Here is a 72,089-nt window from a genome sequence, read left to right as displayed (position 1 = left end):
TCCAAGCTCTAGTGCCCCCCCCCCAACCCTAAGCCCAGAACATCTTCATCAGCAGCCGCCACTGCTGAGAACCACACCTTGATCTGGACCTTCACACGTCATGATAACATGTTCTGGTTCTGCTGGCTTTAACTCTTTAAATCAGTTCTACTGGATCACATATCAGACATCAGTTCATCATGTTTCTGGCACTTTTACATTCACGGACATTCATTTTCTACATTTGATCATTTATTTGTTCATGTTTCAGTTTTAACCTGCATCCTGGTGGCTTCAGCTCACATCTTTCATTCTTTATTCAGATTGAAGGACTGCAGTTTGTCAGAGATCAGCTGTAAACATCTGTTCTCTGCCCTGAAGTCCAACCCGTCCCATCTGACAGAACTGAACCTGAGTGACAACAACGACCTGAAAGATGGTGGAGTGAAGGAGCTCTGTGGTTTCCTCCAGACTCCCCTCTGCAAACTACAGACACTGAGGTCAGACTCCATGTTTTAGTTCTGATATCTGTGATGTGAAAGTTGTGTTGACACTAAACTGCAGACATCTGGCTGATATTCTACTGATCCACACTGAGGATCTTCATGGTAAAGTCTGCTTTCTTCTTCACTGCTTTGTTCCACTTAAAGTTTCTTTCTTTTTCTAACTTCCTGTCAGCATTTATTCAATAATCAGCAGAAAACATGAAACAATGAGCTGAATTTCAGTTTAGAGTTGCAGCTTTTATCCAGAACTGAGGAAGAGGAAGAGAGAAGAACTAAAATGCTGATGTTTCATTTATTTGAAGGTTTTTAATCTCTTTAAACCTTCATCAGGTCAGTGTTTCTCCATTTTCTACAGGATGATGTTAAAATAATTGAATTAGTGGATGTAATTGAGCTGAAAAGCAAAGTTCAGATCTTGTATTGTAATAAATCTTTGCTGAGTTTGTTCCTGGACTTGGAGCCAGTTTTTAATGTTGTCTCTCTGTGTAACTGAGTCTGAGCCCTGATCTCAGGTCAGAAGCGGACAGCATTGGGACCCCCAGTGTGTAGAAATGCCCCTCATGTGAAGCGGCTCAGAGGGGATTCAAGCCAGTTTAGAAAAGTCAATTTCAGCTCCTGGAATCTGTGTGACAGGAACAAATCTATAATCCCTGATTGATGCTTCAGCACTTTTAGAAGCTCTGCAAGGATTTTACTGACTAAAACACTCAGACACAACATGTCACAGTAGCAGGTTCTGCTTCTGGGAGCTTCAGCTCCTAAAGTCAGTTTACATGAAATATTCTCCATCACATCATGTTTTTATGGCTGTGGAATCATTAAAATACTTCATTTATCTGCATTAATCTCCATTTGTTCATATTTGCTCCACAATTGCTGCTGACTTATTTGTTTTCTATGAAACTTGAATCATTTGGCTGCAGAAGCTGAGTTTGTATTGATGGAGCTGCTGGTGGAGCTGACAGAGGTGAAGAGCTGAAGTCAGCAGGGCTGTCATTTAGAAAGCTTGCTGACACTAAATGGAGCTGAAATGTGCGTACGCCACTTTCCAGCAGAAGTTAGGATCTCTAAAAATGAACTTAGGGGAAAATGTGTGGTCCTCATGCCAGCTCTGACCCAGGCGTACGCTCATTTTGGAGACGGGGAAAATGGAGACGCAGATGGTGAAGTGGTGAATTACAGCCAACCTGCATGAGGATTCCTCTCAGACGTTCACTTTCACTCCATATCAGACTTTAATCACAGATCATCTTGATCAGAAGCATTAAAACCTCAGTATTATTCATTCTGCTGCTGGTGACTCTTAAATCCATCTGGGACATTTCAGATAAATCTAAATGCCCATAAGCCATCTTAAATCTTAAATCAAAGTCTGCTAACATCTTCTCTGGGTTTTCTACCTTCACATTCCTCTCTCCAATCATCACCAGGGTGACGTGTTCCACAGATTATTGTGACCAGGTGAGCAGCAATCACTTTAATTGCTGCAAACAGTCAAACACACTCGTGCGTAATGCTGCTGGCTGGATGCATTGGCACTGCTGGAAGACCGTGCAGATGGAGAATTGAGGAAACGCGCTTTCAGGGATCAAAGATTTCCTGGCCAATTTCAATGAAAAGAGTGCAGGCAGACACTCCCAATGGACTGGGGGAACCATCATACCACGACAGAATTAGCAGTCTACACTTCATCTCCGGTAAATACAACTTAATTCTGCTCTAGTCATTGTTCTACTTAAATAGCGGCGGAGGGGAGGTGGCGATCGCTACACGGGCCGGAGAAGCAGAGTGGATGCGCTGCAGCAGCAGCACGCCGCATCATTTTAGTTTTCTTCGTGGAATCACTGTACAATAATGTTCACCAGACAGCGGCTGCATTACGCCCCTGTTCACGCGCGCTAGTACTTCTATGTTTACGCTGCAATGTTGCCGACACCTCCACCCATTTTAACAAGACAAAAACACCAAAACAATCCGTAGTGAGCAATGTTTTTTTATCCTACCGGGCGGGTCTTCCTCTCTGCTGAGACGCGGTCTGTGTCCGACTCCGCTTTCTGCTGTTACAAACATGTCTGAACATCCATCCATCCATTTTCTGACCCGCTTAATAATGAGGACTGGCCAATATCTTGCTTCTGACTCCCAGCATGCATTGTGCTGTTCCCCACAGGGGAAAGTGGCTCCACCTCCCTGTGAGGAGGTGAAAGGCAGCTCTCCACCCCCTAGAGAGCAGAGAAGGAGGCTTTCTGCTCACACCCAGGCAGTGCTCACCTTTTTAGGGGGGGGGGGGGGGACCTCTCTCCTCTGAATGTGGATCTGAACCCACAGCCACAGGGGAATTTCACCACGGCAGCACAGCGTGGTTTACTTCTTTAACAACTTATTTTAACAGCTTCTTAACAACTTGTTTTAATGTGGACAACATCTGAGCTTTTACCTCTGATTTCCACATTTAATAAACTCCTCTCTGGGAAATTTTTCCAAACGTTTCTTTGCTTTTTCTCCGTGGCTGCCACGTCACCATGATGAAAAAATGATCAGCTGACACATTTTCTACACATCAACATTCATGAGGTGCTTTGCATCGGAGCGTTTCTGCTTGAATCTGGGCGTGTAGAGGGCAGAACCTGAGCCAGAACCTGGTACCAAATGTATCGCTACAGCTGGGATCTAGAAAGGAAAATGGCTGCTGCTGTGTCCTGAGCATGGTTTGATTCATCTGAATATTTTTACCATACTCCATTTTCTTTTTCTTGGCGTTCACTTTTAGTACGGATTCCACACAAAGTTTCTAAATGAGAGCCAGGACTGTAAAAACTGCTAAACAAGTTTTAACTGTTGAAAGTTCTGATATTGTTGATTGTTGAAGAGCTGAAGTCAGCAGGTCTTTATTGAAGCAGCAGCTTGTTGTCATTAATATTAATGAGAGTTCTTTAACTGGTTCTGTTGGACTGTTAGAACCTGCATCCTGGTGGCTTCAGCTCACATCTTTCATTCTTTATTCAGATTGTGGAGCTGCAGTTTGTCAAAGATCAGCTGTGAACATCTGGTAACGGCGCTGAAGTCAAACCCGTCCCATCTGACATTACTGGACCTGACCTACAACGACCTGAAGGAGTCAGATGTTCAGCAGCTGCAGGATCTTGTAAAGAGTCCAGACTACAAACTGAAAACTCTGTAAGTAGAATGGTTGGAGTGAGTCCAGCTGCTGTCAGCAGAACTGTTCTGAACCCAGTTGGTACCAAAGCAAAGATCCAGTGTTTCCAGTAAAGCTGCAGCTTCTCAGTGGGAGGAGAATGGTGACAGGCTTCCTGATTGGACACAAAGACAACAATGAGCCAATCAGAGGAGCCAGCAGCTTGTTGTCTTCCTGTCTTTGTGTCCATGTGAAGATGACTGTTGTTGTTGTGTTCATGTCTTCCAGCTGACAGCCTTCCACCATGTCTAGAGACAGTGGTCCTCATTCATCAAGCTGTGGAGCATCAGATCTGATCTCACACTCTTTGTTCTCTCATTTCAACAGCAAACAGCTGATCAGTTTCATCTTAGTCACAGCTCTGAGATCAGTCTGACTGCAGCCTGCAAATCACTGATTTCACAGCCCATCATTACATTTAGTCACCATGTGGTCTTTCTACAGAGCACAAGCTCTGCTGAAGTCCACTCAGCACATCTGGACATGTGTCCTTCTCTCACTAGTTTCATCCAGATGTGTTCAGGGACAGCCTCCATGTTTCTTAGTCAGCTGATGTTTCAGGAACAGATGTTCATGTTCAGCTTCCAGAGGCTGAAACACTCACTGATCTCCTCTGTTGCTCCTTCTTCTCTCTGCAGGAGGAGGTGATGATCTTAGTGGAGGAGAGAAGCTGAGCTGTCCTGATGATCCAGAGGTTGAAGCTGCAGCAGTTTGACTTTAAAGAGACTCTGACTGGATCCTGATGATGAACTCTGACCTTAGAGATGTTGATCCTGTTTATCTGATCATGTCTGTCATTTAGTGTCTGATATTGTTTGTCTCTGTGGACCAATGAGGATCAAATGAAAACTAAGCTGCATTTAGTGGCTCCATGGAGTTTTGATCTGAATCTGATGAAACTGCAAAGTTGATCTTTTTTCTCTCTGCTTCATTTTCAGCCTGTAAGCCAGAAATCTGAAATAAAGCTCAGCTCTAAAGTTTTCAGGCTGCATGTTTGCTTCATTGTGATGCAGTTTCTGCAGGTTTTTCAGCATATTTTAGATGTTTTCTGCAAATGTTTGGGCAGCTCTGCTCCTTTTATCTGTTGCTGCAAACAGCTCAGTGAGTAAATGATGGTTTCTTCAATCAGAGGATGAAGCTTTTCTTCAGGATTTTACATCAAATCTGTTTATTTCCTTCTTTCTGAAGGTAAAATCTAAAAGTGAGTAAAGATAAAGTTTGATCTGCTCCAGCTTCTCCTTTGGTGAGCATGGAAACACTTTCTGCAGCAGCTCAGAGACTTTCAGATCTTCTCTGGAGGATTTTCTCTGTTCTTCCTGCAGAACGGTTCTGGTTCTGTTGGATCTGAGGCTCATCATGTAGCTCTGCTCTGCTGAGGTCAGAACATAGATTTTAATCCTGTTTAGGGACTGTGGGGGTAAAACCTTCACCTGCAGCTCCTCATCAAGTCCACTGTGGACGTTGGAGAAGGAAAAAAGACGCGACGATTAATTAGAAAGAAGCAGACTTTGTGTCTGAGCCTCCATCTTTAATCCTCATATCTGGAGCTTTGGATCAGAACCATGACTTCCTCTTTATTATTAGATTTATTATTAACTTTAATATTATAGCTGCTCAGCTTTGTCCTCCTGGTTCTGATCACGTTCCTCCATCTTGGGGCTTTATTCAGTCTGAGAGGAAACAGGAAGTGACTGTGAGCTCACAGCTAAAGAATCTGAACAAACGGGTCGGTCCAAGATTCCCACTGAGAGAACAAAGGTTTAACTTCCTGGTTCAACTGTCAGAGAATAAAAACATCTTCTGTTTGCTGAGAAGATGTGAAGAATTAAAGCTGAAGCAGAAGCAGACTGGGTTCTGGTTCTGGTTCTGTTTACAGAGAGAAAACCAGGAGAAGTTAAGCCGCCCTGATCCAGGTTCTTCTCTTTGCTCTGATCTAAACTGACTGCAGTCTGAACCTGACTAGACCTGCTTCTCCTGATCTCATCACACCTGACTCCTCTGAGGCTCCGCCCCTTCTCACAGGACAGGTGAGTCTACCTGTGTGGAACAAGGTTTAGATTCCTTTCTGCTCATCTCTGCATTGACAGCAAACTGGCCCTAAATGGCTGCCCAGTGCTGCAGTCAGTAGCTCTGTTAGCTAGCAGCAAGAAGATCCTGGGTTCAACACCTGCTTTACCTGGAAGAAGCCAGGTAAAGCAGGTGTTCTCTCTGGGTACTCTGGCTTCCTGCTACAGTCCAGAAACATGATTGTTAGGTTAAATGGTGACTCTAAGTTACCCTTAGGTGTGTGAGGAGGAGACGGGATCAGAGTGTCTGATTACAGGGACATAATTGACTGCTTTGATTTTCTGCAAGCAGCTCTATAATAGATCAAAGCATATGGCTGTAATAAAAATAAGAATAATGGGCGTGATTGGGTGCCACGGTGGTTAGCACACACAACCCATGTACAGAGGCCTTAGCCCTCTAGGCGTTTGCTGCAGGCTGGACTCTGACCTGTGGTCCTTTGCTGCATGTCTCTGCCCTCTCTGGTAGCCCCTTTGCTGTCAGCCCACTGTCTGAGAAACCAGCCACTAGTGCCGTAAAAACCTCAATAATAATATATCCATCCTTAGATATGTGGCAACCTGAGGGGGGATTTTCTTTTACTTTGAAACACGCATGTTAAAGTTTACAATACGGGAAACCAACAGCGCCACCTGGGATAACTGCAGGAAAATGGTAATAAGGGCCCAGGTAAGTTCTGCTGGAAATGAGACACGATATAGAAAAGTCTACAAAACTTTATTAAACTTCAGTAGGTTTAATTCAACAAGAACCTGGACTTGAATGTTTAAACAGTGTAAATTGAGTATAATTTTTATTTTAAATGAGACCGAGGCTTAGCAATGGGGGGAAAGTGGTGAGGAGAAAAGGGAGCACCCTGGACACTACAGAAACACAGCAAACACAAGCAAAGGGTGCTCCAACACAACACAAGCCAAAACACCAGGGCCACCAGGGCTCACCACTGCCACCACAGTAGCCTCAGTCCCTAAATGACAGACAAAACTAAATCAATATGAGTAAAACAGTGATACAATGCCACTACAATATTGCACTGCATCCCATAAATGGTGCCACCAATGAAAGTTCAGCTAAGTCTTTAAAACATGTCTTTATAGGCAAAACAGCAGCGAGTGTCAATCCACGTTGAATGCTGATCAGAGGCTGGTCAGGTGGCTGTAACTGGTAAATTCCCAGCATGCCAGGTAAACAAGTCCACAATTCCTCCTCACAGTGTAGCTTCCTGCCAGCAAACAACAGGACAGATGGCTCCAGAGGTCTGAGGAGCAACAAAGAAGCCCAGCACAGTTTGACAAACAAAGACAAGCAGCTGAGTTCAACAGCAGCAGCCTTGTGGAGACCTGCTGATATACAGCAGCCAAGATTGGCCTTAAAGTGGCAGCGTACCATTTGTGCTGCTACATAGAGATACATAGATTATTATTATTTATTCATTATATATTTCTAGAACAAGGTAGATTTGGTCAGCTGGCATGAAGCTGAGTCTCTGTGTTTATGTCACACGTGACTCTACTAGCTCCAAAATGCTTTTACACAAACCACCAGGAAATAATGATATTATTATACTATTTAAACCTTATTGAACAGTTCTCCACATCCATAATGTAGCAGTGGGATGTTATTACACTAGATTGTCCAGTGAGAAGCTATTCCGCTAGGAAACTATATGAGCACCGGAGGCTTTTATTTTGAAAAGACGACAGATCCATTGACAAACAGCGGGTAACTTCCTGTTTCTAAATGATTATTTCTATTGAAATTTAAGGTGTTGTGAATGAAAATGTAAATAATGATCTTTGCTGGTGAAGCTATTGAGTTGATGGATTGTTGTTGTGAGTGTTAGTTGGGAGTTTAAAAAGACAAATTAACGGATCATAGCATTATAGTCTGTGAAGGGTTTCCCACTGCTCTCCATCGCTCTTTCTGTTGGCATTCCGTGGGAGAAGCTATGAAGTTTGGTTTTCTGTCTTCAATAAGTGGATTTGAAGCATAATAAGTGACAGTTTGATGATTGTTGTTGTAAACTAATGTGCTGTGGAGCATTTAAAGCTTGTTAAAGAGTGCTAGAAGTGTGTTAGCAGTTGTTTAGCTGCTCTTATGCTAGCTGAAAGATTGCTAATGAAAAGGCTCCATCCATGTTTAGCTGGACTCTAATCTTTCTTTCTTTCTACGCTGAGCTAAAACATTCAGTCCTGCTTCTACGGCCATCATTTTCTCCCTGAAATCATCTGCAAGTGTTCAGCAAATGTTGCCACAGTCAGCTTGACTTTCTCCCAGCTTGGAGTCCCAGAAAAGATTGATTTCATGGGTGATTTCTGGCAATCTTCTGCTGATGTTTGTGCTGAAAGCCAAAGTGGAAGAAGATCCCAGTCAGAGCTGCAGGTCCAGTAAAGTTCTGCTCAGCAGACTGGTCAGCAGCTCAGCTCAGTCTGCTGAGGATCTGGAGATGTTGAGGCTCTCAGCAGCTTTAGGTGAGTCTGATTCCAGGAGATCTCCTCTCCAAAGTGTCTCCAAGTGTCCTGTCCTCCTGAGATGTTTCAGAGCAGCATCCTAACAGCACAGCTGAGGAAACGTGTTGCTTGGAGATGTTCAGCAAGGAAGCAGAGCCTGTGTGGAGGTGACTGCTGCTGCTGCTCTCACTTCTTCTTCTTCTTCTTCTTCTTCTTCTTCTTCTTCTTCATCCAGCTTGATGCTGCCAAGCCTCCTGTGGAGCTTGTGGCCCAGAAAGCAAAGCAACATGTTGGTTTTGCTGAATCTCCTCCAGCTGCAGCAGTTTTCCACCTTAAAGCTGCTTCAGGCCAGATGTGAGGGAAAGAGGAGCTGAAGAGTTCAGCAGATGTTAAAGCTTCATGTCTCCCAGCTCAGCTTCAGGCTGCTCTTCATGTGTCCCTGCAGGTGGCGCTGCTGCTCTCCCTCTGTGGGCCATGCAGCAGCAGCAGCGCCACCTGCTGTCCACAGCAACTAAGTGCAGCCAGCAATCCTTCCTGTCTGCATCTGCCTCTTCAGTTTGGCTTTAAAGCATCATGTGTGTTGCTGCTCTGCTGGAATCAGACAGGAATCATGGTGGAACGTTCACATCTCTGCAGGAAGCAACTAAAAGATCATCTGAACTGAACGCAGGCAGAAAAAGATGGAAAAGCTGCAAAGATTCAGCAACTTGGCCATCAGCATTTCCCTGCTGGCACCTAGCTGACCTTTGACCTCCCAGAGCCCAGCATGACTGTGACTATTTAAAGGAGCAAATCAATCATGTGTTGCTCAGATAGAAAAGTTCCAAAAGTTTGTGTGCTGCCAGCCTGCAGAGCAAAAGTCTTCAATCCCTCCTGATTGTGTTTAGTCTGAGAGAGAGAGCCAAGGCTGAGGAGCACAGAGAGCCAAGGCTAGGCAGAAAGGAAAGCTGCAGAAAGGCTTCAGTCGGGGAGTGGCTCTGGAAGGCTGCCTCTAGTCAGCCACATCTAGAAGAGAACATTTCTCTGTCTGCTTAGAGCACATTGAACATCTTCCACACACTGCTGCTCTTCTCCCTGCAAGGATCCAAGAAATGCTGAGTCATCAAGACCAGCCATCTCCTCCTCCTCCTCCTTCTAAATTCACAATAGTCCTTGATTTGCATCAACATGTGCATAAAGTCCCGTCTTGACCTTCAAACGTCCTTCATCCTCTGAGCTGGGAGCAAGCAGAGCTAAGCTTGTGGTCTGAGCATCAAGTGTTGGAGGACAGAAAGCTGCTAAAAGCAGCAAAGTTCCAGCAGAAAATCAAGTTTCCTTTAGAGCTGCTCTCCACAAGCTGCTGAAGCCAAAGTGGCTGCAGATATTTAGCAGCTAGAAGCTGCAGCCGTAGAACAGGATCCTTTGCAGATTTTCCTGCTTTCATTTCTAATCATCAGAGGATGGAACAAGTGGCTGCTTTGCCTCTTTTTTCCTGCCTTTTTCCCTCTGCAAGGTGTGCAGCTGCAAAGTTAGTGAGAAGTGCTTTTCTAACTATTGCAGAGTCTGTTTTCTCTTCTGCTGGCGAGTCCAGAGTGCAGCGTGTGAGCAGCAGAAGCAGAAGCTTGCCCTCGTCTCTCATGGTGGCGCATTAATGCACATGAGCAGCAAGAGTGGAAAAAAGTGGATGAAAAGTCTTCTTTCTCCCAGAATGCCGTCTACAAAGTAGCTAAAAGTAGCTGAGCTCCTGCTTCTGCTTCTGCTTTGATTCTGATGGCTTGTGGAGCCCTTCAAAGCTAAACATGATCCTATCTGGCTTTAAAGTTCATGGCTTGAGATGGAAAATTGTGGCTGTGCTGCTCTGCTGGCCACCCGGACTCCTGCTGCTGCTGCTGCTGCTGCTGCTGCTGCTGCTCTTTTCTTCTTTTCACTTTCTTTCAGGCCTTTTTGCAGCTGCTCTTCTGCACTCATTGTCTTTGTGTGTTTTTGCTCCTGCACTACGGCTTTCTGGCAACAAAGACTGATTCTTCAAACTTCTGCATGCGGCAGGCTCCAACTTTTCCACTTTCTACTTCTTGCAGAGATCACTTGTGTCCCTTGGCCCTGCAGAGCTGCCTGAAGAAGCGCTGGAAGGACAATGATCAGGACGGCTTGGACCAAGGACAGGTAGAAGGGGAGGAGTACGGCAGCCCACAGGGACAAAGCCCAGCGTCTTGCTGTGCAGCACACGCTGTGTGAAGTGGAAGGTGGAGGAGCTGCGTATCAAGGAGTAGCTGGGGTGCAGCATGCTGTGATCAGGGAGACCTGGCTCCTCTCTGACCTCTGACCTCTGTTATGGAGCTGGATGGCTTCTCTGCTGTTGGGCCCTAAGATGAACTCTATGGGCATTTGGTGGACATCAGTGAATGAGTGGCTGAGGGAAACGTCTGCAGCTGCCATGTGGAGCTGCTGTGTCTCTCCTTTCCACCACCTTATCTTCTGAGGGAGTTCAGCAGTGTTCTGGGAACTGAGCGGCTCCACAAGGCTGCCTCCTTCCTCTGCTCCCTCATTTCCTGCCAGCAGCAGCATGCTGACTGCTGGCTGCTGACTGCTGGCTGCTGGCTGCCCCCCCCCCCCCCAGCATGTAGGTCAGGCTCAGCGCTGAGCAGCAAATCTTGTCCCTGGGTCCAGAAAAGAGCCAAAGTTGTGCTTTCAGCGCAGCATTTGCAGCGTTCTCAGTCAAGATGTGAGTCCAGACTCAGCGCACATCTGATCCTTGTTCAGCTTTGCAGATGAAAAAGTTAAAGGCCAAGCCAGCAGCAGCAGCAGCAGCACAGATGAAGTGACTGCTAGAAAGTGGCTTCTAGTCACCAAGCTGCAGTGGGCTTCCTGAGCCCACCCGCTCCAGGGTGCCACTCCTCCAGAAAGAAGCGCCTGGAAGCCAAAGGTCTTTAAAGGAAACTCTGCTAGGACTGTAAACTTGTAAAGTGCAGTAGTGGCCCATTGTCTGCTTGTCAAGCTTCTGCTTTAATGAGCCAAACATGGAGCACGCTACCTTGATCCACAACACAAGCATGGCTGCTGCTTCTTCTCTGGCTTCTGCTGCTTTCTGCTGGGCTCTGATGACTGCAGCTCTGTCATGTCCTCACAGTCTGATCTCTAAATGATCAACAATGACAAGCGCTCGGCTCTTTGGCCAAATCTCCATCTGGCTTCATGTTGAGCTGCTGCAAGTGGGCTAGAAAAGCTGAAGGATGGAAACATTTCTCACAGCCTCCCTCCATGTTGCTTTGCTGGCCATTCTACAAGCTGCCAGCTTGCAGCTTCCTCTGACTGCCACCAGCAGAGATTTCTAGTTGCTGCATTAAAGATGGACTTTTCTCTGACATTAGGGCTGCTAGAGCTGCAGCTCTTCTCTTCCTAAAATACAGCAGCAGCAGCAGCAGCAAATTCTGCTGCTAGCAAAGTTTTCACAGCTTTCTCAAAGCTGAGCACCTTCATTTTCTCTGGCTTTTCATCCACACATCAGCTGCTCAACATCCATCAGCTGCTGCAGAGTCCTGCTAGCAAACTGACTTCCACTACAGGCCCCTACAGGCTAAAGTATTCACAGCCCATTAAAGTCCTTTTAGCAGCTGACCACCACAAACTCTGCTGATTTGATTTGGCAGATCAACACAAAGCAGCACATCCAGGCTCATTAGTGGAAACTTTTTCCCCCTCAATAACTCCATCTAATAAAAGTCAAGATGAAATGTGCTGCAGATTTCTTTGAAGACTCATTAGTTTGAAAGAGTCCAAGAAGAAAAGCTTGGATTTTCTCCATTGCTGCATCAGAGCAAATGTTCTTCAGCTTTAACAGCTTTGAATCAACTTTAAAGCTGAAAACTAAAGAGATCACCAAGAAGTTAGTTGATGTGTTTGTGGACTGAAAGCCAGCAGATCACATTCCTCCTGGAAAGCCTTTAGAACGGCAGCAGAAAGAGATTCTCCAAAACTTTCCCACCTAGAAACAAACAACTAGTTTCCTTTTGCTCCACTTCACCATGATGAGCTCCTTTGTCTCCATGTGTCTCCTAAAATGGCCAGAAAAGCCACTAAGGCCACGGTTAGGGCTGCAGTTAGATGTGGGGGAGCATCAGGGAGAAAAGGCTCAGAAGGTCTGAAATTAGGCTCAGAAATGATGGATTTGATCTGGGCCACATTTTGAATCCATCAAGCTGTCAGTTCAAAGTTGACAGAAAGGACTTGCTGTATTTTGTTGCCTCCAGGTTAGGGATGAGTCTCTGCCTCCAGCCAAGGAGTTCACATGATCTTTGGTGTCTTGTTCCTGTGTGATGGCAGCATGGAGCAGGATGAAGGGCAGACAGCTGGAGGCTTCATCCGCACTAATCAGAATCAGCTGCTTTACTGCCAACCTTTGAGCAACAAAGCAGCAATCTGACTTTGCTTCCACTTTGCTCTCAGTCTTCAGACGTTTTACACAGAAATCTAAAGAATTTGGTGGATTTCTTCTAGTTTTTGTCACATGGAAACTTTTCAGATCATCAAATGAATTTTAATGTCAGACAAACAGAACCTGAGTAGATCCAGAAAGTGGTTTTAAAGTCCTTCTTGTGTTTCTTCTGCTTCAAGCCTTGGCGGCAGCAGCTGCCATCAAGTGGTTCTGATAACTGCTAATCAGTCTTTTCCATCAGCTGGAGCAGTTTGGACCCGCTCTGCTTTGCAGAACTTTTTCATTCAGACACATTGGAGGCTTTTCCAGCATGAACAGCCTGTTTAAGGTCAGGCCACAGCATCTCAGTCAGCTTTAGCTCCAGACTTTGACTAGGCCACTCCACAACCTTCATCCCTGGCTTTGCTGCTGAGCTTTGGATCATTGTCCTGCTGCAGAACCTCAGTCAGCTTGAGTCTAAGGTCCAGAACTGCTTGCAGGACTTTCTTCTCCAGGATTTTCTGTCACAGAGCAGAATTCCTGCTTCCTTCAGTTCTAGCAGGTCCTCCAGGTCCAGAAGAAGCAGAAGCAGCCAGACCATCACACTGCCACCACCGTGTTTGACTGTAGGCCTGATGTTGTGCTTCTGAAACGCTGTCCTAGTTCTTCAGCAGATGGAACGGAGCCACACCTTCCAGAAAGGTCCAGTTTGTCTCATCAGTCCCAGAAGATTTCCCCAAAAGTCTTGATGATCATCCAGATGTTTTTGGCTCTTTGGCTTCTTGTGGCTCAGCAGTGCTTCTGGTCTTGGACCTCTCCCATGGAGGCCATTTTTCCACTTTCTCTCTAATTGTTGACCTTAACTGAGGCAGTGAGTCCTGCAGAGCTTCACATGTTGTTCTGCTTCCTCTGGGACCTCCTGGATGAGTCCTTGTTAAATCTCTCAGTCATTTAGATGGGACTCACATTTTGATGCTAGATGTGCTTCCTTCCACCGCCTCCTTTTTTACCTCGGCTTTTTTACCTTCATTCCACTATTCACTTTACAGCATTTTAGGATTCTACATTTCACACTAAAGACAGCTGACCACATGGACAATTGGCATTTTCTGCTTCACTTTCATGTGGCAAACCTTTCCAAATGTGCTAAAATTGAAGCTTTTGGCCTCTTTTAATGTTTGCTGTTAAAATGACTGCTATGCTGCTTAAGGCTAGTGTCTGGTGTTCTGGATTAAACCATTGCCTTTCTCCTTGATCTGACTTTCTAGCTTTATTCATGTGGATCTGTCTGCTGATTTCTCCATGGATGTCTAGTTTTTACAGGAACCAACAATCTACTAATCTGCTCAGCTGCTCAGTGCAACTGGAACTGACTCCTTTTTTCTCTTCTCTCTGACTTTAGAGGCAAAAGTGCAGATGAGTGTCTCTCCCAGCTTCACCTGCTGCTTCCTGTCAGACAGGAAGTCTGTGATCCACCTGCAGGTGGAGTCAGGTACATTCAGCTGGGAGAGCTTCTCCTGAAGCAGAGCTGGGATGATGGTGTCTGCAGCCTGTGCCCAAAATAAAGCAGTTAATTTTTTACCTTAAGTGGAGGTCAGCGTGGTTCTGGCCAGCCAGGCCACTAATGGACCGAGCTGCAGGACTACAGGGTAGCAAACACTCCCTACATGCTACCATCTCAGACCTGCTATGGTAGATTGGACAGTTCCAGATTTAGTAAGGCTATGAAAAAGACAGCCTGACCTTTTACTGATGCCAAGTTTGAATCCTGTTTGTATTAACAACAGAACATCTTCCTAACAATGTCAATGGAAAAGGAGCAGATGGTGCTGGGGGAGCCTTAAAAAGAGCAGCTGACAAGATGGTGGCAAAAGGCCGTGACATCCCAGATGCAGAAGAGTTATTCAGGACCTTGTCTGAAGCAAACACAAGAGTTAAACTCTTCTTTGTGAAAAGATGTTGAAGAAGCAATGGAGAAATGCCAAAGATAGCGGCTGTTCCTGGAACCATGAGAATCCAGCAGCTCATTACTCTGGCTCCAGGAGAACTGATGCTTCTGGATGCAAGTTGCATGAGTTCAACACGTCAGCAGTTTATCTGCAAGTGCTTCAACAGCCAGTGTTTCAGTTTCAGACAGAAGATGGAAATGGCTGCATCACAGCCAGCTGCTGAGGGAAATACAGGAAAACAAAGCAGTGGCAAAGTTCACAGCTGATTGGTAAATGCTGTATTCTCACATATGATGATGATTTGTATCCAGGTATCATTCTAAACATACAAGAGACACGTGTCCAGGTCAAATGTATGCATGGTATTGGGTCAAAGCGCTTCTTCTGGCCATATCAGGATGATCTTCACTGGTACCTGTTTGATGAAGTCCTTGAACTTATTCCACCCCCACAAACGTTCCAAAGCGCCATGTGGAAGTCTTTAAAGAGGTGTGGAACCCACTCACAATATGACCTTAATGAAACAAAAGGCACATTCATGCATATATACAGACACACACACTGATACAGGAACACATGCAAAATCACTTTAACATGGACACAAACACTGATACAGACACATTAAAATCCTTCACTGTCTGATCATTGTTGTTATTAATATAAATATATCAAATTACAAGTGTAACTGTATGTTAGGAATTAGGAAGAGGTTACTTTTAGCACATCTCCCATGAGACTTTGTTATACCTACACACACACAAAGTTCACATTATGTTGCATTTAATCATTTCACTTAATGTTTTACTGTTGGTAATATGCTGTTTTTTTACTTTAGAGTAATAAAGCTCAATTCAACAGCAGTTTATATCTGGTGTCCTTGCTATGGTTCCAAATTAAATACAGTATAATGCCTGTAAGTGACAGTGAAATGATTTATTTCTTGGAAAAAATGTATGTTTATTTCAGATAATGTATTTTATGATGTTTAGTTCACATTTTGAGGTTTATGTAAAATTATTGTATTTTATTTCTTTTCAAACTCTTTGTTGAAAGTTATCGCGAGATTTGCATATGAGAGAAGGAGCAGAAATCTGGAATAGAGCTACAAGTAGTAGTCTCGTATTTCCTGTAGCTGTCAAGGAATTTGTATTTATGTTTGTAATATTTTGTAAATTTATTGGTTATGGTGTTTTAATTACTTCATATTTTAATTTAGAGTGGACAACGAAGAATTAATCTGTTAAAGAACTCTGAAGTGGCAGGCGGTCACAGGTAACTTTGTTAAAGTATGTGTCACCTGACTGTCTGTAAATGTATCTATTTCTAAAGCTTATCTTTATTTCTGTAGTTTTCACGGCGTTTATTAAAGAGCCCGTTTGAAGGAAGCCGTGCCAGTGTTGTCACTTTGGAGCAACATGGATATTTTTACATCCCTGCTGGTAGGTCTATGGGGTTCCGTTTGTAAAGCTATACAATGAGAGATAAAAGGCAGGGTTTGTTTTTTAATACTTTTGTTATTCATAAATCTATAAATAAGTCACAGTTCCAAGTTAAATAATTAAATAACAAGCTTAATATTTAGCTCCAAAGTAAATGTTTAGTTTGTAAACTAAACATTTAATTTGGAGTTAAATATTTAATCTGAAAACTAAATGCTTGTTTTACAAACTGAACATTTAGCTGTGTAATTAAATATTTAGTTTGGAGCGGTGACATTTACAAATGTATAACTTTATAAAAGTATGTTGAAAATCGGACTTTAAAAATGAAAACCAATTTTAATCCTCTTATCACAGTAAAGAACCCAAAATATTGCTGTTAGATTTCAGCTGTGTAACCTTACAAATGGCATCCCAGATACTAACAAAGGCTGTTCTTAAAAACTGGAAGGAACGTGTGTGATATGAATATTTGAATGAGTAATGATGCAGGTGGTGCTCTATTAGCTTGGTGTTGGTATGTTTCATGCTGTTTAATAAACTGATTGTGGTCTTGTGTTTGACAGCCGCTGTGATGCAGAGGCTGACCAGACCTCTCCATAATCAGAGTCACCTATGAAGAAATATGCTCACACTACAGGCACTGATGATCACACCTAGGAGAAGAGAAGAAGAAAAATGTATGTGGCAGGGAACACGCTGGCTTCCTGGAGTATCTTCGTCTTGGCGATGAAGTGACGGCAGACAGAGGCTTTACCATCGCAGATCTGCTGTTAGAGAGATTTAACCTTGTTCTACCAGCATTCACTCATAAAGGAGGGCAGTTGTCTGATGAGGACGTAACTGCCACCAGTGTTGTATAGTAACGAAGTAAAAATACTTCACTACTGTACTGAAGTATATTTTGGAGTACTTTATACTTTTCTGGAGTATAACATTTTTTGATAACTTTTACTTCACTATATTTCCGAACTTAATTGCATACTTTTACTCAGCTACATTTTCAATGTTTGGTTTAGTTACTCGTTACATAAAAAGCGAGCGAGAGAGAGAGAGAGAGAGAGACAGAGAGAGAGAAAGAGAGAGAGAGAGGCAGGTGTTTTGACCCCACCTACTGATTGACTGCGACAAATTCGAGACTTGCTTATTCATCACCACCAGAGGTGTATTTAGACATTTTTAGGGGTGCTCAAGCACCCTTAAAAATCTGAGTTTTAAAAAAACAAAGTTCAGTATGCAAATTCATAAAGGAAATGTGCAGGGATTTACTAACTTATTAGCAATTTGCTTGACAGAAGACATGGACTGATCACCAGACCGCCATAATATATGGCAGGCTTATGTCTAATGGCATATATATATATATATATATATATATATATATATATATATATATATATATATATATATATATATATGCAAACTGCTAGATTAGTCTCTCTTGTAAGCAAAGCAATACGACAGTAAGTGTAGTAATAGCAACCCTTGTGCATCAGTGCACTAACTCTAGTTTTGTGTCTTTAGGGAAATGATTCCTCACTTTTATCAATATAGCTAAACTAACTATTGCCATCATGCAGGTATTAGACAAATGCACAAGGTTTTATCGCGTGAAAACATTTCAATCTGTTTGTCACTGCTTTTGGATGGGCCTATATTGTAGCTTGTTTGATGAGCTTTAGCTCAAAAGTGTGTCAACTCTATGAATCTTACATCTGGACTAAAAATGGAAAGCCTGTTGTTCATGCCAGGAATCACAGTCAACACTGGGGCTGAGCACCCATAAAGGTCAGATCCTAGAATCGCCCCTGATGACCACCAACAGGATAAGAAGCTGGTTCAGTAGTAAAGCAGGTTAAATTAACCTTGTGGTATAGGTAGAGCATCTAATAGTAGAGCCAGGAGTCCTGATTTTCTTAAGTTAATGATACCTGCAACCGCAGGTGTATCTATTAGCAGGTTTACCACTTCCTGTAGGTTAACTATCACTTTATCACTTAACCATGTTCTTAGTATACTCCCCCTTTTGCCTGCCATTGGTTGTGTACAATTTTAAAGTGCATAGCACTGACCTTACTTGAAGAAGGAAAACTGAAAGCTTACAAAAAGGTTGTATTTTCAGTCTAAACTTGGTCTAAATTTCTCCTGCACTTGGTTGTTTATATTATTTTAAGTGAATTTGACTTTCAAAGTTTACCAAAATCTAAAAACTGTCATTCAAACTGCATTTGCTTTGTTTTACTTTTTACTTATACTTTTTATTACATTACTTGAGTGCATCTATTTTTACAGTAATTTTCATACTTAAGTACAAGACATTTCAGATACTTTAAGACTTTTACTCAAGTAACATTTCAGTCAGTGACTTGGACTTTTACCAAAGTCATATTTTGGAGAGGTACTTATACTTTTACTTGACTCCTGTGGGAGATTACTTGACTAAAAACCGTAAAAAATAAGAAAGATGACACGGGGAAACGAAGTCTCTCTGTTCGCCAACTGGAGAACCCATTTATTTCAAATACTCGCACGTAAAAACGGGTTTGAGCTAGAGTTCTGATTACAACATAGAGCACATTTTATATGCATTTTATATCCCACAGATGGGTGTGTGTTCCAAATAAGATTCTCTGTGCATCCATTGGTCTGCGCCGTGACCCAGCAGTGTCCACGTGCTTCCCGCATCCTTCAGCAGACTTTGGTCTTATTTCTGGGAACAGCTCCACAAACGTTGAAAAACAGACAACCTTATCTTGTCAGTTGACCTCTGTTTGGGTCACACAGGATGTCATGGCCTGGTCATATTCTGGACTTCTGCTCCCTTCGCCTCGCTTTCAGGACAAACAGACTTCAAAACCCTCTGCATATCCTCCCTTGTTACGTTACAGTACTTTATACAACACTGACTGCCACAAGGAGGATTGCAAATGTCCACATACATGTGGAAAGATTTATCAGGAGGCTCAAAGTTTTCACAATAATCTCCCAGACTGTAACTATCAACTTGGTTTATAAAATAGACCAAGTCTTTAGAATCAGTGCAGCTGATGTGTGATTTTATGTCATCTTTCAGTTTAAAATGATTGAATTAGTATGGGGGACATTTTATCTATGTGAAAATGTTGATTTCAATCCCAATTTATTTTATGATAATATTCAGAGAGCCTTCAAAGTTTCCATAACAGGGTTGAGGAATTAAAGAGACAACATCTGGAAATAATGATCAAAACTAAAAAGAAACTAATGCCTGAGATGAAAGAATTTTTTTTCTGAAAGTTAAATATATTCCTGTTATAATAAGATATACATAGAAACAATACTTTTGGGTCCAAAACGTGAAAATATCAGTGTCCAATTTTACCCATTCTAACAGAATGACTCAAAAACACTACAAAAACAAGCTAAATTATTTATTTTATTTTCAAGAACAACATTTAGATTAAAGCAAAGGGACACCCTTGACATAATTATCTTTCGTTTTACAAACAAGTTGATGAGAAATCCTGAGAATCCGCCTCTGGCATCCTGGTGCTGTTTGCAGGATGACCTCACCAAGATGGCGGCCGTTTTTTATGTGCCTCTTCCCCAACGCGCAGCCACGTTGATCACTTCCGGGTTCTTTGTCCTTGTGTTGCTATGAGGCCAGAATCGGGAGTGTTGGTGAGGCTGAAAGAGAGCAGCAGCTGCTGCAGGTGATGAAGTCTGGAAAGAAGTCCAGCAGCTGGAGGCACAGCGGAGAAACTGGAGGGAAGCAGGAGCTCAAAGAGCGGCAGGACGCAGCAGAGGAGACACCAATGATGGGGGATGTTTTCCAGCCCAGAGTTCTGCTGCACCCATCAGGTTTGGAGATTTCCTTCTTCATGCTAACTGTGTGGATGGAGCTAAAGTTTAGGAGCCGTTTTCAGCAGCTGATGGATTCCTCCTCTTCATCACAACTCGTTGCAGGCTTTCCCCCAGAAAACTGGCTAAGCCTGCAGCTCTGCTTAGGAGCTGCTAATGCTAGCTTAGCATGTAGCATAGGATGTGCTATTGCTAGCTTAGCATGTAGCATAGGAGGCGCTAATGCTAGCTTAGCATGTAGCAACGTTCAGTATCAAGCGTTTCTTTGTGCTTGAAAAAATGCCCCCAAAAAACGCTTTTTGGTTGATCTTGTTTAGAAAGAGGGTCAAATAAATCAATGACTCACTTAATTAAATACTGAGCCAAAAGTAGCTAATAATATAAAACTGTGTGTCATTAAATGCAACAAAACAATAACAAGACATAACTGTTCAATTAATCAGCTACAAATATTTATTCATATAACAAATATATACTTATAAATCAATGTTTAACTGTCATATTTTATCCAATTTAGCCATTATTAAACGTTTTAAAGAAATAATTACAATAAATTCCCACAACAGAATGACCCTAAAGTTACCGGTGATCATTTCTAGGGTGAAACTGTCAGTTCCTGAGGTTCAGTTTTCTCTACACTGCTGATCAAATCTTTTTCTCTAAACTGAATCTTTCCCATCATTGTAACATTGTAAAGATCTAGTTGTTGATAAAGCATGTAATGTGTTTCAGTGTTGGCTGCAGATGTTAAAGAAGAGGCTCCTGAAGAACAGAGTCCTGAGGGGGAGCAGCAGGAGTCAGAGCCCCTCCACATAAAGGAGGAACAGGAGGAACCCGGGGCCCGTCAGGAAGGAGAGCAGCTCCTTGTGAAGGAGGAGACTGATAGCAGCTTTCCATTAACTGCTGCTCCTATCAACAGTAAGGATTGCTTTACTTTGTTTCTGGGTCCTGTGTTACAAAATATCTGAGCTAGAAGTTTTTGCTGGAACTGGTGGGTTGGCAGTTTGAAGCCCCACACCGATCTTCTGTCGTTGTGTCCTTGAGCAAGACACTCCACCTGCTTTGGTTGCTGGTGGTAGTCAGAGGACCCGGTGGCGCCGGTTGTCTGGCAGCCTTGATTCTGTCAGTTTTTTACGTGTCCTGTCTGGTTGTGGAGCACCAAGAATTGCTGTCTTGATGCCAAGGAGAGGCCAACAGGTTTACTTTCACAAGTGGAGCATTACTGCTTTCACTATAGTGCTCTGTGTGATACCTTTGATAAAAACTTTATTAGGGGTTATTTTGGGCCTATTTCACATTCAATGGACACAAACTGAAAAGTGAAACAGAAAGAAAGGAAGAGAAAGATTGTTCAAATAATTTTTATTCATTTTAAAGAATCAGAAACAGCATAAAGAACATAATAAACAGGATAATACAATCCCAACAGCACGTGCTGACAGATGAGATTCAGCTATCAGGTTCAACAAAGAGGTAAAAAGGAGGGGCTGGGTAAGATGGTTCTCTTAAGAGAATTAAGTCCCAAAACATGAAATAAATGGCTGCCAGGTTACTCTAAATCTATGAACAGAGTCGCTGACAGTATGTTTCAAGCTTTAGATGGTTCATAACATCTTCCATCCACCGTTTGAGTTGGAGGGGCAGCTTTTTTCCAGCTGAGCAATATAACCTTCATCATGTCTTAAGTCCCAAAACGATAAGAAAGGGTTAAAACAGGATAAACCGTGTTAGAAATTATTTTCAACCTTATCGTACGCTGGGGCATGATGAGTTTGGGGTTCTTTTGGTTTTTTGTTAAACACACGTCAAAGTCTGTGAGAAAATCTCTGCAGATACTTTCAAGGTTTTCCTTGGTGATCACTTCTCTGGAATGGCTCCACCTTTTACCAATGTTACCTTTTGGTTTTGCATTGTGATAAGGTTGATATTTATCTGACTCTTTAGGCATTCGCTGCAGCCTGTCTCCACACTTTTCAGTCTGCTGGATCACTGGAGAACTGAATTTATGTCTTTTCTTAGGCCTTTTTCCTGTTTGAAGGTCTAAGTCTCTAAACTTGCTTTGTTTTCTGTCTAAATGCCAACAAGTGCTCCAAAGAAACTGAGCATATCTGCACGTCTCCAGCATGGAAAAGTTATTTCCCCTGCAATGCATGGTCACATTATATCATATCATATCGTAGACTTTCATGTAGATCATGAAGGAACAAAGACTTAAAAAGTGGGTCCTCTTCAGGAGAATTACATCCTTGAGAATAAAGGTTCCACGCCTGATCACTGCCACCTGCCACTCAGTCAGTCAAGTCAGACTCAGTCCACCTGTCAACCTGCCTACATAATCCCTCCTCAGTCTGCTCATCCCCGCCGGAACGTCTTCACCCTTCATTCTACCTTTCACCAGCCTTCTTCCTTGTCTTTCGTCCCTCGTCGTTTGCCTCGCCGTCTCCTTCGCCTCACGTCCGCCTGCTCCTGCCATCATCTCCCACCTGCTCCAGTCTGGGTCAGTTCCTTCCCCACCAACCATCGCCTTTAATAAACTGTTGAAAACCAAACTCTGTGTGCGGCTGAATTCTGGTTCACCAATCTCAGTACCTGACAGTTTATTACGACCCATTTAGATCACTAATCTACTTCTGCTATTTCAAAACACTGTTGCACGACATTTAACTGATGCAAAGAAATGAGAACTTATCACTTCTGTTTAGATATCTCTACACTGGGTTCCAGTTGATTTCCAAATTGGTTTTAAAGTTATTTTATTTGTTTTTAAGTGTTCACATGGTCATGCCCTCAGTATCTGACCTGATTCAAACGTATGCTCCGTCACACTCCTTCAGGCTGGCAGTGTAGTTACTGTCAGTTATCCCAAAGCCTAAGAGCAAGTTGAGGTAAGCAACGTTTTCAGTCCTAGCCTCCTAGCCTCCTTCTCTTCTCTGGTGTCTGGACATTAGCATTTGAGGCCATTCCAACCCTGCTGGAGGAGGAATGAACTGCGGTGTGGCCCAAACCATTTTTTAAGATGGGACAGTCGCCATGATTGTCAAGGTGGATTATACCATCAATATCCCTGGCTTTGAAGTAGCTTGTGGTTTTTGTCTGGGTGGTGTTTTGTGTTTTATTGTCCACTAATTGTTATCGAGTTGATCTGCTTGTTGTATCGCTATATTGATTGTAGGACATATAAGTTTTCTGTTGTTTTATTCTGTGTTTTACTCTGCTGCATGTTCTGTAAATGAAATGGTGTAAACTAAATCATCCAACAATCAATGTTACGTGGCAGGTTATGAAGCAAAAGAACATGAAAAATGCCAAAACATTTTTTTATCTCATTAAATTACCTAAATATGTCTTTATTAAAATGTGCCTCAGTTCAGTCTGAAATCAAAACACTTTCTAATGTGCATAATTTGTTTCAATGTTTCCTGCAGATGTTAAGAAGCTGATTGTTAAAGAAGAAGCTTCTTTAGACCACAGACCTCCTGATGACCTGCATGACCCAAAGCCCCCCCACATCAAGGAGGAACAGGAGGGAGTCTACATCAGTCTGCCAGGAGAGCAGCTCAATGGGAAGGAGGTGATTAATGCCATCAGGTTTCCAGTCTCTGCTCCTCCCATAAAGAGTCTGGATGATGAACAGTCTCTGCTGCTCTCACAGCTTTATCCAGACCAAATTAAAGGCAGAGAGCTTCCAGAAGAGAATGATGGAGAAGAATCCACCAGGATACAAGATCATGGAGATGCTTCCACTTCTTCAGAGGCTGAAGACACTGAGGAGGATGAAGAGGACAGTGATGTAGATCACCCTCTGTCTGAGCTGAAACACTTGTCAGACTCTAGATATAAGAAATGTTCTACAAAGAAGAAAAATGTGGACTCAGGAAGGAAAGTCCAGAGAGGAGTGAAGGTTAGCTGTGAAGACTGTGGTAAAACATTTATTAGAAAATCTAATTTAAACACACACATGAGAATCCACACAGGAGAGAAGCCCTTCTGTTGTGATCTATGTGGACAAAGATTTAGCCTAAAATATCATGTAAACAGACACATGAGAATCCACACAGGACAGAAGCCTTTCTGTTGTGATCTATGTGAACAAAGATTTAGCCGAAAATCAGATTTAAACACACACATGAGAATCCACACAGGACAGAAGCCTTTCTGCTGTAATCTATGTGGAAAAAGATTTAGGCAAAAATCTAATTTAAACACACACATGAGAATCCACACAGAAGAGAAGCCTTTCTGCTGTGATCTATGTGGACAAAGATTTAGCCTAAAATTTAATTTAAACACACATGTGAGAATCCACACAGGACAGAAGTCTTTCTGTTGTGATATATGTGGAAAAAGATTTAGCCAAAAATCACAGTTAAACACACACATGAGAATCCACACAGGACAGAAGCTTTTCTGTTGTGATATATGTGCAAAAAGATTTAGCCAAAAATCACAGTTAAACACACACATGAGAATCCACACAGGACAGAAGCCTTTCTGTTGTGATCAATGTGGACAAAGATTTAGCCGAAAATCAACTTTAAACACACACATGATAATCCACACAGGACAGAAACCTTTGTGCTGTGATCTATGTGGACAAAGATTTATCCGAAAATTGGATTTAAACACACATGTGAGAATCCACACAGGACAGAAGTCTTTCTGTTGTGATATATGTGAAAAAAGATTTAGCCGAAAATCACATTTAAACACACACATGAGAATCCATACAGGACAGAAGCCTTTCTGTTGTGATATATGTGGACAAAGATTTAGCAGAAAATCAACTTTAAACACACATATGAGAATCCATACAGGACAGAAGCCTTTCTGTTGTGATATATGTGGAAAAAGATTTAGCCGAAAATCAACTTTAAACACACACATGAGAATCCATACAGGATAGAGTGAATGCTGCTTGTCGGGACTTTGATGCAATCAACTGGGTTCCCTTATTTAGGAAATTTTTGAACAATCTGTATAATCTGACCTAGTCGGTATAATATGATTAAATTTGACTTTGTAAAGTGCCTTGAGATCACATGTTTAATGAATTGGTGCTATATAAATAAAATTTAATTAAATTGAATTGACAGAAGCCTTTCTGTTGTGATCAATGTGGAAAAAGCCTAAAATCAAATTTAAATAGACACATGAGAATCCATACAGGAGGGAAAATGACTCTGCTATGAATGTTTACTCAAACTGCACAGTTGTTTGCTGTGAGATGTTTGGTTGTTGTCATTAAAGGCAACAGTCTTCACTTGCTAGTTTCAGCATTTCTCTAGTTGCTATTTTTTAGTTTTGTCTTAAAACATTTAAAATATATATTTTGTGTTTAATTTTTCAGACAGAGTTGTAGCACAGGTGTGTTCTTAGTGTACAGCAAACCTCAGAATTTATGTTGTAGTAACATGAATGTTTATCCTTGACAGATGAGTGACGTGCAGAGATGTAATGATGCAATCTTGCCCGGGTTTGATTTTAAGTTTCCAGTTTCAATTTGAATAGCTCATAGCCAAAATGTTTCTTTTGTTTTAACATCTACCTTTTTATCCTTGTGTTTGTAACTGTAATTGTTCATTAAGAGAGCTGAAATTACAAAAAACAATTACAAGACATTTGATGGAATCTTTTTTACTATTCAATGTTTTATTTTTATTTACTATGTTTATGCATTTATCATGTGTTATTTACTCATTACTATTGAAAGGGTCTTAAGGGTTGAGTTTATTCAGACATCAGAGTGTTTTTCAGAGGACTGATGATTCTCGTATGTTACAAAGTGAGGTCTGGTGCAAGAAACAGCCTCACCATAAATTTGCGAGTACTATCTAATCTGTGATGAATTGCACCCAGCCATCTGTGTGTTTTCCCTTTTCCTGTTCAATGAATGCTCAACTGTTGAGGTTGTTCTGTATACTTAAAACTGCTAGTTTATGATGTCAAAGGTCACACTAAACTAGGGCCCTCCCTTTTTGAGATAATAAAAAGTACAGCAGCAACAGAGTGGATTTCAGAACAGACAAGAAATGTAACGGAATTCATCTCTGCTGGTCTCCTTTCAATATTTAACCCTGTTGTCTCTCTTCTTTGTGTTGTTTAATGAATGTTTTAGGTGTTTGAACATGACAACATTCATGAAAATTAACTAATCATTTTTACTTTTTTCACACATTTCATTATTTATCATAAATCCTTTTATGATCAAACATTATTTTCATCACTTGAACATGTATGTCTTCATATCAATGTAAACCTGTTCTGTAAATAGAATTTTATAAAAATGTTACATTATGCCTGTTCAACACCTGAGATTATAATAAATTACATGGTTTACTTAAAGACTCATGTTACAGTAATGATCTGTTTTAGATTACCTACTTTAGAAACTACTAATTTAGCCCGATTACATATAAATGACAACGTCTTTTTATGTAGAGCTGTACTGTTTTATTTCAGAGTAGGGGTCCTGCTAAGGAAGACCTGAGACATGTTCATCTTTCAGAGGTAAAATTGTATTGACATTAAATTATTTACATTGTCTGCAGTGAGATTTAGCACAAGCCTGTGGTACAGTGCAGCTTCTCTTCTGTCAGTCTGCTCCAGGGCAGCTGTGGCTACTAACACAGCTCACCACCATCAGGGTGTGAATGTGTGCATGAATGGGTGAATAACTGACCAGTGTAAAGCGCTTTGGGGTCGTCAGACTTGATAAAGCTCTGGACCAGTGCGAGCCATTTACCAAGCCATACACACATTGCTGTAGTCCTCAGGCATGCGCTCAGATAGAAACGTATCAACAGAGCTGCTTTTCATAAACGGGGGTAGAACAAGAAGGCACGTCAGAAACCAGCAGAAGCTGTGCTCTGCAAAGGACTTCAACTGCAGTTTATAACACCAGAGGAGCAACAGCGCTCCAGAAACAAACAGCACGGGTAGCGCTCAAAAACCAACCAAATTTATGAAGTGCTAAAATACACATTGGTTGAAAAACAGCACTTAAGGACTCAGATAAGCAGATTCCACACAGCCACACCAGCAGTGACATGCAGCAGGGCCCCGTTTCAGAAAGCTGGGTTGGTGGATATTCAGAGTAATTTCTGGAGTAAATTCTTGCATATCTTGGCTTTTCCTTTTCAGAAAGCTCTGAAGCTTTGACCCTGAATCTAATTATGACAGTCAATTACTCTGTGAAACCACCCTGCTACCGAGCAGTTATTTAAGCAAACTCTGAGTTTTAAATGTCTAATCATAGTAGCAACAAAAATTGTTTGGGTTCCTTTTTATTGTCCTTCCTGCCTCCAGGGAACCGGGTGGCCTTCACATTAGGAACATCCTGCATCAACATCTCAGGTGGTTTTTAGTCTGTTCCGTAGAAAGAACCGCTCAGGCTGGTATGGAGGGTGGATCATGATTGAGAAATCTTTATAATATAAAATAATATAAAACAAAATTATATTAAGCAGACTGGATTTTTTTTCAGAATATTTTGTATCTGTCTGCTTTCTAAATTTCTTTGTAAGCTATATATTATATTAAATGGTTCTTTAATTTTTACTCTCCTCATGAAACTTCTTTCTATTGGATATTTCTGACAATCTAAGGCAGGGGTCTGCAACCTGTGGCTCTGGAGCCGCAAGTGGCTCTTTGGACCTTCCACAGTGGCTCTTAATAACTTTGGCTACAAATTATATTTTTATTACGGTATTTAAATGTAGTAATGATAATAAATACAGGTTTTAGCAACTTTTTCTTGGACTAATTGCTTTTAATTTTCACAACAGAATGATGCTAACAGTGCCAGTAATATTTAATTTTAAATCAATATTTTTTCATTATGTTGGAAACTATGATTTTTTTTTCATCCACAAATAACAACATCCCATCCATCCTATTTTTTCAAACCTCAAAATAGACATAAAATGGCGTTTCTTTAACAATGACAACATATTCCCTACAGTAGATCTTTTTCACAAATTATAACTTCTCTTTTTTTCAAAACCCACGCAATATTTGCGGCTCTGAACAAGTTTAATTCAAGTGGACTGTAGGCAAAACGGCTCTTTAGACTGTAAACGTTGCAGACCCCTGATCTAAGGTAATATGTTGAATTGTTTCCTTTTCCCCACTATGATCACATTTCCCTGTATTATGTTCTTATGTCTTAGAAAGCGTACTGTTCAGTCCTGTGTCCAAATCTTAAACTTATTACCCTTTCTCCCTTTCTGTTCCTTCTGTTTCAGTTCCTTTTTGATCTTGTAAAACCATCTGCCTTTACTTTCTCTATCCCATCTTTTCTGCCATTCTAGCTTCGGTTTTTGTTTCATGACACTCTTTGCCTCTGATTTACTGATACGCACTGTAACATTTCTAAGAATTTGAGGTCAGAGGGCCCCTTTGCCCTCTGGCCTTGAACAGAGCCCACTGAACTGCCTGATGATGTTCCACCACTATCACAGACTATGCAGGGGACATTTTAAAGGCACATCTCAGAGAATAGGAATATTAAAGAAAACTGCAATACTTTTTTACCAGTCACCTCAGAAAATTAAACCCATATATCACGTAGAATCATTACACAGAGTGATGTTCTCCAAGCTTTTGTTTCTTGTAATTTTTTGATTATGGCTACAGCGAATAAGAACCCAACACTCAGTGTCTCAGAAAATTAGAATACGGTGAAAATGTTCATGATTTGAAACTCATGGTGTCGCAAAGGTTCCCAGAGCCTGTAAATGGTCTCTCAGTCTGGTTCAGTTGGCAACACCATCATGGTGAAAACTGCTGACTGGACAGATTTCATGAAGGCAGTCACTGTCTGAGAGGAAGAGAGGAGAGGCGCAACAGTCAGTGGTGGTTTAGGGTGTCATGTCATCTGCTGGTCCTGGTCCGCTGGGTTTGCTGAAGTCCACAGTCAATGCAGCCGTCTACCAGGAATTTCTAGAGAATTTCATGCTTCCCTCTGCTGACGATCTGTATGCAGATGATGAGTTTATTTTCCAACAGGACCGCACTGCCAAAGGTACCAAAAGCTGGTCCAGTTACCACGGTGTTCCTGTTCTTGATTGGCCCAGTAAACTCCTCTGACCTTCAGCCCATAGAACGTCTCTGTGTTGTTGTCAGGAGGAAGATGAGAGACACCAGAACCAACAAGGCAGATGACCTGAAGGCAGCGATTAAAGCCATCTGGGCTTTCAGAACCGCTCAGCAGAACCACAGAGCGATGGCCTCTAAGCCACGGTGCACTGATGCAGGAATTCATGCAAGAGATTAGATTAGATTAGATTGGAGGAGCCCAACCATGGATTGAGTGCAGAGAAATGGACAGTTTCCAGAAGCCTGACATTTCTACTTAAATCATCCTTTTTAACGTCTGTTCTTCTATTATTCTAATGTTCTGAGACATTGAATTTTGGGTTTTCTTTACCTGTCAGCCATAATCATCAAGAGTAAAATAAATAGTAGATTGAAATATTTCACTCTGTGTAATGAAGCTCTATATAATAACTGTTTGACTTTCTGAAATCCCTTACCAAAAAGTAGTATAGTAGAAGTTAATTTTTTGTGCTGTATGGACTGCTTGGTATTATCTTGAAGGTCACAGAGTGTTTGCTTCTCCCTGCCCCTTAGCTTGACAATGTAAGCAGGGATTCCTTTGGATAATAAAAAGAGAGGAGGCGACGGAGTTGCTTTAGAGCCAGTAGGAGATCTGTATTAAGCATCTCCTGTAATGATCTCAGCACTTATGCTGGGCTGATCATCCACTCTACACACCTGCCCAAGTTCTGCCACGTCTTCAATCAGCCTTCATCAAGTCCACCTGTCTCCAGCTCTATTTAATCAGCCTTCTGTCCAAGCAAAAGGGCCAAAACGTCTTGTGCCACCTTGGTGAGACTATCCAGCATTCTCTATTATCTGCCTGCCTGCCTGTTTGTTGCCCGACCTGATCTGTTTTTTGTCTCTGAGTCTGCCTAACCCCTTTCAAGTTCTGTTGCCTGTCTGGACACCCAGCGATCAGCCTGTGGTCCTCTGCATCGGCCTGGACTCATCCTGGACCTCTGAATCTGGACTGCCTGCCTGTTGCCCGACCCCGATCTGTTTGTGACTAACCGCATCTGACTAACCCCGTGTGCCTCTGAACTCAGCCGGACTCTGGACCTGGACTGGACCCTGACCCGCTCTAGACAATCCCTCGGACCTTCTCTGGATTTCTGATTCTGCCTGAACTGGACTGTCTGCCCGTTGCCCGACCCGATTCTGTTGTGAGCACCGCTTCTGTCTAATCCCTGAGTGCATCTGTAAACAGCCGGATTCTGGATTGGACCCTGACCCGTTCTGGATCCTTCTCTGGACCCTCTCCGGATTTCTAACCCCTCGGCTCCTTCCCCGGACCCCCGTTTATCAGCCCCGCTTCCTCATTACTAGCTGGCGCTCGGCGTACCCCGCTCCCGACTCTCCAGGTTAGTGTCTACTCCTCTGTCCTTCATACGCCAGCATTCCCTGGTCATTAACCAGCTGCTTTGGCTCCAGGGTTCCTGCAGACGTGAGCCGCTCGGGTTGCCGTGCTACCGCCATTAAATAAATACTTGAAAACGTCACTGACCTTGTCTTGGTTGTTTACTGGGTGCAGTCTCGGTTCTTTACATCTCCGTTGGCTCTCCTTACAAGTTTAAAAACTAACTCTTCTGTTGTCTCTCCTCCTGTTTGTTTAATGAATGTTTTAGGTGTTTGAACCTGACATCTGATGACACACTGCAGTCTGCTCTGGTCCTTAGCGGTGGCACCAGCGTACCAGATGGTGATGGAGGAGGTGAGGATGGACTCAATGATGGAGGAGTAGAACTGCACCATCATTGTCCTTGGCAGGTTGAAGTTCTTCAGCTGCCTTCTTCAGGAAGTCCATCCTCTGCTGGGCTTTCTTGGTGAGGGAGTTGATGTTCAGCTCCCACTTTAGGTCCTGGGAGATGATAGTTCCCAGGAAGCAGAAAAACTCCACAGTGTCCATGGTGGAGTCACAGAGGGTGATGCTTCCTGTCAGACAGGAAGTCTGTGATCCACCTGCAGGTGGAGTCAGGTACATTCAGCTGGGAGAGCTTCTCCTGAAGCAGAGCTGGAATGATGGTGTCTGCAGCCTGTGCCCAAAATAAAGCAGTTAATTTTTTTACCTTAAGTGGAGGTCAGCGTGGTTCTGGCCAGCCAGGCCACTAATGGACCGAGCTGCAGGACTACAGGGTAGCAAACACTCCCTACATGCTACCATCTCAGACCTGCTATGGTAGACTGGACAGTTCCAGATTTACTAAGGCTATGAAAAAGACAGCCTGACCTTTTACTGATGCCAAGTTTGAATCCTGTTTGTATTAACAACAGAACATCTTCCTAACAATGTCAATGGAAAAGGAGCAGATGGTGCTGGGGGAGCCTTAAAAAGAGCAGCTGACAAGATGGTGGCAAAAGGCCGTGACATCCCAGATGCAGAAGAGTTATTCAGGACCTTGTCTGAAGCAAACACAAGAGTTAAACTCTTCTTTGTGAAAAGATGTTGAAGAAGCAATGGAGAAATGCCAAAGATAGCGGCTGTTCCTGGAACCATGAGAATCCAGCAGCTCATTACTCTGGCTCCAGGAGAACTGATGCTTCTGGATGCAAGTTGCATGAGTTCAACACGTCAGCAGTTTATCTGCAAGTGCTTCAACAGCCAGTGTTTCAGTTTCAGACAGAAGATGGAAATGGCTGCATCACAGCCAGCTGCTGAGGGAAATACAGGAAAACAAAGCAGTGGCAAAGTTCACAGCTGATTGGTAAATGCTGTATTCTCACATATGATGATGATTTGTATCCAGGTATCATTCTAAACATACAAGAGACACGTGTCCAGGTCAAATGTATGCATGGTATTGGGTCAAAGCGCTTCTTCTGGCCATATCAGGATGATCTTCACTGGTACCTGTTTGATGAAGTCCTTGAACTTATTCCACCCCCACAAACGTTCCAAAGCGCCATGTGGAAGTCTTTAAAGAGGTGTGGAACCCACTCACAATATGAACTTAATGAAACTAAAGGCACATTCATGCATATATACAGACACACACACTGATACAGGAACACATGCAAAATCACTTTAACATGGACACAAACACTGATACAGACACATTAAAATCCTTCACTGTCTGATCATTGTTGTTATTAATATTAATATATCAAATTACAAGTGTAACTGTATGTTAGGAATTAGGAAGAGGTTACTTTTAGCACATCTCCCATGAGGCTTTGTTATACCTACACACACACACAGTTCACATTATGTTGCATTTAATCATTTCACTTAATGTTTTACTGTTGGTAATATGCTGGTTTTTAACTTTTTCAATTCAACAGCAGTTTATATCTGGTGTCCTTGCTATGGTTCCAAATTAAATGCAGTATAATGCCAACGGAAAGTGCTGTACATTGAAATAAATATGTAAAATTGTATTTGTCCCTTTAACCCCGTTACCATCTTCAACCCTGTTATGCTGGTCTCAACCCCGTCACACCTACAATTTCATTAAAAAAATAAATTTCAATGTTGAAAATTAATTTAATGTCTTTTGACTTTATTTAAAATATTAAGAACTATCATGTGTAATTTATTTTGATTAGAATTCTTAGTTTAAAAACATTTTTGATTAAAAATGACAAGAGTGCTTTCCCTGATTAGTCACATTTCAGGAAATAAGAGAACACAAATGTGTGATTTTATGTCATCTTTCAGTTTAAAATGATTGAATTAGTATGGGGGACATTTGATCTATGTGAAAATGTTGATTTCTATCCCAATTTATTTTATGATAATATTCAGAGAGCCTTCCAAGTTTCCATAACAGGGTTGAGGAATTAGAGTGACAACATCTGGAAATAATGATCAAAACTAAAAAGAAACTAATGCCTGAGATGAACGAATTTTTTTTTCTGAAAGTTAAATATATTCCTGATATAATAAGATATACATAGAAACAATACTTTTGGGTCCAAAACGTGAAAATATCAGTGTCCAATTTTACCCATTCTAACAGAATGACTCAAAAACACTACAAAAACAAGCTAAATTATTTATTTTATTTTCAAGAACAACATTTAGATTAAAGCAAAGGGGCAATCCTGAGAATCCGCCTCTGGCATCCTGGTGCTGTTTGCAGGATGACCTCACCAAGATGGCGGCCGTGTTTATGCGCCTCATACCCAACAGCGCAGCCGCGTCGATCTCTTCCGGGTTCTTTGTCCTTGTGTTGCTGTGAGGCCAGAAGCGGGAGTGTTGGTGAGGCTGAAAGAGAGCAGCAGCTGCTGCAGGTGATGAAGTCTGGAAAGAAGTCCAGCAGCTGGAGGCACAGCGGAGAAACTGGAGGGAAGCAGGAGCTCAAAGAGCGGCAGGACGCAGCAGAGGAGACACCAATGATGGGGGATGTTTTCCAGCCCAGAGTTCTGCTGCACCCATCAGGTTTGGAGATTTCCTTCTTCATGCTAACTGTGTGGATGGAGCTAAAGTTTAGGAGCCGTTTTCAGCAGCTGATGGATTCCTCCTCTTCATCACAACTCGTTGCAGGGTTTCCCCCAGAACACTGGCTAAGCCTGCAGCTCTGCTTAGGAGGTGCTAATGCTAGCTTAGCATGTAGCTTAGGAGGTGCTAATGCTAGTTTAGCTTGTAGCATAGGAGGTGCTAATGCTAGCTTAGCATGTAGCATAGGAGGTGCTAATGCTAGTTTAGCTTGTAGCATAGGAGGTGCTAATGCTAGCTTAGCATGTAGCGTTCAGTATCAAATTTTTCTTTGTGCTTAAAAACATTCATCCGAAAAACGCTTTTTGGTTTATCCTGTTTATGAAGAGGGTCGCATGTTTTCTTCTGGCTGTTCACTATGGAGGACCAATCCTGCCAACATATAGAACATTTAGAACATATAAAGAAATAAATCAATGACTCACTTAAATAAATACTGGGCCAAAAGTAGCTAATAACATAAAACTGTGTGCAATTTAATGCAACAAAACAATAAAAAGACATTTATTCAATGACTGATCAATTAATCAGCTACAAATATGTATTCAAATAACAAATATATACTTATAAATCAGTGTTTAACTGTCATATTTTATCTCTTGTGTTTATTTAACTGTCATAATCTACCCAATTTAGCCGTTATTAAATGTTTTAAAAGGAATAATTACATTAAATTCTCACAACAGAATGACCCTAAAGTTACTGGTGATCATTTCTAGGGTAAAACTGTCAGTTCCTGAGGTTCAGTTTTTTCTACACTGCTGATCAAATGTTTTTCTCTAACTATGGAGGACCAATCCTGCCAACATTTAGAATATATAAAGAAATAAATCAATTACACACTTAAATAAATACCAGGCCAAAAAAGTAGCTAATATTATAAAACTGTGCCATTAAATGCAACAGAATAATAAAGACATTTATATATTAACTCTTCAATTGATTGGCTACAAATATATAATCATATAACAAATATATATTTATATATCGATGTTTAACTGTCACATTATAGCTCGTGTTATTCTATCCAATTTAGCTATTATTTAACGTTTTAACAGAATAATTACATTAAATTCCTACAACAGAATGACCCTAAAGTTACTGGTGATCATTTCTAGGGTGAAACTGTCAGTTCCTGAGGTTCAGTTTTCTCTACACTGCTGATCAAATGTTTTTCTCTAAACTGAATGTTTCCCATGGTTGTAACATTGTAAAGATCTAGTTGTTGATAAAGCATGTAATGTGTTTCAGTGTTGGCTGCAGATGTTAAAGAAGAGGCTCCTGAAGAACAGAGTCCTGAGGGGGAGCAGCAGGAGTCAGAGCCCCTCCACATAAAGGAGGAACAGGAGGAACCCGGGGCCCGTCAGGAAGGAGAGCAGCTCCTTGTGAAGGAGGAGACTGATAGCAGCTTTCCATTAACTGCTGCTCCTATCAACAGTAACCATTGCTTTACTTTGTTTCTGGGTCCTGTGTTGCAGCTAAAGGCCAAAACTCTCTGGATTCATCAGACAAAATATCTGAGCTAGGAGTTTTTCCTGGAACTGGTGGGTTGGCAGTTTGAAGCCCCACACCGATCCTCTGTCGTTGTGTCCTTGAGCAAGACACTCCACCTGCTTTGGTTGCTGGTGGTAGTCAGAGGACCCGGTGGCGCCGGTTGTCTGGCAGCCTTGATTCTGTCAGTTTTTTACGTGTCCTGTCTGGTTGTGGAGCACCAAGAATTGCTGTCTTGATGCCAAGGAGAGGCCAACAGGTTTACTTTCACAAGTGGAGCATTACTGCTTTCACTATAGTGCTCTGTGGGATACGTTTGATAAAAACTTTATTAGGGCTTATTTTGGGCCTATTTCACATTCAATGGACACAAACTGAAAAGTGGAAGAGAAATTTTTTTTTTTTTTTTTATTGATTTCAAAGATTCAAAAACAGCATAAAGAACATAATAAACAGGGTAATACAATCCCAGCAGCACGTGCTGACAGATGAGATTCAGCTATCAGGTTCAACAAAGAGGGAAAAAGGAGAGGCTGGGTAAGATGTTACTCTTAAGAGAATTAAGTCCCAAACATGAAATAAATGGCTGCCAGGTTACTCTAAATCTATGAACAGAGTCGCTGACAGTATGTTTCAAGCTTTAGATGGTTCATAACATCTTCCATCCACTGTTTGAGTTGGAGGGGCAGCTTTTTTCCAGCTGAGCAATATAACCTTCATCATGTCTTAAGTCCCAAAACGATAAGAAAGGGTTAAAACAGGATAAACCGTGTTAGAAATTATTTTCAACCTTATCGTACGCTGGGGCATGATGAGTTTGGGGTTGCTTTTGGATTTTTGTTAAACACACGTCAAAGTCTGTGAGAAAATCTCTGCAGATACTTTCAAGGTTTTCCTTGGTGATCACTTCTCTGGAATGGCTCCACCTTTTACCAATGTTACCTTTTGGTTTTGCATTGTGATAAGGTTGATATTTATCTGACTCTTTAGGCATTCGCTGCAGCCTGTCTCCACACTTTTCAGTCTGCTGGATCACTGGAGAACTGAATTTGTGTCTTTTCTTAGGCCTTTTTCCTGTTTGAAGGTCTAAGTCTCTAAACTTGCTTTGTTTTCTGTCTAAATGCCAACAAGTGCTCCAAAGAAACTGAGCATATCTGCACGTCTCCAGCATGGAAAAGTTATTTCCCCTGCAATGCATGGTCACATTATATCATATCGTAGACTTCCATGTAGATCATGAAGGAACAAAGACTTAAAAAGTGGGTCCTCTTCAGGAGAATTACATCCTTGAGAATAAAGGTTCCACGCCTGATCACTGCCACCTGCCACCGAGTCAGTCAAGTCAGACTCAGTCCACCTGTCAACCTGCCTACATAATCCCTCCTCAGTCTGCTCATCCCCGCCGGAACGTCTTCGCCCTTCATTCTACCTTTCACCAGCCTTCTTCCTTGTCTTTCGTCCCTCGTCGTTTGCCTCGCCGTCTCCTTCGCCTCACGTCCGCCTGCTCCTGCCATCATCTCCCACCTGCTCCAGTCTGGGTCAGTTCCTTCCCCACCAACCATCGCCTTTAATAAACTGTTGAAAACCAAACTCTGTGTGTGTGGCTGAATTCTGGTTCACCAATCTCAGTACCTGACAGTTTATTACGACCCATTTAGATCACTAATCTACTACCAAATTGCAGAATAAGCTGCTACAAATGTTTTTAAATCGGCTCTTGAAACACATTATTTCACCTTGACTTTTAACTCAGTTTGAGAAGTTTTTTTATTTATTTTTGTTCTATCATTGTATCTATTTTGTATTAGTTTATATTGTTCTGTTTTATTAGAACAATAACCTCCCCTCTCCTTAAAACCTAGTGACTCCTCTGGTAATGTTAGAGATAAAATTAATGAACAGCTAGGCTAACTGTTTCAGCTGCCCTCTGTAGTTTTATTCTCACCATTCTCAGAAGAAACAGTTTTTGATGTCCTTGGCCACTGCTCTGCTGCTCCCCTCCTAGCCTCCTCCTCTTCTCTGGTGTCTGGACTTTAGCTTTTTGGGGCCATTCCAACCCTGCTGGAGGAGGAATGAACTGCGGTGTGACCCAAACCATTTTTTAAGATGGGACAAGGGCAGTCGCCATGATTGTCAAGGTGGATTATACCATCAATATCCCTGGCTTTGAAGTAGCTTGTGGTTTATTTATTTATTTATTTTTGACAGGTTTGGGTCGGGTCCGCTCCCCCTCCCAAGAACATCTCAAGTCTCCCCTGTCCTGGCCCCCTCTGCTGGCTGGGGTTTGGGCTCGCTGGTGCATTGGTGGCCCTTGGGGTCGGGGCGGATCTCCGGGAGGGCGCCGGTTCGTTCCTGGTGGCTGCTTCTTGGGGCCTGGCCCTCCGGGGCTCTGTCGGGGCTCCCGGCGGGGGGCGGAGCGCCCCTGGGGCCTGGGGGCTCTGGGGCCCATGGCCAGTCCCGCTCCGGCGGGGCTTGCTGCCGCGGGGCCCGGGTGCTCGCCTCTGCGACTCCTGGGGGGCTTCGGCACTGCGGCGGCTGTGGGTTTTCTTCGGGGCCGTCTCTCCTCGGCCTCGGATTGGGGGGGGCAGTGCCTCGGGGCTGGACCCTCCTGGGCGCTCTGCTCTGGGGGCCCCTCTGGGGTCCGGGGTTATGGGTCCCCTGGGGCCGTCCTCTGTGCTCGAGGAAGGCAGTTCTTTGGTTCTAAACATCCACTTTTGAGCACCTTTCCCTTGTATAAATTTTACATACACAAACGCACTCTCAAACACCTACGGGGGCTAGGCTCCAGGTACTCGGTGTTCACTTCTATACAGAATGCCCGTCATTCTTTTTAATAATTAGTTTAAAATAATAGATGTAACTCAGCGGCAACATTGTGGTGTTACTTCACTGTTTCTGTTGTACTAAATCTGTTTGCTGTTCCTTTTACATATCTCTTTGCAGGTTACGAAGCAGACTGAAGCCGTATTGTCAATCTCTCCCTTTTTAAACTCTTTCCTTCACCTCTTTTCTTTCTCTTCTTGTTCTTCCTTTACTATTTCACTTTCCCATTGTCCACATAAGTTGATTACATATTACATAAATTACAATAAAGCTACTTGCAAGCATGAATCAAGCGGAGCACTAGGTCAATAGCTGACTGCTCCACTTGTGAAAGCAAAAGCTGTCAAGCTTCATTTGGCAATAAAACATCAATTCTTATAGCCACATTGCTAGACAGGACACGGAGGAAAAAAAAAAGAAGTAGCTTGTGGTTTTTGTGTTTTATCGTCCACTAATTGTTATCAAGGTGAACTGCTCGTTATATCTCTATATTAATGAAGTTTTCTTTTGTTTTATTCTGTGTTTTACTCTGCTGCATGTTCTTTAAATGAAATGGTGTAAAATAAATCATCCAACAATACATATTACGTGGCAGTTTGTTAGGCAAAAGAACATTGTAAATGCCAAAAAAAATAAATCTAACTAAATTACCTAAATATCTCTTTATTAAAATGTGCATCAGTTCAGGCTGGGATCAAAACACTTTCTAATGTGCATAATTTGTTTCAATGTTTCCTGCAGATGTTAAGAAGCTGATTGTTAAAGAAGAAGCTTCTTTAGACCACAGACCTCCTGATGACCTGCATGACCCAAAGCCCCCCCACATCAAGGAGGAACAGGAGGGAGTCTACATCAGTCTGCCAGGAGAGCAGCTCAATGGGAAGGAGGTGATTAATGCCATCAGGTTTCCAGTCTCTGCTCCTCCCATAAAGAGTCTGGATGATGAACAGTCTCTGCTGGTCTCACAGCTTTATCCAGACCAGATTAAAGGCAGAGAGCTTCCGGAAGAGAATGATGGAGAAGAATCCATCAGGATACAAGATCATGGAGATGCTTCCACTTCTTCAGAGACTGAAGACACTGAGGAGGATGAAGAGGACAGTGATGTAGAACACCCTCTGTCTGAGCTGAAACACTTGTCAGACTCTGGACATAAGAAATGTTCTACAAAGAAGAAAAATGTGGAGTCATCTAGGAAAGGCCACACAGGAGGGAAGGTTAGCTGTGAAGACTGTGGCAAAACATTTATTGGAAAATCAGCTTTAAACAGACACATGAGAATCCACACAGGAGAGAAGCCTTTCTGTTGTGATCTATGTGGACAAAGATTTAGCCAAAAATCAACTTTCAACAGACACATGAGAATCCACACAGGACAGAAGCCTTACTGCTGTGATCTATGTGGACAAAGATTTAGCCAAAAATCAACTTTCAACAGACACATGAGAATCCACACAGGACAGAAGCCTTACTGCTGTGATCTATGTGGAAAAAGATTTATCGAAAAATCAGGTTTAAACACACACATGAGAATTCACACAGGAGAGAAGCCTTTCTGTTGTGATCTATGTGGACAAAGATTTAGCCGAAAATCAACTTTCAACAGACACATGAGAATCCACACAGGACAGAAGCCTTACTGCTGTGATCTATGTGGACAAAGATTTAGACAAAAATCAGGTTTAAACGCACACATGAGAATCCACACAGGACAGAAGCCTTTCTGTTGTGATCTATGTGGACAAAGATTTATCGATAAATCAGGTTTAAACACACACATGAGAATTCACACAGGAGAGAAGCCTTTGTGTTGCGATCTGTGAGGAAAAAGATTTAGCAACAAACCTAATTTAAACAGACACATGACGACGCACACAGGAGGGAATATTACTCAGCTGTGAATATTTACTCAATAATAATAATAGTAATATCATCTTTATTGTCATTGAAACATACAGTACAACAGAATTTGTTCTCTGCTTTTAACCCATCACTCTTGGGGAGCAGTGGACTGCCATGTGCGGTGCCCGGGGAGCAATTGGGGGTTAAGGGTCTTGCTCAGGGACCCAGAGTGCCGGCACTGGGATCGAACCGGGTACTTGCATCCTTCTCTGAGTGCAAGCGCGCTGCTCTAACCCGCTAAACTGCACAGCTGTTGTTTACTGAGAGATGTTTGTTGTCATTAAAGGCAACAATCTTTACTTGCTATCCATCCATTTATTTTCTTACTCACTTTATCCCTCATGGGGTCGCGAGGGGTGCTGGATTCTATCTCCAGCATTTCAATGGGTGAGAAGCGGTGTACATCCTGGACAGGTCGCCAGTCTGTCGCAGGGCCTTTACCTGCTAGTTTCAGCATTTCTCTAGTAGCTAATTTTTAGTTTGCTTAAAAACATTACAAGTTTTTAAATTTGTTTAATTTTTCAGACTGAGCTACAGCGAACTTCAGAATCTAAGTTGTAGAAACATGAATGTTAAGCCTTGAACTAACACACTGCGCTCTGATAGGAGTGGGACGCTTTTTTCTCTGCTCCCTGCTTGCTTGCATTTTCCTGCCTTTTACTTTTTATCTCCTTTTTATCTCTTAGCCAAAACCACAGAAAGTTGGATTTAGTTATTTTATTTTATTTATTTTTGATTTTGATTTTGTAAAGATGCCTACCCTCAACACAGTGGACTTTGACACGCTTCTACAGAAGATAGCTGTTATGGAACAGAAGATCTGCCGACTCGAACTGAATTATGATGTAAACGGCGCGTATGGAAATGAAACAACCCTGCCTGCGACTCAGAACGGCGACCACCAGCCCAGAAACTCCCTGAGGAAAATGAGAATCCCTGGACCACTCTGGGTGCAAGACCAAAGCAACGAACCCCACACCTAGACAAAGGAAACTGGCCGATTCTACAGAGAACTGTCCCAGGACAAGTGAAACAACAACGGGCTGTTCTCAAAACAATAGATAGGAGTAAGCCTGCTGGAAATGTTGGAATTCCGTTACGAAACAGATTCGCTCCGCTCCAAAATGTGACCCAGGAGGATCATGACAACATTCAGAGGTATGTTACCACTAAGCTATCAGAGAAAAGACATGCCACAGGGCCAAGGACCCTCATATTAGGCAATCAATCTGTTAGCGGGATTAAACATTTCTGTAACAAGAAAAACACAGAGGTGCTGATTTACAACCCTTTGGACTGTGGCCTGGTGTCTGATATATCAGACATCCTTCCAAGGATCTTGAAAGAACGCCCGACCTTGGAAAAACTCATAATACAAGCTGCAGCCCTGGGCGACGTCAACCTGATAAGAAAATCAGATGTATTGAAAGAGGATTACATTCGTCTGTTGAACTTAGTTGATGGCCTTAATGTGAAGGTATTTCTCAGCGGCCCTCGAGCGCCTGTTAATTGTGGAGACGAGATTTTTTCCAGAGTTCTGATGGTAAACAAATGGCTGGAAAAAACATGCAAACAAACAACTGTAACCTTCATAGACAACTTTAACATCTTTTGGGAGAGGAGACTTCTGTTCAACAGAGATGGTTTTTCTCTAAATAGGTCAGGTGCAAAACGACTGATTTCAAACATCTTCTATTCTGTGAACCATGCGCCATCAGCTTTGTCCCACAACAAAGCACAACCAGTGCCAAAACAAATGATAAGCCCAGTGCAGCCCGAACAAGCCAAGATAAAGATGGCCAGAAAGATGACACAGAAAGAGACTTCGTCAGAGCTACAGGAGGATTCATCCCAGATCCCAGCAGGACAAAGAGAGGACCAAGAACCTCCATCCCCACAAACACCGATCCAGACTACACCCGCCTCCCCTTCTTTTCCACAAAGCCCAGAAGTTCCTTTTCTGGAATTTTCTCAGAACATGAACAAAGTCTTTAAGATTGGTCTACAGTTGACATCCTCTCCACATAGCCATTCTGCTGTGAATAAACCAGCATTTTCCAAAGGCCTCAGAGCCTCAGATCCTCCTCCTCTACGTATCACAGAACATTGTGGTGCTCAGGACCTCCAGATTACTTCGCTGTGATACAGATCGGGCCCTGGCCGCACGTTTATCAGACATGACAGTTTCCAGCATCAGCTTGGGCCTTTTGTCGGAGATTATGGAATATCTGTGATGATACGTGGCAGAAATAAGAAAAACAAAAGGATAAACAGGAACAAATACTTAAAAGTCATAAACTGTCAGATGCAACCTGTCACAGAACTATGTTTCTGAATGTTTACAGGCCTCCTAAGTCCACATCAAACATTTTTAATGATTTTAGTGACCTGCTGTCTATGATATGTGTTGATTATGACTGTTTAATTATTGTGGGAGACTTCAACTTTCACGTTGACAACCCTGAAGACAGAAGTGCAAAAGAACTGTGTGACACACTTAGAAACTTTGGTTTAACTCAACATGTTAAACAGCCACCTGTTTCATGAAGATAACTTTCATTCTAAAGTCTCAGACATCATTGACTGCATTGCTCCAGTTAAAGTGAAAGTTCTTTCCGAGAAGAAAAAATCTCCTTGGAGAAATGCTCCAGTAGTTAGAGGTGAAAAAAGGGAATGTCGAAAAGCTGAACGCAGGTGGAGAAAGACGAGACTCCAGGTTCACTACGACATCTATAAAGAGAGACTTTACAGATATAACTTACAACTGAAAAATGCAAGAGAATCTTTCTTCTCAGAGATCATTAAGAAAAACAATAATGCTCGTGTCTTATTTTCCACAGTCGACAGCTTAACAAGTCCTCCTGTGTCCGTGGCTTCAGAACTCCACTCCACCAGGGCCTGCAATGAATTTGCAAACTTCTTCACTGAGAAAATCCTAAAGATCAGAGGATCAGTTTGTACATCCACACCAACTCTAGAACCAAAGCTGTATCCAGCAGGAACCTATCCTGACAAAATGTCCCAATTCAGCCAAATAAACCACAAAAGCTTAGAGCAGATCATTCAGCAGCTAAGATCCTCCTGCTGCCTTGATGTTCTACCCACAGCTTTCTTTAAAAAAGTTTTACCTGGCATAGCGTCTGATCTGACTCAGATAATAAACACATCCCTTCTGTCAGGTGCTTTCCCCCAGTCCCTAAAAACAGCAATTATCAAACCACTGCTGAAAAAGAACAATTTAGACAAACTACTACTCTAGAACTACAGGCCCATCTCAAACCTCCTCTTTATCGGTAAGATTATTGAAAAAGCTGAGTTTCAACAATTAAACACCTTCTTTACAACGACCAGCCGCTTTGATGTTTTCCAGTCAGGTTTCCGTGCTCACCACAGTACAGAGACCGTCCTTATCAAGGTGTTTAATGACATCCATATAAATACAGACTGTGGAAGAACCACTGTGCTGGTACTATTGGACCTCAGTGCAGCATTTGATACTGTCGATCATTCCATTCTGTTAGAGCGCCTGGAGAACTGGGTCGGCCTTTCTAGTACAGCTCTTAACTGGTTTAAATCCTACTTAAAGGACAGGGACTTTTTTGTATCAGTGGGTGACTTTACATCAAAAATGACAAAAATCACATGTGGGGTTCCCCAAGGGTCCATTCTGGGTCCCCTCCTATTCAATATCTACATGCTCCCTCTAGCTCAGATAATAAAAAACAACATCATCAGCTACCATAACTATGCAGATGACACACAGCTCTACATCACCATGTCACCAGGTGACCATGAACAAGTTCAGGCACTGAGTAAATGCCTAGAAGAAATCAATGCCTGGATGTGTCACAATTTTCTTCAATTGAATAAAAACAAAACAGAAGTCAAATATTTGGACCAATAGAGGAGAGATCAAAGGTTAGCACACAGCTTCAGTCGCTTCAGCTAAAAACCACTGATCAGGCCCGAAACCTGGGTGTAGTGATGGACTCAGACCTGAACCTCCAAAAGCATCTAAAGACAATTAGAAGATCGGCTTTCTATCACCTGAAGAACATTTCTAGGATTAAAGGACTGATGTCTCAGCAGGATCTGGAAAGACTAATCCATGCGTTTATTTTTAGTAGAACTGATTACTGCAACGTTGTTTTCACAGGTCTGCCTAAAAAGTGGATCAGACAGCTGCAGCTGATCCAGAACGCTGCTGCCCGCGTCCTCACTAAGACTAAGAAAGTAGAGCACATAACCCCAGTTCTAAAGTCCTTACACTGGCTCCCTGTATCTCAGAGAATAGACTTTAAAATCCTTCTGTTAGTCTATAAATCCCTGAATGGCTTAGCACCTAAATACATCACAGACTTGTTATCAGTGTATCAACCCTCAAGAGTACTAAGGTCTTCTGGCTCCAGCCTTCTCTGCATACCTAGAACCAGAACCAGACATGGAGAAGCAGCATTTAGTTCATACGCTCCACTTATCTGGAACAAACTTCCAGAAAACTGTAAAAGTGCGGAAAACCTGAGTTCTTTTAAATAAAGATTAAAAACACATTTGTTTAGGACTGTTTTTGACTGTTCTAGTTTACCTGTTCTACTGAAAGAGCATTAGTTCAACTTTTTTAGTCCAACTGTTTATTGATGTTCTATTTTGTTTCTACATTTTCTGTTTTCTTTTCCTGTATTTTAATCATGTAAAGCACTTTGCATTGTCTCTGTACTGAATTGTGCTATACAAATAAATTTGCCTTGCCTTGCCTTGCCTTGCCTCGACAGGTGAGTGACGTGCAGAGATGTAACGATGCAGTCAAGCCCCTGTTAGGGTGCAGTGATGCCTACTGCACCCTGGACATTTTTCCGGTGTAGGTACCAGATCGACTCGGGTGGTCAGATTGACTTAGGGTCTTGCGCCTTCTGATGACGTCACTATACATTGGTTTAACATTTGCACAATTGCGCAAAACATTGTGATTGGTCTGGACAACTTACTAAAGTAATTATAGCGGGGTGTAGGTTTTATTCGAGAGTGGGATTGCGGTTTGTAAACGAACAATTTTACGAAGAAATTCTCCATGGTCCCTGCGCCTTCCGATTATCAGATAGATTTCCGTTGAAGTAATTTTGGGAAGGGGCGAAAATACTGGTTAGCTGATTGGCCTATGTTGGTGATAGACGGGCCAAATAAACCAATCAGATTCGTCGTCGCTCTGTTACGAGCAACGACGAAAACACAACCACAAGCCAAGCTACTCTTGCTGCTGCAGGTAAAGGCTCGTTAGCTCAGCAAAGAAATACTCTGTAATTTCGATAAAACTTGCTCGATAGCCACGCTAACGCTAGTTTCATCGGCTGAAGCCGCCATGTTCTTTAGACTGAACTGTCGCGCTTCTCGTTGCGTCACACCTCAACCCGCCTCAAAGCCAACGCTGATTGGACGTTTGTTTGGTGAACGGCTCCAAATTTTCTTTAACGGAAAGTAGCCAGACTGATCTGCGAGTGAAACCTTGAAAGCTCGCGAGATAAGGATGGTCTCACGAGGCTACCTTCCGATGACGTCACCTTATGGCAACGCCACTCAAACAAACTACATTGAGCCCGCGGTCTGCATTTGTAACGAATCAATTTTATTTAGTTAATTTAGCAGTTTCTTTTTTCTCAAAAGCTTCAGGCTTAAAGATGAACATAGAAAATGTGAAATCTTAGCCATTCAAAATAATCAACCCACTTTAATTGATAAAAATTAGGTAAAATATTTAGGTATAATGATTAACATGGACCACACTGGAAATTATAGAACAAATATTCAAGCCATTTTACAAAAGAATTATCAAATATTTGACAGTTGGCTCTATTTTTGGAAGAATATTGTTAACAACAACGGAAGGGATAGCCAGATTAATTTATCCAGCATATATCTTAAATATACCAAATACTACAATAAAAAAATTATCAAATTCATCACAATTGCATCTGGAATAATAAAAAACATGTGATCAGAAAGAACGACATAGTAATATCAGTAGAAAAAGGAGGAATAAATGTTATTGATTTTAAATTGATGAATGCCGTGATTAAATTAAAATGGCTGCAGACTTTTATTAAAAATTAAGAGTTTATGGTTTATTTTCCCTTCACCCCCTTAAAAAAAATTGGAGTAAGGAAATTTCTCTTAAGATGTAACTTTGATCCGGCAAAATTACCGATTAAATTGTTAGACTACCACAGAAGCATTCCAAAAAGATGTTAAAAGTTTTCATGCTTCGAATAAGTTACTGGAAAATAACCGTAAATTAACAAAATAAAATTGATTTGTAACAAATAGAGACCGCGGGCATAATGTAGTTTGTTTGAGTGGATTTGCCATATGATGACGTCATCGGGAACCACTCGAGTCGATCTGGTACCTACACCGGCACCTTCCTCCTCCCATACAGTCCAGTTCCTAACTCCACCACTGATTCCTGCCACCTGCTGCTACTAATTAAGCCGGGCTCTTTCCACCTGCCAACCTCCCTACATAAGCTTACCTCAGTCTGCTATTACCCGCCGGATCGTCTGCTAACAACCGCTCTGGAGCACCTCTGGTATCCCTCCTTCCTGCTGCTCCCCTGCACACACCAGCCTTCGTCCCTCATCGCCCTCCTGGCAGTCTTCTTCTCCTCACCTCAGCCTCACTCACCCTCCTCCTGCCTGCCTGTGACTCTCCCTGCTGTGCTGCTGGCTCTTCCCCGACCCCAGCGCTCTCCCGCTTTCTCAGGAGGCTTCCTGGCTCCCAGCGTCTGCCTGGCTCCACAGCGCAGCACCCGCAGTCCTCCAGTTACCTCCGGTCCGCCTGCTCCTGCCATCTCCATCATCCCTTCCCAGCCTGGTAAAGACTGTCGCTCACATCCTCCACTACTCATCAGTTTTCTAGAAAAGCTCTTAAACAAGGCTCTGTGTGTGTGGCTGTGTTCGGGTTCATCACAACGTTTGCTGACAGTTTCTGATTCCATTTTAAGTTCCCAACTTCATTATTTTTACATTTTTAATTAAATGTATAGCTCATATAACCAACATGTTTCTTTTGTTTTAACATATGCGTTATTATCTTTCTTTATAACTGTAATTGTTCAGTAAGATAGCTGAAATTACAAAAATCAATTACTAGACATTTATGAAAACTAACTAATCATTTTTAATTTTTTACACTTATTTCATTGTGTATCATAAATCCTTTTATGATCAAACATTATTTTAATCTCTTGAACATGTATGTTTTCATATCAATGTAAACCTGTTCTATAAATAAAGCAAAACTTATATTAAGACGCTGGTGAAGATTCTCAGTCATTCAGGTCATGATCATTCCAAAATAAAATGAAAAAACAAAACTGGACTTTTTTTTCAAAGTTTGAAGACGTTTTGCTTCCCATCCAGAAAGCTTTCTCAATTCAAATGTCTGGAGTTGTGTGGAGGTCCAAGCTTTATATTATTGACCAACAAAGGCCTTTTTATGGCTTAGATAACATGCTAAATGAACAGAAACTGGTCCCCCTTAGTAATGGGGAGTCGTTAGGGTCATTATTGGGCTTACAGGAGTGATCTTGTGCTCATTGTATGGAGGTGAGCATTGAGGTGAAGTTTGGTAGGAATCAACCCTGTTGCTGTGTTATAAATTTTAGAGAGTTGGAACCTAAGGCCTCCTCCTCTGTTTAAGGTTGGTTTTTCTCTCTTAACGTAGATGGCTTCCTTCACACTCCTTTCAAACCATCTGTCTTCTTTGTCCAAAATGTGGACATGTTGGTCCTCACAGAGTGTCCTTTGTCCTTAAGGTGTAGGTGGACAGCAGAGTCTTGTCCTGAGGAGGTAGCTCTCCTGTGTTGAGCCATGCGTCTGTGGAGAGGTTGTTTGGTTTCTCCAATATAAAGATCAGAACATTCCTCACTGACTGAACTGCAGACACCACTCCGCTCATCTTAGGTTTGGGGGTTTTGTCCTTGGGATGCACCAGCCTCTGTCTGAGGGTCCTGTTTGCTTTGAAATGTTCTGGGATTTTGTGTTTGGAGAAAATCCTCTTGAGTTTTTCAGAGACTCCAGCAACATCTGGGATGACGATGTTTCTGCGTTTATTCTTCTCACCATTATGTTCTACAGCGGGTCTTTTGGATTTTCTTGCTGATTTGACCAAAGCCCAGTTAGGGTAGCCACAGGTTTGGAGGGCATCTCTGATGTGTTTCTGTTCCTTGTGCTTCCCTTCTGTTTTAGTAGGACATGCTGGGCCCGGTGTTGTAAGGTTCTGATGACAGAAAGTTTGTGCTCCAGTGGGTGGTGTGAGTCAAAAAGAAGATATTGGTCTGTGTGAGTGGGTTTCCTATACACTTCAATGTTGAGGTTTCCATCTCCTTCCATGCTCACCAAACAGTCCAGAAAAGGTAGCTTGTTGTCGTTGGCATCCTCTCTGGTAAACTTGATGTTGTTGTCCACTGAGTCCACAGAGTTGATGTGTCTTGTGAAAGCTTCCACTTAAGCAAGAAAATAATTATTAGGCAATAATGTAAAGCCTGGAACTCCTCACTACTCCAGACATTTGAATTGAGAAAGCTTTCTGGATGGGAAGCAAAACGTCTTCAAACTTTGGGGAAAAATCCAGTTGTTGGGGTTTTTTTTTTTGGGGGGGGGATTATATTCAGCACCAATGTTCCTCCTAATTCTTCATGTCTCTGAGTAAACACACAAACTCCCTGAGTATTCACCTGACCTCTGTGAGCAACATCACATGTTCACACTGAGGCTACATTACGCCTGTCCAACACCTGAGATTATAACAAGTTACATGGTTTACTAAAAGAATCAAATTACAGCAATAATCTCTTTTAGATTACCTAGTTTAGAAACAATGAATTTAGCCTGATTCCATGAAAAAGACAACAGTAGAGTCTCACTATTGGACTGTAATGTAGCCATGGGGAATGGTGAAAGCATTTCTGCTGGAATGTCAGTCCTTTTTGTGATACTTTGTGTTTCTATACACTGAGGATGTGGTTGGTATGGCTTTGTCCAGTGAATAAGATCTGAACTAAAGCATGCTGGATCCCTTCCCTTCCATTGCTGGCAGTAAGGTCATCATGGTCTGCTCCATCCTCCTTCCCTGTGTCGGATCTATACACAAGGAAACATTTGTGACTCCATGTCCCAGCAGGCTTTGCACCTGCCTTTCTGTTCTGTGCACAGGCTCCAGCAGTCTTAGCTCCTCCCACGCAGTATAAAGAGAGTGGAGCTCAAACCATGCTCTTCTTTAGCCGCTGATTTCTGAGAGCACATTCTGACTGCTTTTGAGACACTTCCTGGCAAATCCTCCTCCCCCACCTCACTGGAAGCCATCAATGCACGGTCTTGCAGTCTTTGGCTCTATAATTACTGCCAACACAACATGGATACCAGATTGAATGCTCCTGTAAGAATGCTAAGCTCTGATCAAGATGTCTTTCTCTGGACCCAGGACATTGTGACAGTGGCTGAGGTTTGTTTTGTGTCAGACGTTGTTTGTCCGGCTCTTTCTCCACAGGTTGGTGAGGTGTCCTGATTGCAGCAGTATCATCAGTTACATTTATTTTAGTCTTCCTCAAATTGTTGCCATACACAAAATTAGTCTCTTTTGGTCAGCAAACAACTTCTTTGACTTTTGTTTCTGCTGTGATATGCTGCGTCAGCTGTGACGTCTTACAGAACTTTATTTGGTCCTAAATTAGGTTTAATCCACTAATCAAGTTGCTGAAACATATGAATAATTAGTGGGAATCAGATTAACTCACATTTAATTCAGTGTCAAAGATGTGGGGGTGAATATTCAGCCATTATGTTTTCATTTCAGTCACAAAACAGTTAAAACATTTTCCTTTGTTATTGTGCTTTTTGTGTAGGAAAATAGAAAATTATAATCCAGTCAGTTTTAGAATAAACCTGTTAGCACCAAAATGTGGAAAATGGAAAGGGTTGTCTATATTTTCTGTGCTGCTGCTCTTTATGCAGAAAATGGATCCACAGAAAACTTAAATCTATTTATTAACTGGTGGTCCATGAAAAGCAAAATGCAAACATTTTTCTGTAATGAGAGGAAAGGTGGAATCTGAGCCAAGTAGCTTTGGTATCAAAACTAGATTTTATTGGTTTGACAAAAGATTTTTCTGTAGAAAACAAATGACAATAGTTAAAATAAGGCACCCTGGAAACATGAAGTTCTTTTTTCCTTGCTCTTCTTTTAGGGGCACGCTTTGAAGGTTGTGCTGGAAACAAAGAAAGCCAATCTTTCTATTTCAATCAGGTCTAACTGTGGCAGGATCCAAAGAGCCTGAAAGCTTCCCATACCTCCACCCTCAGCAGACTTCAGCTCCTTGGCCTCCTGGATTTGAGCAACAAGACTTTGGAGCCTTTGTGACGCAGCCGTTCTCCGCTCCTCCAAAACACTCCTTTGTTCTCTTGAAGGTAGAACATCTTGTCAGTTTACTCCTGGGCTTTTCATGCGGCACACAGCACTTCCAGTTAGCTGTGCAGAGCTGCCTGCTCAGCCCGCTTTTCTGACACATCCTGTTCCTCTGCAGAAGTCTGCCTACTTGTTGCAGGGCTTCTACTATCTCCTCATTCCCCGTGATCAGCTCCATTCTCTGCTGAAGTTCTCTCCTACTGCAGATGAGACCAGAGTAAAACCCACATGAGGTCCATGTACCGCTGATCACACAATAAATCAGGTCACAGAAAAGGCCTGAAGCCTTGTAATGTGGAGCCTGCTGCATGTTTTCATTACTTTGCTTGTCCGTTTAGCAAACCTTTGATAATAAAATAATAAAATTATGTTTTATTGACCATCTTCCAGCCAAAATATGTCAAGAAATAACTTCTCTGTGAATTTTGAGGTCTTTCTACAACTAACCGCAGCAATTACCTAAGGTGACAGAATTTATTTCTAATAAGACCTTAACAGAGATGCTGTTCTTAACAAATGAAGTAATTTTTCTCCAGACTGTAAGAAAATGATTTCTGGATGTTATGACAGAAGTTCTCACTAATGTAGGAAGACAGTTTTTCTAAAAGGGATTTGCTGATGGGCTCACCCCCCCCCCCCACATTACAGTAGAATCCATTAAGATTTATATTTAAAAACTGTTTAAATGCATACTTTGAAACATAGAAGTTACAGGAGCCACATGTATTTTGCTGCATTTCAAGAACTATGTAAATAAAGCAAGTTACACATTCCCAGGCAGGTTATAAAAAGTAACAAAGATTAATTTCTTCTAATATATCTAACCACTCTTATTTACATTTTTGCCTATATTGCTCCTTTGTGATTCTTGCAACCATCTATTGAGTCTACTATTATATCTTTAAATATTTTAATTTTTCTGAACTCCTTGTGTGAAAAACGTTGGTAAAATATAGTTGCTTTTTAAAATAAAATAAGTGTGTACAAATACTCTTAATGTGACTTAACCCCAAGACAAACGTTTCTGACAAAGAATATTTTTATTTTAAATTGCTGAACTGAAAACAGTTTAAATACAATTACTATAACCAAATCAAATGTAGAGCATATTTTTGTTTTAGAGGTAAATAAAGACTATGAAAATGTTTGGAACCTCTAGTTGTGTCACTACAAACTCCCTTAATTCCCCCATTCAGGTGTTTAAACACCTTTTGAACTAAACAGAGCCTTTTAATGAAGAACAAATGCAGAGCTGGTTTACAAGTGGAAGATGATCTTAGAGTTTGTTTGTCATCCATGCCTCCAAGAATAAACTGTGTGGGGAGAGACAGGCTCATCCTTCTCACTAATTGTCAAGAGGTTATTGATGTCATTGATGAATGGCTGGACTGTGTAACAAAGCCTGAAGCAGATATTCATAAGAATGTTGTTTTTATTCTTTGTTGCCAATAGTTTGAATAAGATGTTTGTTGTGCTTCTTCAGCCGAGGATCAGAAGGCCAAGGTCCTCGCCCTCGACTGCTACCCTATGCACAATGCACCCGACCCCCCTTGGCCCCTCTGACAGGTGGTGAGCCCATTGGAAGGGGGACCCATGTTTCCTCTTTGGGATGAGCCCGGCCGATCTCCATGGTTAAAAGCCCGGCCACCAGGCGCTCACCAGCGTGCCCCACCTCCAGGCCTGGCTCCAGAGTGGGGGTCCGGTGACCCGCGTCCGGGCGAGGGAACACTACGTCCATTTATTGTCTTCATCATAAGGGGGCTTTGGGCTGATCTTTGTCTGGTCCCTCACCTAGGACCTGTCTGCCTTGGGTGACCCTACTAGGGGCACAAAGCTCCTAACAGCATAGCTCCTAGGATGATTGGGACACTCAAACCCCTCCACCACGATAAGGTGGCAGCCCAGGGAGAGGTCGCCTCCCTGGTGAGGTGTTCCAACCGGGAGGAGACCCAGAGGGAGACCCAAGACACGCTGGAGGGACGATGTCTCTCTGCTGGGAACGCCTTGGGATTCCCCCAGAGGAGCTGGCCCAAGTGGCTGGAGAGAGGGACGTCTGGGCCTCCCTACTGAAGCTGCTACCCCCCCCCCCCCCCCCAACCCAAACCCAGATAAGTGGAAGGGGATGGATGGTTTGTTGTGCTGATATTTACCCAATTAAAAGAGCCTTTAATCTGATAATTGGACCAAATAGGGTTCACTGGAAGTTCCTGGATCTGGTCCGTTCCAGGAACAAATTTCATCGGTGCCAAGTCTGTATTAAGACAGCTGTACCAGGTCCTGGATTCTCAAGACAAAGGTGCAATGGAGGAGATGTCAGCTCAAAAAGGCAGCCAATGGGAGTGGAGAATTAATCCAGCACATCAGAACATTTGACTTCACAAGCTATCCTTCTAAAAGACTCAGAGAGATGCAGCATCATGTCAACAGGTTCTGGAGATCATGGAGCCAGCTTTGCAGCCCAAACTTAATTGTGAGAAGCAAATGGCACACGTCACATCTAAATGTCACAGCTGGTGATAATTGTTTGGCTATGTGACCAAAATGTGGTGCAGGGCCAATTCAAGTTAGGACGGGTTGTGAGTGTTAACCCAGATGCTAAGTGCATTGTGGGGGATGTGAATGTCAAAGTGGTCCAAGGCTCCTGCCTTCCTGTGACAAGACTCATCCCAATCCAGCCTTTGTCTGGAGTCCTGAAAGAACCTGCACAAACTACTGTCCTGCACAGAGACGTTAGCAGAGTGGTTGAATTTCCATAAAACAACCACAGAAGTTCTATACTTCTTCATGCAGGAAACACCAACAATAAAGGCAGAGGTGTGTTGGTTCTGACTGTTCTGAGCGCACACAATGGACCTGCAGCTGGTTCTGAGATGGTAGAGAACTCCTGCTGTTGCTGTGGAGAGGAAATGATGATCATCCCAAAATGTTCTGTTCTGCAGCGCTGCAGCTCCATCCTCCACATGCAGACGCTGTAAATTCATGAGTTTAGATGGACGCTGATCAGATTATGGATCATAAACCAGCCTTCTCAGTTTAATCCTGATGGTCATAATCTGTTGATTAAGGTTTAATTCTGAGTTAAGGTACTGTATGGGAGAGAGGAGGAAGGCCTTAAAGTAACTTTTCAAGAATCAAGAGTCTTTATTGTTTTTATGTAACCATAATGAGATATTGATGAGACACTCAGAATGATAAGAGGCAGACCCAAATTAAAAACACTTACAGAAAAATGAGACATAAGCATTCCTAAAGGACACTCTCAAAAATGTTAAAACTATCAGAAAAATAAAAAGTATTAAACATCTAAAACCCTTTTTGACTCTTCAAATTCTGAAAAACTTACAGAATAAATGTTCTAAAATATGCATAAGGACAAATGTAGCATGTAGCATTTACATAAATGCAGCTTGTGCTGAAACAGTCTATAAATGGCTGCTGGTTTATTTAATATTCAGAAGTGCTGCTTTTGCTCTGCTTTCATTGTTAGGACCAATTATTTCTCCAAGGTGCACAATGGTGAGATTCAGCCAAAGCACATTTAACAGCGGTTATCTCCTCTGTGAAGAAAAGTCAAACTAAGGGGTTTTTGTGGTCTCCACAGATGAGTTCAGACTTTCAGGATGAAAGCTGAAGACGTCTCCCTCTGCTGCTGTTCCTGCATCCGTCTCTAAGGCTCCAAGCCCACTTCCTGCTGCTGGTTCTGCCCGTACGCTCTGTGTTCCCTCATCATGTTCAGGTTCCTCTAGTTGGCTCAACTAACCTCCTTCACTCTGCTGAAGACTAACAAAACTCACTTTTTACCTGTTTCATTTTTATGGGACAAATGGCGCCTGAGAACCCTTTCTGGTGTGATGAGCGGTGGCTCAGAGGAGTAAGAAGTGAGCTACAGAGTCACAGGTTGCAGGTTCACCTCCTGGACTAGACCACTTTTACCTCCATTTTCCCTCTATTGGAAGCAAAAAGCAGCAAGATGCTCTCTGGAGTTGAACCTGCAACCTTTAGGTAACAGTAAGCCAACCAGCATGTCTTCTTACCCCCTGAGCTACTCGCTTATCTACAAAAATATCCACGTTTCTCGTATGTGACTTAAATTTTAGGGTATTTGGGTGTAAAGGGGCGTCAACATCCCAAAAAGGGGCGTCGACATCCCAAAAAGAGGCGTCGACATCCCAAAGCTTGGTCTCCTCCTGGAAAACAGCCCAGCAGGTCCAACCAGAACTCTGAGCAGCTGGGTTCTGCTCCACAGCTTCTGCTCTGGCTTCACTTCAGAAGACAGTTCCTCCTCAGAACATGAAAAACTGTTTTTTTTTTTCATTTCTCTCAGTCTGTCCTCACATGCTGGAAATGGTCCATGCTTTAAAATGATCAGTTTAACTCTTAAAATCTTTCCATCCAGTACTTTGAGTTTGAAGCCTGGGAAGGTCCAACACCGCCTGGAGCTCTGATTCTGGTCCAGTTCATGAAATACAGATAAAATAGGTGGATATTTGCTACATATTGAAGAGCTACTGACCTGGTGATGAAACAGACGTGTTGAAGAGGAATAAAAGTCTAATTTAAATCAAGTTACAATAGTTATTTATTTAAAAAAGGTCAACTTTGAATTAGCGCTAAAACAAGGGTTCTGAAACTTTTCAGATAACAACGATTAGATAGATAGATAGATAGATAGATAGATAGATAGATAATGATGAGTTTCACAAATAGGGAAATATTTAATCTTTTTAGCACATCAGCAGGAAATCATCTCACATCCCACTTTGGAAACCCTGCTCTAAAAAATACAACAGGTCAAGTTTTTCATACATTTATATCAACTTAATGCAAATATAAAATAAAGTGCTGGAAGCCAGAAAACTTTTAAAAGTGTTTATCTCAACTTAAAATAATAATAGTAGTAGTTATAATAATAATAATAATAATGAAACTAAAAGTCATGCAGTTAGTGTTCCATTATTTTATCAGATTTTTCTCCAGTGTACATAAATATACGTCACTGAGGCGTGGCTCCATAAATACACATGAAGAAGAAGAAGCAGAACAAACACGGTCCATTCAGAAAGCTGCAGCAACACAAACAGAACGTCACACGACTGAAGGAGCTGCAGCTCAGAGCCGCTCTCATCGTCCGTGGCCTCCTGCTGCAGCGCTGGGCTTTATCACCACCAACCCATGGAGAGGCTGCTTCTGACCCGAGGACTGGAACGCTGCACAGCTGGTTCTGCTGGCTTTGGGAACCCAGACAAAGAGGAACACAGGAGAACGTCTGCAGGGCTCTTCAGAAACAAGCCAAGGTAAAAACTATCTGAGTCTGGGGGTCCTGAGAGGAACCAGCCCCCCACACACACACTGTAGCCAGCCTGTGTGGTTACTGGGTCCCAGTCACCAAAACATGCAGACATCTCACTGATTCTCTGCTGGTGTCCTCGTTTCCCAGTGAAGCAACTAAAGAGTCCCCAGGTTTTAGTCCTGCTGACTTAGTGTGTGGACATTCACCTGCTGCTCCACTTAAAGCCCTGAAGAGCAAGTTTTCATTCTGACTACTGGATCAAATCAAAGGCTTGCTCCATGTGCTTCCTCCATCCAGACCGGGTCAGGTCAAAGGTCAGACTGTCAAACAGGAAGTAAAGGCTTCCACTTCCTGTTATAGGGCGGGGCAAAGCAGGCTCTAGCAGCAGGGCTGGATTTCTGGGTAACTGAGGCCAGAACATGTCTCTACAGTCTGTCTGTCCATCTGATCCATGAAGAAACTGAAGCTGACATCAGGGGACACCAGAATCACAGCTTTGTCATCAGAACCTTCACAGTGGAGCAGCTGCTCTTTAGACCAGGCTCTCAGGAGAAACCTGTCTCTGATGCTTTTACTCTGAATGGAGATCAACAAATGTTGGCTTTTCTTCTTCATTTGCTTGTCTGAGAACTTTACACTTTGAAACCATCATGGGTCACAGAGTGAATAGCCTCATGGTGTAGTGGTGATGCTGCTGGTACTAAAACTGAAGGTTCTGAGTTCAAATCCTGCTGATTCTTTTGTTATCAGAATTATGGGGGGGAAATAAATGAAAATAAATGCGCTAGGAGAAAAGGTCAGGACGGGATTAGTCTCATGGTGTAGTGGTGATGTTGGTGGTAATGTGAAGGCTGGTCAAGGTTCTGAAGGTTCTGAGTTCAAATCCAGCTTATCCTTACAGAGTGTTATTAGAATGATGGTGGATGTGCAAGGGGAGGAAGTAGTAGTAGTAGTAGTAGTAGTAGTGAGAAGATTCATAGTTGTGAGGGTACTAGGAGAGCAGGTTAGAGAGTGAATGGTGTATTCCTGCTGAGAGGGTTATGTATGAGTTCATAGTAGCATTGGTGATGGTAGAAAGGCTGATGTTCCTAATCCTTAGTGCTAATTTCAGTTGGGGTGGAGAGAGAAATAAAACTTTGTTATGTGGGGTCCAAGGTTAGTTGAGATACAAATGAATAGCTTAATGTTTTGCATAGTACCATGGTTTGTTCCCTCAATGCTGCTGCATCTGGTTCAGATCCTGCCTGTACTCTGGTCAGGCCTCCCTCCTTGGTACAATGGGGAGGGACTGTACCCTTCCAAGCCCTGGACATGTAGTTCAGACACAGGCCACTCCCCAACACACCACAGAGGGATATTTGATCCAGGCTCAGGCAGGATTCATACCAGATGCAGCACCACTGATGGAACTAACCCTACACCACCTTCCAACATCTGTCTCTCTACAACACCTCACACAGTCTAACTACCACCGCTTATTTACACATTTACTTTATTCACCAGCACTCTGATAACACCCTGCACTGATGGACCTAACCCACTACAACACAGGACCTTCAAATATCTGTCTCTATACAACACCACTACACCATACACTGTCTAACCACAACCACTTACTTTCTAACCTGATCCCCTTGCAGATTAACTTTATCCACCAACCTTAGCCAGATTTGAACTCAGGACCTTCTAGTATCTGTCTCTATATACTACTACTAACTACCACCACCACACACTGAGTCTCTAAACTGTTCTCCTTGCAGATTTACTCTACCCACCACCCTTAACCAGATTTGAACTCAGGACCTTCAGAACCTTGACCAGCCTTCACATTAATTAAATTCAATTCAATTCAATTTTATTTATATAGCGCCAAATCATGAAAAATGTCATCTCAAGGCACTTTACAAAATTAAGTTCAATCATATTATACAGATTGGGTCAGATTATACAGATTGGTCAAAAATGTCCTATATAAGGAAACCAGTTGATTGCATCAAAGTCCCGACAAGCAGCATTCACTCCTGGAGAACCGTAGAGCCACAGGAAGAGTCATCTGCATTGTACATGGCTTTGCTGCAATCCCTCATACTGAGCAAGCATGAAGCGACAGTGGGAAGAAAAACTCCCCATTAACGGGAAGGAAAACCTCCGGCAGAACCGGGCTCAGTATGAACGGTCATCTGCCTCGACCGACTGGGGTTACAGAAGACAGAACAGAGACACAACAAGAGAAACAAAAAGCACAGAAGCACACATTGATCTAGTAATCTGTTCTACATTAGATGGTAGTAGCGGGTGATCTGTCTTCTCTGGATGATGTCACAGTTAACAGAACGCCAGACCAGGTGTACCTACTATGAAGAAAAAGAGAGAGAGCAAAAAGTTAAAAGCTGAAATGACGACAGTCATTTCAATGTAATACAATGCAAAACTGGAGAACAGTAGAAATCAGTCGAGTGAGAAAATTAGACCCTGATATCCTCCAGCAGCCTAGGCCTATCACAGCACAACTATAGAGATAGCTCAGGGTAACATGAGCCACTCTAACTATAAGCTTTGTCAAAAAGGAAAGTTTTAAGATTAGTCTTAAAAGTAGACGGGGTGTCTGCCTCACGGACCAAAACTGGGAGTTGGTTCCACAGGAGAGGAGCCTGATAGCTAAAGGATCTGCCTCCCATTCTACTTTTAGAGACTCTAGGAACCACCAGCAGACCTGCAGTCTGAGAGCGAAGTGCTCTGTTAGGAACATACGGGGTAATCAGAGCTCTGATATATAATGGAGTTTGATTATTAAGGGCTTTATACGTTAGAAGGAGAATTTTAAATTCTATTCTTGATTTAACAGGAAGCCAATGAAGGGAGGCTAAAATTGGAGAAATATGATCCCTCTTGTTGATTTACATCAGAACTCTTGCCGCAGCATTTTGAATCAGCTGAAGACTTTGAACTGCATTTTGTGGACTTCCTGATAGTAAAGAATTACAATAGTCCAGCCTTGAAGTAACAAATGCAAGGACTAGTTTTTCAGCATCACTCCTGGACAGAATGTTTCTAATTTTGGCGATATTCCGGAGGTGAAAAAAGGAAACTCTGGAAATCTGTTTAATATGGGATTTAAATGACATGTCTTGGTCGAAAACAACACCAAGATTTTTAACTTTATTACCAGAGGCCAAGTTAATGCCATCCAGATTAAGTGATTGATTAAGAACTTTATTTTTTGAAGACTCTGGCCCAAAGATTACAACTTCTGTCTTGTCAGAATTTAAATGCAGGAAATTTAAAGTCATCCAGCTTTTGATGTCATCAAGACATGACTGCAGTCGAAGTAACTGATTGGATTCATCAGGATTTATGGATAAATATAGCTGAGTGTCATCAGCATAACAGTGGAAATTAATCCCATGCTGTCTGATAATTTTGCCAATCGGAAGCATATATATAGTAAATAGAATTGGTCCAAGGACTGAACCCTGTGGTACTCCACAAGTGACCCTAGAGTTTGAGGAAGATTTATTAATTACATGAACAAACTGGAATCTGTCCGACAGATAAGATTTAAACCAGCCTAATGCTTTTCCCTTAATCCCTACAGTATGCTCAACTCTTTGTAGGAGAATATTGTGATCAACTGTATCAAATGCAGCACTGAGATCTAACAGGACAAGTATAGACACAAGTCCATTATCTGAGGCCATGAGAATATCATTGGTGACCTTCACCAGAGCTGTTTCAGTGCTATGATGAGCTCTGAAGCCTGACTGAAACTCCTCAAGTAGGTCATTACTTTGTAAATGTTCACATAGTTGATTAGCAACTACTTTCTCAAGAATTTTAGATAAGAAAAAAAGATTAGATATAGGTCTGTAATTTACTAACTCATCTTGATCAAGAGATGGTTTCTTAAGTAAAGGTTTAATAACAGCTACTTTAAAAGCCTGTGGTACATATCCATTTACCAAGGATAGATTAATCATGTCTAAAATAGGACCACTGATCAGAGGGAATACCTCCTTAAACAACTTGGTTGGGATTGGGTCTAACATACAGGTAGAAGGTTTAGATGAAGCTAAAATTTTAGATAGCTCAGAAAGCTCTACTGCTTTTAAACAGTTCAGACACTGCGCAGGTTCTAAGGATTCCTCCAATGCTGCCTCACTTACTGAGGACAAGGTAATCATGTTTGGGAGGATGCCAATTATTTTATTTTTAATGGAATCAATTTTATTTATGAAGAATCCCATAAAATCATTACTGCTAAGAGCTAAGGCAGAGGTGTCAAACTAATTTCTATATGGGGCCACTTTGGCATCATGAAGTCATTAAAAGGGCCGCTTGCATGTGTAGAGACGATACTTTTCATTTCATAATTTCATTCCAGTTCACACAGTAGTATAAAAAACGCACAGTAACATAAAAATAGCACTCTTAGGCCCAGTTTATACAGTTTATCTGCAAAAAAAGTTGATATTGGGGTGAGTTACACTTACAGGAGGCACAGTTTTAGACACTTTATACACTATAAAAGGATATATGCCTTTTTTTTGGCTCTCGAGGGCCGGATAATTTACCTTGAAGGGCCAGATTTGGCCCGCGGGCCTTGAGTTTGACACCTGTGAGCTAAGGGAATGGATGGATCAACAGAGCTGTGGCTCTGGGTAAGTTTGGCAACTGTACTGAAGAGAAATCTAGGATTATTCTTATTCTCCTCAATTAATGATGAAAAATATGCTGCTCTAACTCTGCGAAGGGTCTTGTTATACAACAATAGATTGTTCTTCCAGATTAGGTAGGATTCCTCTTGGTGTGTAGAGCGCCATTTTCTCTCCAATTTCCTAACATTGTGCTTCAAGGAACGCAGCTCTGAATTAAACCAAGGAGCCAGCTTCCTGTGAATAATCACCTTCTTTTTCAAGGGAGCTACATTGTCTAATGCAGAACGCAATGACGAAGTCATACCGTTTACAAAGACATCCATTTGTGAATTGGAAGAAACAACATTGCTGCCATCTACAGGGCATTTCTGCAATACGGAGGATATTAAAAAGGGGACAGACTCTTTAAAGGAATACAATGCAACCGGGGTTGATTTTCCAGCGAGGCTCCCCCCAGTGAGCGAAAGTAAAAGTGCAACTGTCGTAAAGATGCTCAGCTGTTCTGGTTCCTCCGTCAAGCCAGGCGCGGTTGTTTTGAGCTTAGCAGACAGGCGAACGCAACGAATACAAAAGTCGAAAAAACGGCAGTACAAACAATGACTAACACAGTGAAAGTATGAACATGCACAGAGAGAGAGAAACCATTCCAATGCAGTGTTTCCCCTAGGAATTTGGGACGACCGGCGGAGCGGAGCGGGGCGGAGACAAACTTTGCACCGCTGACCGGCGGAGCGGAGCGGGGGGGGAGACAAACTTTGCACCGCTGACCGGTGGAGCGGAGCGGGGCGGAGACAAACTTTGCACCGCTGACCGGCGGAGCGGAGCGGAACGGAGACAAACTTTGCACCGCTGACCGGCGGAGCGGAGAGGAGTGGGGCGGAGACAAACTTTGCACCGCTGACCGGCGGAGCGGGGCGGAGACAAACTTTGCACCGCTGACCGGCGGAGCGGAAAGGAGCGGGGGGGAGACAAACTTTGCACCGCTGACCGGCGGAGCGGAGCGGGGCGGAGACAAACTTTGCACCGCTGACCGGCTGAGCGGAGCGGGGGGAGACAAACTTTGCACCGCTGACCGGCGGAGCGGAGCGGGGCGGAGACAAACTTTGCACCGCTGACCGGCGGAGCGGGGGGGGGGGAGACACACTTTGCACCGCTGACCGGCGGAGCGAGGCGGAGACAAACTTTGCACCGCTGACCGGCTGAGCGGAGCGGGGGGAGACAAACTTTTCGCCGCTGACCGGCGGAGCGGAAAGGAGCGGGGGGGAGACAAACTTTGCACCGCTGACCGGCGGAGCGGGGCGGAGACAAACTTTGCACCGCTGACCGGCTGAGCGGAGCGGGGGGAGACAAACTCAAACTTTGCGCTGCTGACCGGCTGAGAGGAGCGGCGCGCATATCGAGTTAGTTTTATTTTTTTATTATTATTTTTTTGGAATGTCGGCGACGCGGTAGCGTGAGGGAAACCCTACAATGTTACTTACAATCGCATCAGCAGAAACGCGAGGTCCGCGTCAGCCTTGCAGCCTTCTATGTTCACCCGTGTACGACTCCTCTCTCTGTCCAGAGCCCTTTTCCTCTTTCTTGCCTGCTCCAACATGGGCTTTCGCTGTTTTCTCGCTGGTTCCGCCATGATAACTGCACAAATATCGCCACTGCGCTACCAACGAGTACACCTTTCACTGCGGGCGTGTAGCAGTTCTCGCCGTAAAGCAAGACCGACTCTCGCGATGCACACGAGACTACTGAGCCTGTGGATGCGGGCCGACTGCTCCTGCAATTGCAAGTGCGGTATTTCCCCCACAGACCACCAGGGCGGCCGAGAAAACCTTAGTTCAACCTGAAATGACTAATTTAATCATCCAAAACGGTATGGAACATATTAATTAACTGAAAAATGTTGCATAGTATGCCTTTAAGTTTTGATACAGCATTATCTGATAAAGATCTACTATAATGGAACCCTCTTTTGGGGGTGGAGAACTCAGTTAGATTAAACTCAAATGTTATTACAAAATGATCAGATAGGACAGGGTTGTGAGGAAATACTGTTAATTCTTCACAATCAATGCCATATGTCAGCACAAGGTCTAAAGTATGGAGCCAAGAGTGCGTCGGTTTATGCACATTTTGAGCAAAACCAATTGAATCTAGAATAGTTTTAAAGGCTACACTAAGGTTATCACATTCTGTGTCAACATGGATGTTAAAATCACCCACTATAATAGCCTTATCAGTATTTAACACCAAATCAGATAAGAAATCTGACAACTCATCCAAAAACTGAGTGTAAGGGCCTGGTGGACGATACAAAACAACAAACAGAAGAGGTTTTATTGCTTTGCAGTTTGGATGAGGGAAACTGAGGGTTAAATGTTCAAAAGAACTGTAGTTATTAATTGGCCTGGGACTAATTAATAAATCAGACTGAAAGATGGTTGCCACTCCTCCTCCTCTTCACACAGATCTGGGAATGTGGAAATTTGAATAATTGGAGGGAGTTGACTCATTTATACTAACGTAGTCCTCTTGTAGCCAGGTTTCTGTGAGACAAAACAAATCAATCTGTTTATCAGAAATCAATTCGATAACTAACAAAGTCTTTGGAGGGAGAGACCTTATATTTAATAGACCACATTTAATTGTTTTATTTTTAGGTTCAAGGTGAACCGTATTGATTTTTATTAGGTTTTTATGATTTGTTCCTTTTAGATAAGTTTTTGATCTGTTAAGTTTTGGCCGTGGGAAAGACACCGTCTCAATAGGATAATGGATGGGTAACAGTACAGAAGCTGCAGAGAGGTGTGTTAAACTACGGCTCTGCTTCCTGGTCTGGACCCTGGGTTGTCAGCATTTAGGAGGACTAATAAATCCGGCCAGATTTCTAGAAAGAAGAGCTGCACCATCCAAAGTAGGATGGATGCCGTCTCTCCGGATCAGACCAGGTTTTCCCCAGAAAGTTCTCCAGTTATCAATGTAGCCCACGTCGTTTTCAGGACACCACCTAGACAACCAGCGGTTGAATGATGACATGCGGCTAAACATGTCATCACTGGTCAGATCAGGCAGGGGACCAGAGAAAATTACGGAGTCCGACATTGCTTTAGCAAACTCACACACCAAAGCAACACCAACTTTAGTGACCTCCGATAGGCGTGATCGGGTGTCATTACCGCCAGCGTGAATAACAATCTTACTGTATTTACGCTTATCCTTAGCCAGCAGTTTTAGGTAAGATTCTATGTCGCCCGTTCTGGCCCCTGGCAGGCATTTAACTATGGTCCCTGGTGTCTCTAGTGCCACGTTTCTGACTATTGAGCTCCCAATAATCAGGGTCGGCTTCTCAGCGGGTGTGTCGCTGAGTGGGGAAAATTTGTTTGAAACGCAGACGGGTTGGTGGTGAACTGGGGCCTGAAATCTAGAGCTATGCTTCCTACGAACTGTCACCCAGCCGGCCTGCTTACCCGGCTGCTCGGGTGCTTCTGGAGGACCACTAAGTGAACTAACGCTAGGTCTATGTGGCTCCGCGCTAGCTAAGGGGCGGCTATCAGCTGGTCTTTCCATAGCACGGAGCCGGGACTCTAATTCTGACACCCTCGCCTCCAAAGCTACAAAAACACTACATTTATTACAAGTACCATTATCACTAAAGGAGGCAGAGGAATAGCTAAACATCTGACACAGAGAGCAGGAGATAAGGGGAGACTTAGTCAGAGACGGAGAAGCTGAAGTAATAGTAGGAGAGGAAGCCATTGTGGAGCTAAAGCTAGGCTAGGCTAAAGCTAGGCTAGCGCCCTTCTACCACGCCAAGAGAGCAAACCGTAAAACACGAGGAGTTCCCAAGCGTGATGTGCAGCAACAGAAAATGTTTTAAAAGTGCTTATGTGTTAGAAACAGATGTTACAGCAAAGAGATTAAAGATAAAAGCGAGAGAATCTGGAGCAACAAACCGTTGCTCACGCAGTGAAAACAGGAAGTGATACAATATGCCTTACCGCAAACAGGAAGTGACGTCCACCACCACCATCACCACTACACCATGAGAGTAATCCCTTTCTGACCTTTTCTCCTAGCGCATTTATTTTTATCTATTTTTTCCCCATCATTCTGATAACAAAAGAATCAGTAGGATTAGAACTCAGAACCTTCAGTTTTAGTACCAGCTGCATCACCACTACACCATGAAAATATTCACACTATGACCTGTTCTCCTAGCATATTTATTTTTTCATTTCTTTCCATCATTCTGATAACAAAACTTGGTAAGAATTAAGAGGATTTGAACTCAGAACCTTGAATCATCTCATTACAACCAGCAACACCACTATGCCATGAGACCATTCTGCCTCTAAGATCTTCTCCTAGCGCATTTATTTTTTCTATCACTCTGATAATGAAAAGAACTAGCAGGGTTTGAATTCAGGACCCTCAGTCTCAGTACCACCAACAAAGCCACTACACCAGGGGTCACTAATTAAAAATCAGCGGGGTCCGAATAACAAAAATCAACAACCAGTAAAGGTCTGGACACATTTTTAATTACAATCCGTTACTTCAAACAGTATTTAACACTGAAATAAAATGTTTATGCATCCACCTTGTACATTGACTTTTTAAACAAAAAAAACAACATAAAAATAGAACGTTTTTCTATTTTAAAATCCAAAGTGCTTTTTGATTTTCCTTTTTTTTTCCTAAAACATAGCCAGCAGCAACAACCCTGACTGACAAAGCTCTTTGGCTAATTTGTATCACGTGCATCCTGGTGCTTGACGCTCAGGAGGGCTTTGCCATATTAACAAGAGAAGCGGCACAAGTGAAGTTAGCACAGGGGTTGAAACAAAAATAATGTTTGACTGAAAGATTTTTCTCGCCAGCCCATATATTACCAGGGCGTGGACATCATGCTGCATTAGTTGGCTCACTTGCTTAGTGTGCAAAGTCAACCAAATCTGGTACTTTTAAAATATCCATTGAAAATTCCTGTATCTCTGCCACCTTTCAGCTTTAGAGCCTTTGTGTCATCCTGGACAGCCTCTCCATCACTTTCCACATCCACATCATCATCTGGGTAACTTTCATCTCTGCAGCATCAAGTTCTTCCTTCACACTTTTGACAAACTGGTCCACAGTCCACTTTACAATCCCAGCTCCCTTTCCTCTCTGTCCTCCGGAAAACCTCCATAAACTGCAACTTATTCAAAGGACATCAGCTTCATCATTACATCATCTCCTTAACACCTGTGCATCAACTCCACTGGCTCCCTGTCACATTCAATATAAACCAATATTATGATCATACAAGGCCAACCACAGCCTTAGAAATGCAGGACACATCATCAACACTATCATGAGAAAATACATTTTAATTTGACACAGATTGCACATGACAATAATAAGTCTCTGCTTTGCCCGTTATTGTTCACCAATTAATCATTACAGTTTATAAAAAGGCATGATTCAACTTGTTTGAAGTTTAATAAAATGGTTATATTTTAGCCCAGTGACTGGAGACCTGTCCAGGATGAACCCTGTGTCCGCGCTCCACTTTAACTTCATAAAAAAAACTCTCTGAGAATCGCCCTTCTCTGGCCTCACCCAGGTAGAACCCGTTCTCCAGTCCATGTTGTAGCTGCAGTTTGTTTTATCTTTTTGATGTAGTTTTCTTAACAATTCTGTAAGCATCAAAATCCTTGTCATTTTATTTAGTGTCCTGGAGCGCAGCTGCTCATCAGGTGAACACTGCTGCATACCGACAGCAGATACAGCTCTGCCTTCTCTGTTTCAGAACAGCGCAGGTTTTTTTTCCTTCTTTTACTTTTTCCGAATCGAACCCAGTCAAATGCGGGACATCGTTTCACTTTCCGACTCTTCTTCTTCAAGGGTCATGCTAAATTAGCCTGAGCTAGCGCGTTACTGTTCTTTGTGTTTTAAATAAAACATAATAGCAAATCACTGGGAGATCCCTGGTTGGTCGCCGCGTTTCAACGCTGACAGGCGACATGGCCACAGGTGGAAATAACTCATTGATTGACTGCAGGAGCAGCGACAGAAACACTTACCGAGGGAAGTTGTTGTCAGCTGCTGAACTTTCTGACCTGCTGGGTTGCATAAATCCAAAGAAAACCTTTGACCACCGCTACTCTCATTCATACCATCTGTGGCCAGTTTAAAACGCTCTCCCAAAAGTTAAAATGATTGAACACGATAAACCTCAGACTGGCAATGTTCGCTTTGCAAAGACCCGCCCTACTCTCTTTCTGATTGGCTAATGTCCCGGCTCTGCCAGGTTTAATGGGGTACCGCGCGCGAGCTATTTTTAGAAACACAACGTCACGATGATGTCACATCACGTGGTACGCAGTGGGGCAAACTCCGGAAACCCGCCGCTGTTTTGCTGTAAAAGAGACGTGCGTTAGCCTAGGTTTTACTCGGTAAACGACTGCTTTTTCCAAATCTAAGACCATGGTTTTTAAACATTGTTGCTATGGAACGTGCAACAGCGACTCGAGTTACGCTGATCGGCCGCATATGAAGGATGTTTTCTTCAAGACTGCCAAGGAGAAATGTGCGCTTGGTACACCGGGGCGGTCGGCCTACACAACAGTTCAACCCGGAAAAAGTTACCAAATTCAAGTACATATGTAGCAAGCATTTTGAGGAAAGGGCCCAACCGAAGAACATCCTGACCCAATTCCAGCGACATCAAGTCAAGGTAAGAGTATTTTGGTGGCCGACATGTTAATAAAGTAGCGCCTGCTACCATGATCGCATATAGGCTATCATGGTAGCAGGCGCTAACATGATAGCCTGCTACCAGGATAGCTTACTCAAAAACATTTCAAATGAGACAAACATTAAACACGGCCGACGCTGCCATGATCGCCGCGCAGGAAAAAAAAACAAAGCTTACCGTTCATCAACTCGGCCAGTTTTCCAGTCTTTTTAAGCCCTCGACACTCAAGCCATCGTTTGAGCTGAAGGTTGGTGTGTTCTTCGACAGTGCGACCAGTAAACTGTGCGCCTGTGACATCGTCTTGGGAAAGTTTAACGGCTGTAAAGTCGGTCATATCGCTGGTTCTGTTGCGCTTGTAATAGCTGGGTTATCCGTGCGTTCTCTCCTGAATGCCCTACCTAAGCGGCAAAAGGGGCGTTGCTCTTGAGACGGTGACGTCACGTGCGCGGTACCCCATTGGTTGATAGCAGCTTCTGATTAAAACCTTGAATAAAAAGTCTAGACGGGACTTTTTGCGCTCAATTTCCAAATGACGGAAATCCGTCGCAGCGACGGAGAACTTATACCCCTGAGTTAGACACTGTCGTTGGACATGCAGTAATATATAAATGTTTTAAATCAGGTTGGGTCCGGATTAGCCAGCAGGTGGGTCCGGATCCGGACCCCGGTCCGCTAATCCGTGACCTCTGCACTACACCATGAGAACATTCAAGCACTGAATACTTCTCCTAGCACTGAATACTTCTCCTAGCACATTTATCCTTTTTCCTCTCTGAAGTAAAAACCTTGCAAGATTAAAGAGGATTTGAACTCAGGACCTTCAGAACTTTGAATATCAGTCTCTGTAACATCAACAATACCACTACACCATGAGACCTTCCAAGGGCTCGCTAGTTCTCCTAGCACACTTTTTCTTTCTGATGTTAAAACCCTGCAAGACTAAGAAGATTTGAATTCAGGCCCTTCAGAAGATTTGATATCAGTCTCTGTACCATCAGTAACACCAGTACTCCATGAGATCAGAAACATAAAGACTGGGTGAACTACATCAGAATTTAAGGTCTGGATCATTGGAACTGCCAGCTAGATTCTCTACCTGCTGACCTACCAAGGAAACTTGGTGGAGTGATGGTCTAGTGGTTAGAGCGTTGTACTTGCATCCCTTAACCCCTGATTACTCCCCAGGTGCTGCACAGGGGCAGCCCACTGCTCCCCATGGGGATGGGTTAAATGCAGGGAACAAGTTTCATTAGGATGTATGTTGCAATGACAATAAATATTATTATATTAACCTAATAATTTACCACATCACCACTAGACCATGAGACCAATCCCTCTGTGATTTGTTCTCCTAGCGCATTTATTTTTCACACAATATGTGTTCGCTAACATTGTTAGCTCAATTAAGGCAACGTCAAACCCTGTTTTAGCTCCTGTTACAGATTAAAAGTCATAGATTGATATCTAGTTCAAGTGAAAGAACTGGCAAACACAAAGTAAGTAAACTTTATTTATATTTTCAAAAATAAATATCAGACAGTGAATTTATTACAGTGTAAAATTACCAAACAGTAACATCACAAGAACAGCTTACAAGGAAAGCATCAAAAATACATAAATTTAACTAACTGCTTGTCTAAATAAAAGTGTCTTCAGCTGCTTTTTAAATGACTCATTAAACAAAGACTCTCTCAGTAACATCCCTGGATGATGTCACAGCTAGCAGAACGCCAGACCAGATGTACCTACATTATCTTTGCTTTCTTCTATATACTTCTGCACTGATGCTGTCCTACCCGCAAAGACAATCAGAGTGTTTCCTAACCAGAAACCATGGGTGGATAGCTCGGTGCGGCCCCTGGTGAAGACCTGGAATGCAGCGTTCAGATCTGAAGACAAACTGGCCTACAGGAGGGCTAAAAGTGAACTTAAAAATGCACCCAGAAGGCCAAACAAAGGTACAAGCAGCGCATCGAGGACCACTTCAGCAGCCTTCTTGTTAGCACTGCACTCAGCTCTGACACCTGCAGCAGCCCAACACCTATGTTAGAATGCTCTTTGTGGACTTCAGCTCAGCATTCAGCACCGTGCTCCCAGTCATGCTGGTTCTGAAGCTCCACAATATTGATTCTCCACACCTCTCTGCTCCTGGATCAGTGACTTCCTCACCAACAGACCCAGGTGGTGAGGATAGGGAACATCTTTTCCACTGATCGTCAACACAGGAACACCACAGGGCTGTGTCCTCAGCCCAGCGCTCTTCACCCTTTTCTCTCAGGACTGTTCTGCTGTCCATCCCACAAACACAGTGGTGAAGTTTGCAGACACCACTGTAGTGGGTCTCATCTCCAACAATGAGACCCACTACACAGATAAGGTTCACAATCTGACATAGTGGTGCTCCAGGATCAATCTGATCTTGAACACGAATAAGGCGAAGGAGGTGTTAATAAATTACAGGAGCATGAAGATCGAACACGTGCCACTCTGAATACATGGAGAGGTGATGGAGTGTGTGGACAGCATTAGATTCCTTGGCATTCACATCTCCCTTGACCTCTCCTGCACAATGAATACCTTCCACCTGGAGAAGAAGACCCAACAACGGCTCTTCTTCCTCAAAAAATTAAAACTGACCGGACTTTCCACCAAGTTGCAAATTATTTATTTTTTTACATTGCTTTCATATAAAGTATTTTATCTATCAGCATAACTATATGGTATGGGAGCTGAAGGAGAGGAAGGACCTAGCACATGTGGCGAGAACAGCGCAGGGGATTGTGGGATGCCGTCTACAGAAGACTCAGTTTATGCAGCATGAGTTCAGAGAAGGGCCAGCCAAATCTCCACTGATCCTACGCACCTGGGCAATGCACTGTATTCCCCTCTTCCATCAGGTAAACTCGGGTTATCAGGTAACGTATAAATTCCTGAATTAATGAACTTAGAAACAGCTTCTATCCAAGAGTTGTGAGGGCTATCGCTCCCTTTTGAGACGTTTGTGGCACATCATATTTTACAATCACACTGCTGTTTTTGCCTATTTGGACATTGTTATTCTGAGGAGAAATCAAATTGCACATTTCTTTAAATGAAGCCTCAAGATCTCTGCATACAAATTTCCTATGTTTTATCTTTTGTGTGGATTTTCATGTGTGCTTTTAAATATGAGTGGAGGGAAAAAGATTTTCTACACACCTCACAACCAAATGGTTTATCTTCTGTGTGGATACTCATGTGGCTTTTTAAACGTGAGCGGAGGGAAAATCTTTTTCCACATACATCGCAACCAAAGAACTTCTCTCCTGTGTGAATACTTGTGTGCACTTTTAAATATGAGACCAGCGAAAATCTTTTTCCACACACTTCACAACCAAAGGGTTTATGTCCTGTGTGGATTGTTGTATGTCTTCTTAAACTTGAGCCAGAGGAAAATCTTTTTCCACACTCATCACAACCAAAGTGTTTCTCTCCTGTGTGAGTCCTCATATGACTAGTCAAAGCTGCCTTGTTGGAAAATCTTTTACTACATGCATCACAACAAAAGGGTTTCTCTCCTGTGTGAAGTCTCATATGTTGTTTTAAATCTGACTTCCTGGAAAACTGTTTCACACACTCATCACAACCAAAAGGTTTCTCTTCAGTGTGGATTCGCAAGTGTGTTTTTAAACCTGAACTGAAGGAAAATCTTTTTCCACACTCATCACAACCAAATGGTTTCTCTCCCATGTGCATTTGCATGTGCGTTTTTAAACCTGAACCAAAGGAAAATCTTTTTCCACATATATCGCAACAAAAGGGTTTCTCTCCCGTGTGAATTCTCATGTGTGGTTTTAATTCTGAATTCCTGAAAAATCTTTTCCCACACACATCACAAACAAAACGTTTATCCCCCGTGTGAATTCTCCTGTGTTCTTTTAAACGTGACCCGAGGGAAAATCTTCTTCCACATTCATCACAACCAAAGGGTTTCTCAACTGTGTGGATTTTCATGTGTCTTTTTAAACGCGAGTCAAGAGAAAATCTTTTTCCACAAGATTCACAACCAAAGGGTTTATCTTCTGAATGGATAATCATGTGCCTTTTTAAACGTGAGCTGAGGGAAAAAGTTTTTCCACACACATCACATTCAAAGAGCTTTTCTCCTGTGTGAACTCTCATGTGTGCTTTTAAATATGAGCCCAGGGAAAATCTTTTTCCACATGCTTCACAACCAAAGGGTTTATCTTCTGTGTGGATTTTCATGTGTCTTTTTAAACTTGTGTTGAGGAAAAATTGTTTACCACACACATCACAAGCAAAGAGTTTAACTACTTTGTGAATTGTCATATGACTACATAAGGCTGACTTATTAGAAAACCTTTTACTACAGGCCTTACAACCAAAAGGTTTTGACCCGAGGGAAAACCTTTTTCCATAAGTATTACAATCAATGGATTTATCCTTGGTGTGGATTGTTATGTTTGACTTTAGATTTTTTTTACAATTAAACTTTTTAGTACCAACAACTTTTCTTATTGAATCCACATTTGAGTCACTCTCTTTAATTTTCACTTTTATATAGTCAGCTGAAGTGCTGGTTTGAAAATTTCTGACTTCTGTTTGCTGTTGATGCAAGTAAGAAAATATAGGTTTCACTTCCTCCTCTTCACTCTTTATATGAACTACAGTTAATGGAAACGAGGTATCTTTGGTCTCCTCCTTGAAATTTAGTTGCTCTCCTTCCTGGCTGACCCACATTCTTTCACTTTTCTCCCTTATATGAAGAATCTCCAGCTCCTGCTGGTCCATAAAAGGCTTCTGTTCTTCAGGAGCCTCTTCTTTAACATCTGCAGCCAACACTGAAACACATTACATGCTTTATCAACAACTAGATCTTTACAATGTTACAACCATGGGAAAGATTCAGTTTAGAGAAAAAGATTTGATCAGCAGTGTAGAGAAAACTGAACCTCAGGAACTGACAGTTTCACCCTAGAAATGATCACCAGTAACTTTAGGGTCATTCTGTTGTGGAAATTTATTGTAATTATTTCTTTAAAACGTTTAATAATGGCTAAATTGGATAAAATATGACAGTTAAACATTGATTTGTAAGTATATATTTGTTATATGAATAAATATTTGTAGCTGATTAATTGAACAGTTATGTCTTGTTATTGTTTTGTTGCATTTAATGACACACAGTTTTATATTATTAGCTACTTTTGGCTCAGTATTTAATTAAGTGAGTCATTGATTTATTTCTTTATATATTCTAAATTTTGGCAGGATTGGTCCTCCATAGTGAACAGCCAGAAGAAAACATGCAACCCTCTTTCTAAACAAGATAAACCATTTTTTCAAGCACAAAGAAAAACTTGATACTGAACGGTGCTACATGCTAAGCT

At 42.4% G+C, this 72,089-nt stretch overlaps 2 protein-coding genes and 2 long non-coding RNA genes across 4 annotated transcripts in view; 3 read left to right on the top strand and 1 right to left on the bottom strand.

The window, feature by feature from the left end:
• The first annotated feature begins 307 nt into the window (after window positions 1-307).
• On the top strand, window positions 308-4,449 carry LOC118561619. Its single transcript, XR_004930171.1, has 3 exons — window positions 308-479; window positions 3,492-3,662; window positions 4,320-4,449. It is a non-coding gene; the product is annotated as an uncharacterized LOC118561619 (long non-coding RNA).
• Window positions 4,450-15,751: 11,302 nt separating this feature from the next.
• On the top strand, window positions 15,752-16,816 carry LOC118561622. The gene is made up of 3 exons (XR_004930175.1): window positions 15,752-15,809; window positions 15,886-15,976; window positions 16,543-16,816. It is a non-coding gene; the product is annotated as an uncharacterized LOC118561622 (long non-coding RNA).
• A 5,775-nt stretch (window positions 16,817-22,591) lies between these two features.
• LOC118561594 (gastrula zinc finger protein XlCGF57.1-like) lies at window positions 22,592-39,292 on the top strand (the record flags this gene model as incomplete). Its single annotated transcript, XM_036133751.1, has 3 exons — window positions 22,592-22,626; window positions 23,588-24,698; window positions 38,939-39,292. Coding segments are annotated over exons 1-3 (1,500 nt in total), but the record flags the coding sequence as incomplete, so codon positions are not given.
• Window positions 39,293-69,743: 30,451 nt separating this feature from the next.
• Window positions 69,744-72,089, bottom strand: part of LOC118561615 (gastrula zinc finger protein XlCGF57.1-like) — a 2,592-nt gene continuing 246 nt past the window's right edge. The window contains exon 2 of the mRNA XM_036133850.1: window positions 69,744-71,540. Coding sequence (XP_035989743.1) covers window positions 69,823-71,490 — 1,668 coding nt within the window. The 5' untranslated portion in view covers window positions 71,491-71,540 and the 3' untranslated portion in view covers window positions 69,744-69,822. The remainder of the gene's footprint in view (window positions 71,541-72,089) is intronic.

The sequence above is a fragment of the Fundulus heteroclitus genome, unplaced genomic scaffold (assembly GCF_011125445.2).
Source record: "Fundulus heteroclitus isolate FHET01 unplaced genomic scaffold, MU-UCD_Fhet_4.1 scaffold_68, whole genome shotgun sequence".
In the NCBI taxonomy this organism is placed as follows: Eukaryota; Metazoa; Chordata; class Actinopteri; order Cyprinodontiformes; family Fundulidae; genus Fundulus; species Fundulus heteroclitus.
Note: the sequence above shows the minus strand (reverse complement) of the source record. Positions and strands in the feature narration are given on the sequence as shown.